Source organism: Stenella coeruleoalba (assembly GCF_951394435.1).
Source record: "Stenella coeruleoalba genome assembly, chromosome: 16".
NCBI lineage: Eukaryota > Metazoa > Chordata > Mammalia > Artiodactyla > Delphinidae > Stenella > Stenella coeruleoalba.
This window is the reverse complement of record NC_137162.1, coordinates 2492828-2564698: the sequence shown is the minus strand read 5'-3', so window position 1 is coordinate 2564698 and position 71871 is coordinate 2492828.

The following is a 71871-nucleotide window of genomic DNA, read 5'->3' as shown; positions in this document are numbered from 1 at the left end:
GTACATCTACTAAACTCCTGTTGATTGTTCTAACTGGGTGAGCCATATGCTTCTTGTCGGGACCCTGTGACAAAGGAACCCTTAAGGTGATGTGCTCAGGGTGTAGGGAAGACCTCAGGGCTATACAGAGAGGAGCTGGGTCAGGTGGAGAGCTCCCCCAGGCCATGGCATCCCCCAGGGAGGGAGCTGACCTTATATTCTCTCCTCTCTTGCATCTTCCAGGCTCCCTGAGGGCCAAGTCCAATGGGAGTCAGGACTTTAGGGGGCTGTTGATACTGCCCGTGCTGGAGAGTGTTCCAGGTTAGAACCGGGAGAGGGGTGGGCAGAGGTCTGGCAGGCTCAGTAATGATGTCTAGCATATATGTTATGTATTGACTTGGTCATTGATGTATATAAGAAATAACTACACACACATTAGGAAAGTCTGCTCATTTTCTCTTAGAGGATGGAGTGAAATACCAAAACATTCTGGGGACCACAGATTTGGAAGATGACTTTCGGATACTTAGATCTCAGGATAGCATACTGAGAATTTATAAATCGTTGATAATTATTTGGTGAAGACATTTGAAGCCATAGGGTGAAGAAATTGGTTGCTGGAAAGCAGTGGGGATGCTGTTGGATGCCACCGGTGCCATGAGATGCAAAGGCAATAGAATGAGAGCCTGTGGTTTCCGTCAGCAGCGGTCACCACTGAGCGGAGGACGTTTGCTCTAGCAGGGGGTTGGCTGGGACAGTCCAGGTGGGAGAGAGAGCCTGGGCGCTTTGACCAAGCTGGTGACAGTGGGGGTGGTGAGAAGTGGGTGCATTCTTGGTTCATTTTGAAGGTGGAACCGACAGATTTTGCTGCTGGATACGTGTGACGTGCGAGGGAATGAGAGGAGTTAAGAGTGACACTGAGGTTTGGCCTGAACCACGGAGAGAATGGGGTCACTGCTGATGGGAAGAGGGCGACTGCAGGGGGCTGGCTGGGGCGAGTTCAGAGCTCGGGTTAGGACACATTAGGACCTATTGGACACACTTGAGGTTCTGTGGCTGCAGCAGTGCCTCCCCTCCTGGCATTCATCCTGCTCTGCAGTGGGACCTTGCTGCCCTTCCCCGGAGAGGTGGAGGCCATCTCCCTAACCCTCGAGCCTGGCTGTTCTTGAGACGTGCTTTGGTCGACAAAATGCAGAGATGATGTTGTGTGGCTTCTGAGCCTTAACCTCCAGAGGGCTTGCAGCTTCTGCTCTCTCAGTGGCCATGAAGAGCCCAGTGTAGCCCACGGGTGGATCAGAGACCACGTGGAGCAGAGAGGAGCTGTCTTCGCTGATGCCCCCGGAGCCATCAGCCAGTACCCAGTACCTGAACCGTGAGGGAGGCCGTCTTACGGCGTCCAGTCTTCATCAGGCTGCTGGACAATGGCCCCTGCAGGAGTGACCTCAGCAGAGGCTCCAGAGGGAGCTGCCCTGTCTGTCCACACACCCAGTGCCTCCCCGCCCAGTCCTTTCACATCCCCTCTTCCTGCCTCATTTTCCCCCCAACACGCACCTGCGCAACACGCCATGTGTTTCTCATTCCTCTTGTGCACTGCCCGTCCCTCGTTACACGTGGGCTCCCGAGGCAGTGGACTCTGTCCCTGGCGTGTGCTGCTGAGCCCCCAGAACCAGGAGCAGAGCCTGACAGTCCGTGCTCCGCAGCGGACCCGGGTGAGGGGTGGATGAGTGGGCGGGTGGGCGACTGAAGGCAGGGACGCATCAGCAGACCTGCAGGCTTCTCGGGTGCAGGGACCCGCCGCCTCGGTGCACGCTCATCCCCCACTTGCAGCCGCTGCTTCTCACCATCATCACCTGGAACTCACTTACAGGTTAAGATCCTGTTTTCTCAGTGCCTGGCCATAGTAGGCACTTAGTATGTGGTCACTGAATGAACAGGTAAATGAAAAGCCAACTTATAAACTGTGTTCAAAAGGGCTTGTATTTTGTGGTAATTACTGATCCGAATCTGACATTTCTCACGTCTATGCCAGAAAAAAAACAAAAAACAAAGCCAAATGTCCTCTAATGAAAGCACCCAGTGCAATTTTATCCTGCAGAAAAGTGAGCCACTTCAGGGAAAGCTTTGCGCAAACGCCTCTCAAGATCGTAAAAATTAACGTGTAAATTTTTGGTAAACTGTTTGCAGTTTAATTATCCTGCATCTCTTTGGCAGGAAATGCTTTAGTCTGGGACAATTTAACATTTATCGATATGTTTTCTATTGATTCTGGACCAGCAATTTTAGACAGATAGCATGATTATCAGAGATCCGTCCTCATAGGGAGGAAGCCAGGCTCCCAGTAACACAGGCTGAAATTCACATTCAGAGGCACGACGGTGAAACACTGGAAGAGGGGCCGATGGAACGCCCGGAGCCCCCAGCCCTGGACATCTGGGAGGGTGATCTCCACCAGTGGCTGATATATTTGGAGGCAAGGGTAATTCGTGGCCCTTATCAAGCAAGCCTTCCCAGAAACACCGAGGCCCTTCCCACCACGACGGGCCAGCTCTCTGAGAGGGCTGTCTGCGGGCACGTCTCTGCGGCCAGGGCGCACGCAGCCAGTTAACCCCGGTTGTACCAGTCAGGACAGGCAAGGTAATGCTGCAGAAACAAACAGCCTCGATCCTCAGTGTGTCCAAGCAATGAATGTGCCTTTAGTTATTGTCTGTGTTTATGTCTCACACAGTCTCCCTAGCCACGTGGGGATGACTGGGCTCCCCCGTCCTCGGACACTGTGGTCTCAACACACACCTCGGCTGTTGTCATGACACAGGAGCACGTGGCGAGTCCCGCACCAGCTCTTACATTTTCTGTCCAGAATTGGTTCTGTCACTGAAAAAAAAAAAAGCACAGCATGAGAGTTGTGAGTTCAGTTTTATTTGGGGCAAAATGAGGACTCTAGCCCGGGAGACAGCATTTCAGAGCCCTGAGGGACTGCTCCAAAGGGGTAGTGGGGGGAGGTCAGTATAGATGTGATTTTGCTGAAGGGGGAGTACATGCAGTCAAGCACATATTTTTTGCAGAGGTTTCTGCTCGTCTCGTGAAGGTTACTGCTGGTCACGAGGAGCAGACGTCACCAGGAAGGATTTTAGTGCTTTTCTAGGTCCGAGGAGATGCAAGAATCAGGCTCATAAAATATTCTCCTGAAAATACTTAACTATCTGAACCACTGAAGGCCTGTTCTGCCAGTTTCTCCCAGAGCACAGAGGGCCTCATTTCTGCTCTCCGCCCTGAGCTCCTTTCAGGAGATGCTGAAGGTCTGCAGCTGCGGCGGCTCAGGATTCGATCTTTGTAGAGGCGGATGGCAAGTGCCAATTTGTAGGTGACGCTTCCATCCCTCCTCGTGGTTGAAGCAAATCAATGGTCACGTCTGAGCTCATGGGGTTTGGGAAGAGGGAGCCTCTTGGGCAGAAGCGGAGGGAACTGGGAATATTGGTGAGTGCGGCTGGACACGGGGCCTGGTGTGGCGGTGAGATGCCCAGCTGGGGCACAGGGTCCCAGAGGCCCTCTGGGTCAGGGAAGCCAGGAATTGAACTGAAGAGAGTGAGTCCACATGCCGGGCGGGGGGTGGACAGGAGTGGTGTCCAGGCTTCCAAACGACGGGGCTGCTTGTGCGTCAGCTGGAACCCCCGAGTGGAGAACCAGTGCTTTCAGAATTGGCCGTCCTTCTCCTTCTGTCCCCTCAGCTCTCCTCCAACCAAGCACGGGTGTCCCTGTGCTACTCAGGGAGCCCCAGGAGTGGATGAAACCTTGAGGGGGTGTGTCATGGCTTGGAGCAGGGCTTGGTACCTCCCTGGCCAGCCCAGAGACAGAGAGAGGAGGTGCCGGGAGAGGGCCACGCAGAGGACACGGCCCCTGCTAGACCTCAGGACCCCTGCTAGCTCTCCTTGTCACTGGCGTCTGGAGGGAGAGCCTCTTCGGCACCGTCAGCATCCACGTGTCCTGGGACTCTGCTCAGCTGCCCTGACCTAGTCCATGTGGGAACTCCTGCTTTGGAGCAAGCAGGACAGGTGTGAGTCTAGGAGAAGGAGGGTGGGGCCCCGGACACCCCGTGTGTGGGGAGGGGAGGTGCCCGGGGAAGCCCCTGGCGATGGCACTAGCAGAGGGAAGGGTGGTGCTGCTTGGTTCTCCTTGAACCTAATCCCTGGAACGAGCAAGCCCTGGTGACGGAAGCACACCTGCCAGGGCGTCCCCATCCCAGAGGGAGCTCCGCAGCAGCAAAGCAAGCATTTCTCAAAGCCCGGAGAACCCCGCTTCCCTGTGGGCCTGGATGCTTTCTCCTGCTGGGGAGAGCGTGGAGATCAGGCCGCTTTCCACATCGGCTGCTAGGAAGCTCAAGGCCCATTGAAGAGTGTGGCTATAGTTCCCAGTCTCTCTCCATGGTTTTATTTTCTGTCCTAAGGTATGAGTTCCTGGGTCTGTTTTTAAAAATTATTTTTGCACTTAATTGCATGAATTATTGTTAAAAGGTCTCAGATACTTTGTAAAGATAATGACGTATGACCTGCAGTGGAAGAGACTTGATTGGTGAGGAAGGAAGACCATAGGTTTGAAGATGGAAGAGTCTTTCCACATTAACGGGACCATCTGGTGTCTGTTCGCCTCCCTGCAGGTGTGAAGTGATTCCCCAGCCTGGGGGACCACGTTGCTGTGGTCCCAGGCCCTTGCGGGTGGGCACGGGGCTTCCATTAATGGTGCAGCCCCATGTGTCAGGGATCCTTTACCCTGATTAAGGAGGAGCTTTCTGGGTACAGGGATGGAGCTGCATGGAGGTTCCTCTCTGGCCGCTGGAGTGGCCCATGCATAGATGCCTCACCTGTCCAGGTGAGCGGGGAGGTGGTCAGGCTTCACCTGGTGAGGGCTTCTCAGCAGGGGCTGTGCGCTGGATTCACCCACAGAGCTTCTGAAACATCCCATGCCTGGGCCTACGCCAGACTCAATTAATTAATCAGAACCTCTGGGGATAGGACCCTGGATATGGAGTCTGGGCCTAGGTGATTCCAGCGCTCAGCCAGGTAGAGAACCACTGGGCTAGCCAAAGTGGGGAGTGATGGTCTGCATCTCCCCATCCCATGTGGAGGAGCCGCATTTCATCCAGGGGGACTCCGTGGCAGCATGTGATCTCAGGTGGCCTCGGCCTGCAATAGCTTGAAGCAGGATCTCAGTTCCCCGACCAGAGACTGAAGTCAGGCCGTGGCAGTGAGAGTGCTGAATCCTGGCCCCTAGACCGCTGGGGCCAGTGGCCAGTGACAAGGCCCTGGGTAGTCTGCTTTGCTGAAGTGAACTTCAACAAAGATATGGAAAGTAGTGAAACAAGTAAAGTGTTTATTAGGAGGGAAAAAAGTACGTGTGAATAGGCGCACACGGGCGGGCTCAGAGAGAGCCGTGCCCTCGTAGAAGATTGAATCACTTACATGGGGCGTTTCTTCTGGGTTTCACCTGGTCAACCATCTTGGTTTGCCTGGCTCTGGGTCCGTATTTGGTATAACTCAGGGTCCTCCCCGTGTGCACGTGCATCTCTTAGCCAGGATGGGTTGCAGCACAGAGGCCTGTGGGAAGGTTGACACCACCTGCTTTGGGGTGGCGCCCCCTCCCTTTTCGACCTCCAGGGAGCTTTTCTGCGCGTGTGTAGTTGGGAAGGTCTCCTTGACTTCGAGAATGAGAAGTAAGTGGTCTCTTCATCTCTTACCCGGGCAGGGCTCCGTTCCTCCCTGCCCCTGCCATTCGCTTTAGCTTGGAGCGTCCGACCACAGGGGACAGACTCCAGCTGCTCAGCCTGTGCCCCATCTGTGTCCTGCCTCACATGGACCCAGCTTTCCCAGGCTTTCCCTGAGAGGTGATGTGGGTCTGCGCCACCCTGACCCCTTCGGAGAGTGGCAGGGTATCTGCCCCTGCGCAAGTGCCTCGTACAAATCTGGTCCTCGTACAAATCTCCCTAAAGGTCAGCTGAGGCTTCCACGTCCAGCAGTCTGACTTCTGCATTCAAGGGGCTGCATTATAACCAGTGACCGGGCGGTGGACACATTTCAGGGAGAGTCTGATGGCCCAGTAGACTCTTCACGGGGTAATATTGCCGGTGGGGCTCTGAGGTCTTCAGAAGAGCTTGACTCAAAGTGCCTGAAGATGGGTGGTTGTTTTTTGTTTTGTTTTGTTTTGTTTTTTGTGGTATGCAGGCCTCTCACTGCTGTGGCCTCTCCCGCCGCGGAGCACAGGCTCCAGATGCACAGGCTCAGCGGCTGTGGCTCACGGGCCCAGCCGCTCCACGGCACGTGGGATCTTCCCGGACTGGGGCATGAACCTGCGTCACCTGCATCGGCAGGCGGACTCCCAACCACTGCGCCACCAGGGAAGCCCGTGGTTATTTTTTTTTAACGAACGCAGAGCGGCTAAAAGCTGGCTTCCATTTGTGGGGTGGGGTGGCGAGGGTGCTGCGGGAGGCCCCTCTAAACAGGGCTCTTTGCTCTGCAGTCGTCCTCCGACTTTTGGGCCAGAGCAGAGTGTGGAGCCCGCCCAGATGCCCGCGGGGCTGCGTCTTTGTGTGGGCCTCAAACACTGCATCTCTGAAGAACAAAAAGAATGAAAACAAAAGCAGAACAAACCCCCCAGGAGAGCAATGAGAAGGTCTTAGGAAACTTCCCTGAAATGCAAACAGCAGAGGTCGGATTCCCCCAGGAACTTCTTACGGCTTCCTGTCCAGTGCCAGGCAGGGGCTCTGACGGTCTTCCCCAGACTGGCCTAGGGCCTGCCAAGTGGCCCTTCTTAATCCTTCCCTCCCTGACCACCTGCTGTTTAAGCTAAGTGCTGTCAGATGAATGCTTTCTTATTTAAATAGCCAACATCTCCTGGAGCTCCAGAGGCCTGTTCACCTTGGGCTGGGAGCTGCTTGGGTTTCCTTTTCCCATCTTTGCTCCGGCAGTGTAGCAACTGCTGGTTGAGAGATGCTGAATTACTTAAAGAAGTAACAGTAATGCAGAACAGGGCTGAACACGGAAAATCAGCTCTTAGCTGAGAAATAAAATGCATCCTCCCAACGTCAGAGGTTGGCTTTGGAAGGCTGATGTTTCATGAGCATAGCGTTTGGCATTTGAGACTCATGAACTAGCCGATGATGTGGCAGCACTGGAGAGTCGGGGAAACGCAGCAGATTTTCATCTCTACAGCGAGGCCGGGGAGGAGTGCGCCCACCTCCTTAGAAACCTGTGCTGAGCAGCCCCTGGAGCCGGGCTCCGTGCTGGAGGCTGAAAGTCACCGAACACGCCACCCCAAAACAGGGCACTTTGGCGTCAAGATTATTTTGAGCTGAAGGCAGTTGAGAAGCAGATATTGTCCTCCGCTATTTGTCTAAAAGCAAGGCATCAATTTGTAAAGGTGTCCCCCTTCTCTGTCTACCGAATACGGAAGGTAATGACTGGAGAAAACTGAATCTACGTAACGAGCTTTACCGACTGGCCTTATCTTCCATTAGTTTCCCCATATTTTTAAATTCCCACAATTTGCCCCTGGAAACTCAGGTGGTTTTCCTTTGTCCTGTCACTTCTCTGCACATTTATTGTTCCTTTGTTAAGAGTTCCAAGCACCCCTCTGGGTCACTGATACCCGCCCATGTTTCAGAGACGCACGTGCAGTAAACTTCTGTTTATTTGGCTCTTGTTAATCTTTGGTCCGTGGAATTTGTGGGGCCCCAGCCAATGAACCTGAGGTCGTTAGAGGAATATTCTTCCTCCCCTGCAGGGCGAAAGTGCAGAGAGAATAGGGCCACTCCCTGCTCTGGAGGAACCCAGGAAACACCCCCTAATGGGGAACTTAGGGTGCATCTGTTGCAGGAAGGGGGACCCCTTCAGGGGCCCAAGAGTGGGCTTTTGTCTAACACTCGGAAATGAATTGTCCGAGGAGACACGCATATGCTGACAAAGCAAAACACTTTATTGGGCAGGGGCGCCTGGGCGGAGAGCGGCAGGGATAAGGGAACCCAGGAGAACTGCCCTGCCACGTGGCTTGCAGTCTCAGGGTTTATGGTGATGGGGTTAGTTTCCGGGTTGTCTCTGGCCAGTCATCTTGCTTGGCCTGTATTTGGTCTGACTTGGTCCTTCCTGGTGCATGAGCATCTCTCATCCAAGATGGATTCCAGTGTGAAGGATTCTGGGAGGTTGGCAGGACATGTTATGGGCTGGCATCTCCGCCCTCTTGTGGCCCCTCCCGAATTCTCCCGGTTAGTTTTTGGTGGGGGCAGTACCATGTTCCTTATCGGTTCCTCCTGTTGTGAGACAGCTCAGGCAAGTGGGCCTGGCCAAAGCGGGTGGTTTCCGTCAACAGTTCCCTAACATCTGTCATAGGCAGGTGCTCAAAGCTGACGGAGGGGGGTGGTTACCTTCCCCGGTGCAGGTGCCCTGGGCCGTCAGGAAAGAATGCACAGTTTGGTTGGCCTTTGAGCCAGCATTAAATGTGGAAGGGATTTTCAGGTCTCTGGATCCATCTCTCCTCTTTTCAGATGAGCAAACTGAGGCTCAGAGAGGGAAGGGACTTGCGGGGTCCCGGTTGGCAGCTAGGAGTGGAGGCCAGGGCATCCCCGGGCACTGTGGTCTCCCTTCTGCTCTCTGCTCTCCCTGCAGGACCGGACCCATGGTGGTCAGGTCGACATCATCCACGAATGGTTCTGGCCTCTGAAGCTGGGGGGCCCACCTACCTTGGTGTGGGGTGCAGCTTCTTTCCAGATGTAGTTCCCTGAGGATGGCCAGGAGGAAGGAGAGACATGTGTGGTTGGCCGGGGATGAGAGAGCCGAGCGGCATGAGGTCCCCACTAAAATACGGGGTGCCAAGTCCTCGTCTGCAGGACTTCCCTTCACCAAGGCGGCCTCACCATCCTCCAGGACCTGCTAAGCGCATGCACGGAGCAGGTGGGGGACCCCGAGGCAGCAAGACTGGCGTCGGAGGGACGGGGAGCGCGGGGCATGGGTATGCGGTGTGCAGTGGCCGGGCACCAGGGCGGCCTGAGTGGCTGCAATGACGAGGAAGGTTATGTGGGACCCGAACTGGAGAGGGCTCGCTCAGCTAACTGGTCACCAGCCAGACATCTCAGGAGCTCCGCCTTGTTTTAAGGCCTGCGGGAGCTTTTCCTGAAACCACGGGAAGATTGTGGGCTGTGCCACCTTGTTTGCTGTTAACTTAGGGCAGAAAACTGCTGTGTCTGAACGAATCTGTGGACAAAGAATGTCGCCAGCCGTGTCAGTAAACAAAGGATGTTGCGGCCGTCGGCGCTCAGCCGCTGCAGCCTCGGGACTGTGCACCCTGAGGGGAGCCGGGATGGAGACGATCAGGATGCCGGCCCCCAGCAGCTGAGGGGCACATCCAAGGAAGGATTTCAGTCAGCCCAGACTCTTGCCTCTTCCCATACATAGAAAAGTGCTGAATTCATTCACTTGAGACGTCTGCTTTTCTTTAATTGACGGTGATCTTTTGATGGTCTGACTCTCTGGTTTTTGCTGGGAAAACCCCTGTAGATCCTGGCTCCCCTCTGACCTCTACAGAGCGGTCCCTCAGAGCATCAGAGAGGCTGCCTCCCGGGCTTAAGTCCTCAGCAAGTCCGCCGAATGAAACATAATGCTCAACTTTTAGGTTTTGTGTTTTTTTTCAGTCAACAGCGCCTACGCTGGGTGTCCTGAGTTGCTTTTGTCAGTATCGGGCGGACTGTAGCCCACGGCTCTCTCTGGGATCTCTATCCCCGTGTGGCGTTGGGGTGTGGGAGAGAAATGCGAATCCCTCGTCCTGCTCTGGTAATTTGCAAATGAAAGTCTCCCTGTCTCTGGCTGCTGGCTGGTAACAACACAGACAAGGAGTATATTTGTGTCGGGGACGACATCGTCGCTGCCACTGGTTTTTGGTTAATGGGATAAGTTATAATTTTACACTCGAAAATATCATCATCTATCCAAAATGAGAACATTACAAGCAATTAGTGTAGATTATGGATTTGAAATGAAGAAGGAAATATATTAATGTCTAATTACTATGTTAATTAGGCCTCAGTGCCATAGTATTTCATACCTAAATACTAATGTTGATGAAGGTATAATTATTACATTGTTTTTGGAGTGCAAAATGAATCCCTGCTCTTCTGCTCAACAGTAAACATCAGACGCTGGCACGGCCCTCGCGGGTCCTGGGTTACTGCTGCCCACCGCTTGCCTGCCAGGTCCTGAGCGACCCAGACAGCATCTGTGCAGACAGACATTGTCAGTCGAAAACCAGGTGACAATGGTAGCAGCCCGATCGCATCCGAGCACATGCTGCCTGTGATAGGGGTTGAAGTTATAGAAAGGTTGGGTGTGCACTTAGGGGTTTCAGGGAATTTGCTGGACTCTCACACCTTGTAACGCCTCGTGTATCAGATGCCTTAATTACATTGTCTGCAGTCTGTTCCAAAGCAAGCCCTGGGCGTGGGCCAGCAGGGTGACCTGGGACCCGAGGTTCCTGGAGGAGGGGTTTAAGTGGCTCTTGTTGCCCCAGGCTGGAGTGACCAGGTGGAGTGCCCCAGGTTGCCCAGAACGTCCCCGATTTTAAAATCGACAGTCCTGTGTGCCGGGAGCACTTTCAATCCAAGGAAGATGGAGATCGTTTTCCTGGGACTCTGCTGGTTTTTAAAACTGAAGCCCCCTCAGCCCTGGGCAGAACCACGTGGCAGCCCCCTGCTCTGGGCTCCAGGCACACCACCGCCAGCAAGACCCTGCCTTGGCCCGTGGGCCTGACCACTTGAGGGCTGTCCTGATGGACACGTGACTCAGTCTCTCACCTGCAGAGTGGCTTTGTGCTCAACAGCGAGGACATCTGGGAAGTCAAAGAAGTGCCCCTGCAGTGCGCTTCGGTTCTGAGCGTGCGCGACTGTTCATGTCACTTTGTCTCAACGTGGCCTTGGGCCTTGGTCGGCACCTCTAGGGGTGAACTGAACCTCCGGACCGCAGAAGGCAAGGCTGTGGGCTTCAGCCGATGCTCTGGCCATGTCCTGCCGAGAACCCTTGAACCCAGGCCCAGATTCCCAGTTGGGTGGGAGCCCTTTGAACAGGTCTGCTGGTTGCTGACCCTTTGCCTGATGTCCACTCTGCTTTCCTTTGGGGTTGTCATCCAATATTTCCCTTTGGGGAACCCACCCATCCCATTGGGCAAAGCCTCGTGGGACCTGGATTAAGGTGCCCTGAGGGTTCCTCTGGAGGAGGGGACGTGCCACCCCAGCACTGCCATCAGATGGTTCCTTCGCAGACTCTGAGTCCCGAGTGAAGGGACAAAACGGTTAAAAGTGGCTGGAGGTGCTTCGCCCATGGAGGCGTCGGGCGTGTCAGCTTAGCCGTCTGAGTCTCCGGAGCGGCCTGGTTTCTGTCTCTCTGAGGGAGGTTCCTTGGCCTTTTCTTTGATTCTATGAGCTGCTTTCGTAGGCTTCTCATGAATTCCCTAAGGGCTTGAGTTTTCCAGATGGATTTAGGTTCTAGGAACCCGAGACATTTCTCATGTCTGCAGAAATCGGTACCCAGATTTGGAGTATGTCAGGCTGGGTGGGGGTCTCCCAAGTCCCCTGAATCGCACCGTTGCAGTCACCGGTGTCCTACTCTTTCCACCTCAGTCTCCCTTTCACCAGACAACCCTGGTGAGGGGGTGAATTTAAAAGCTGCTGGCATCCAGCCACCCAAACAGACTCCGAATCTGGTTTACTGCTGACCTCAGCTCTGCGGATGGTGGAGACGAGATTCTCTGAGCATGGCCACAGGGCGTTCCTGCGGCCTGGGCCTCGCCTTGGGTGAGAATGGAGGGATTTGAGGTGGCCTTGCTTCAGGTAGGCCAGAGCGTCATATGCTCCTTCGTAGCAGGTATCTCTGTCCCTAAAGCTGGGCTCCGGGCGGGGGGCGCACAGAAGGCTGCTTGATGCACGGTTTGGGCATCAGGTCTATGGACAGTGCCGTTCCCATCCCAGAATAGGAATGAGGTTCCCTCTCTCCTCCACCTCAGCTTGATGACCAGGTGAAAATGTTCTTCATTTCCCGGAAAGTCAGTTACCTACCACCTGCTGTCAGTTCCAACGGCTATTTTATTAAAGAAAACAGCCTTGGGAGGACAGCTGTCCAGGCAGGTCTGAGAAACAAGGTCAGGGACTCTCAGGCTTACAGCTGGGCAGGACCAGTACTTGGCCATTCGATCCAAAAGTTCCATTCTGGGAGAGCACCCACCTGGCCTGGCATCCTTCTCTGGCCACAGTGTGGAGCGACCCCTTCCTCTGCTGTGAACGCAGGTTCTCGCTTTAAACTGGGTGCACAAGAGCCTCGGTTGTTTCCCAAAGGGGCAGGGAGGGGACTCGGTCCTAGCAGCTGGAAGAACATCTGGGTGTGCCCTGGCAGTCTGCATGCAGGGATGTGCTGATGGCATCATCCTTGGGAAATCTTGGGATTGGAGTTTTATCAGAGTATTAGGAAAAGGAGAGTACGTAATGGAAAGGGGGAACATCTGAGAATCTGGTCACTGTTTTAGATTTTCAGGGGGACGGATCATGTTCTCAATGGGATTTTGTTCAGTGGATGATTGAGGCTCTGTACACTCTGTCGTTAAGGGAAGGATATTCTTTTTTTTTTTTCTTTGCGGCCCTCTCACTGTTGCGGCCTCTCCCGTTGCGGAGCACAGGCTCTGGTCGCGCAGGCTCAGCGGCCATGGCTCACGGGCCCAGCCGCTCCGCGGCATGTGGGATCCTCCCGGACCGGGGCACGAACCCACGTCCCCTGCATCGGCAGGCGGACTCTCAACCGCTACGCCACCAGGGAAGCCCGGGAAGGATATTCTTTTCAAATGCTTCTGTGCAGCTTCATGATTGCTCAGTGATCTGGCAACAATGTAGGAAGAACCTGCCTTTGCTGAGTAAGTGGAAGTTGAGAAATGATCTTTTTCCTTGTCTTTGAGAATTTTATTCACCTTTTAAATGCTCAGCTTCTCAGATCAGGTGAGCAGTATTATGTATGTGAGTGTGAGCTCAGCTGACTGACATCTGGGAGTGGATAGAGTCGTCCTGATGCGTCCCTAGTGGTTCCTCTGTGATGAAGTGCCCCAGGGTTCTTCCCCAGGAGGGCGTGATGGGTGCCCTGCTGCTTTGGGGCAGAGACGGAGTCACTGGGCGCTCCCCTTTGTGGTCACAGGTTAGATGCTCACGAGATGTGGCAGAGGGAACAGAAAGGAGACCTGCCACATCTAGGCTCTTCCTGGGTCGGGCCCAGCCTGCCGAGGGGGCGCTGCCCCGTGGAGGGGCTGGAGAGGAGGGCCAGGAGCGACACCACAGGCTCGGGCTGAGGCCAGCCCTGGAAACCTCACTCTGTCACTGCCCGTTGGTTGATTTAGATGTGCAGCTGTCAGTTTTATGGCAGATTGAACCCTGCCAACCACGTTGGTGGAGATGATTAGAGCTTGGAATCCCCAGTGGATCTGTTCTCCAGAATAGAGGATTTTTTCATGAGTAAACAGTTAACCTACCACATCCTCTTGCAGCAAATCTAGATTCCTCTTCACTGAATCTTTTTAAAGCTGAGTAAAGCTGAGCAATTCTCAAAGCAATTTAAAAAGAGGTGTAACTAATAAGCCAGTAGTGGAGGCAAAATGAAATCATAAAGAACACTCAGGTAACCCAGAAATAGTAAGAAAAAGAGGAAACACAGAACAAAGAATGATTGGAACAAAAAGAAAATAACTAGCAAAATGATAGGTTTAATCCCATCAAATCAACAATTATATTAAATGCAAATGTCGTAAACATCATAAATATTTTAAAACAATTTAAAAGCCAAGATTATCAGATCAGATAAAGAAGCAAGGCCCAGCAATATGCCATGATGAGAAACCCACTTTACATATGAAGACATAGATGGGGTAAAAATATAAACATGGGAGAAGCTGTATCGTGCAAACATTAATTGGACAAATATCAGTCAAATTACACCTTGGAACAAGGAATATTACCAGGGACAAAGAGAGATATAACATTAAGATAAGAGGTCCATGAATCAAGAGACATAATCCTGAATGTGTATGTAGCTAGTAAAAGAGCTTTAAAATATGTGAGGCAAGAAATGATTGGATTGAAAAGGGAAACGGACGAATCCATAATTATAGTTGGAAGCTGTAATACTCCTTTCTTTCTAATCAGTGGAACAAGTAAACAGAAAATCAGTAAGGATTTGGGAGACTGGAACAGCAGTCTTTCCCAACTTGATCTAAGTGACACTCAGAACAATTCCCCCAACCACAGCAGAATATACGTTCTTTCCAAGTGCACGTGAAACATTCACCAAGATAGACCGTGTTCTTAGCCATGCAATGAGCTTCAACATCTCAACATATTTAAAATAATTAAAATTATATAAGATATATTCTCTGGCTGCAAAGGAATTAAACAAAAAATCTATAATAGGAAGATATTTGGAAAATTCCCCTAAATTTGGAACCCAAAAGGCATGCTTCTAAATAATATATAGGTCAAAGGGGAAGACACAAGGACCATGGGAATTATTTTCCATTGAATGAAAATAAAGGGGCTTCCCTGGTGGCGCAGTGGTTGAGAATCCACCTGCTAATGCAGGGGACACGGGTTCGAGCCCTGGTCCGGGAAGATCTCACATGCCGTGGAACAACAAAGCCCATGTGCCACAACTACTGAGCCTGCGCTCTAGAGCCCTTGAGCCACCACTACGGAGCCCAGGTGCCACAACTACTGAAGCCCGCGTGCCTAGAGCCCACGCTCCACAACAAGAGAAGCCACTGCAATGAGAAGCCCGTGCACCACAATGAAGAGTAGCCACCACTTGCCACAACTAGAGAAAACCCGCGCGCAGCAACGAAGACCCAACACAGCCATAAATAAATAAATAAATAGAAAATTAAAACACAAGATATGAAAATTTGTGGATACAACTAAAGAAGTGTTTTGAAAGACATTTATGGCATTAAACATTTGTATTTTAAAACAAGAACTGTTTTAGATCAAGAATCTGTTTCTTTTTTAAGCAACTGGAAAAAGAACTAACCGATTACAAAGCAAATGGAAGCAAATACCAAAGATAAGAGCAGAAATCAATGAAATTGAAAACAGAAAAATAGAGAAAATCAATAAAACCAAAAGCTGGCTCTTGGAAAAGATCAATCAATTTGATAAACCTTTAGTCAGACTTGTCAAGATAAAGAGGACACAAGTTATCAATATCAGGAATGAGAGAGGGCATCATTACAGATCCTAAAGACATTTAAAGGATAACTAGGGAATATTATGAAATACTTAATGTCATAAGTATTTCAGGATTGTGGGACACCTCTACGTAACTTTGACAAATTATTTATTGACTCCAGGCTTCAGTATTATCATCCTTAAAAGGGTGGAGTAATGTACAGTCCATTCCAGTCTAAGATCAAGATGCTGTCAGATTTGGTGTCTGGTGGGAGCCTGCCTCCTGGCTTGTGGAAAGCTGCCTTCTTGCTGTGTCCTCCTGTGATAGAAAGAGAGAGCACTCTGGTCTCTTCATCCCCTTATAAAGGCACTAATCTCATCATGGGGCCCCACCCTCATGACCTAATCTAACCTAATCACCTCCCAAAGGTCTTACCTCCACATACTGTCACATGGGGGATTGGGTTCAACATATAGATTTTGGGGGGATACAAACACCCAGTCCATAGCAGGCCCCCTGGCTGTAGGTGTGATGGCGAGACAGCCTTTGCCGTGGGCTGCAACCCAGTGGTGAGGGAGCAGGTGGGGCAGATCGCCTGAACCTCTCGTGCCGGCCTCTTGTCTACTGCCAGTGCCTCGCATCAGCTGATCCCACCAGGAGGCAGGGAGAAGGGGGGGTGAGATGACTCAGTCTAGAGCAGGGACACAGCGCATGCAGCAGGTGGATCTGGGGAGAATGGAGGGTGATAGCCCAATGACGGGCTCCGCCCCCTCTTCCTTAAAACTGCAGTTGTCCCCGGCGGGGTTGTTATGGAGACTGAATTTGATAGTGTGAATCCAGGGTTCCACACAGCGCTGGCATAACGGGAAGAGCAGAGTGATGACCACAGTATTATTCAGTGAACTTTGCGTTTTGATGGAACTGCTGTATATTTTCTTCTTGCTCAAAACACAAATTATGACCAGCTTTCCATGTCCAAAAACTCTTGCAAAATATCATTTTTAATATCTGAAGAACATTCCATTTTGTGGACGCTCCCAAATGTCCTCAGCATTCTCCTGTTTCTGGACAGATTCTTTTTTTCTGTTAAAAGTGAAGCTTCAGTCTTCCTAGAGCTAAATACTTGGGCATCTCCTTGACCATTTTCTAGAAGTAGAACTGCTGAGTCATGGCATTCCCGTATGTTTAAAGTTTTGATATTTGCAGCCAAATCACTTCAAAATGATGGTGTAGCAGTAAACACCCACTATGGGTCTCCGTCTTCTTAGAATCCCAGGGCCCAGAGCTCTCTCTGGCTGAGGACACAGGACCACTCCATGGGAGTGCCTGGGGAACACGTGACTTTAGCATTGGAAGTCCCTCTGGACCGATGGACGGATGTAAGGCATGGTCCCAGGGAGATTGTCTGCCTGTCGGTCCCGCCTCTGTCTTGGATGGCCACCTGCTCTTGGGGACCTGACCACTGGGGCTCCTTCTCTGCACTCCTGCTTGGCTGTCTCCTTCTCAGCATTCAGCTGCATTGTCCAGAGTCACCTCCTCATAAGGTGCCATGTGATCCAGAAAACACGCCCCCCAACATTCTCCCTTCCTATTTTAGTTTAGATTCCCCGGAAAGCAGAACCCAGAGCTCAGGCCGGGTGCTCTGTTTGTCGAATAGACTGTGAGCAAACCTGACGTGCATCTCTCTCTGGTCGAAGCACTTCAGGGCTGGGGGCCTGCTTTGCCTCTCTCCTCCCTGCCTCCGAAGCCTGCGGGAACCTGTGTTGAGATGGTGAAGCTACAGGATGGAGGTGGCACCTGATCCCCATTGAATGTATGTGAGTGAGAAGCAAACCTTGCTTGTCAAGCCATCCAGCTTCAGGTTTGCCTGTCATGAGAGCTAGCTTTCCCTCCTGACTAGTTCAGGTGGGGAGTTTGACCTCGTTCATGAAACAGCAAAAGGGATGGTGTGGCAGGTGGGGCAGGAAGGCCTTATCAGCCACAGTCAGGACACTGGGCTTGGTTCTAGGGGAGGTGGGAATCCTTTGAAGGTTTAAGCAGAGGAGAGTTTGGTCTGATTCATGCTTTGGACAGACCGCAGGCATCCAGACCACCTGAGGGGTTGCTGTGCGTTGCAGGAATGCCAGGCTGCTGGCTGGGACAAGGCGGGGAGCATTGTGGGTCCAGCATACAGTTTGCAGGCAGAGAAGATCGGACTCGCTGATGGAGTCAAGGTTGGGAATAAGGACAAATAGGAGTCAGAGGCAGCTCCCAGTGTGACCTGGTCCACGAGTGAATGACGGGGCCAGTCTTTGCAACCAGAAGACTTGTGAGAAGCGGTTTGGCGAGAAATTCCTGGGTCCTGTGGGCATCTTAAGTTTGAGGTGCCTGTTAGATTCACGAGGAAAGAGTGGTGCGCCCCTTTTGTTACTACGATCAGGTGCGGAGCTGTCGCCCTACCTGTTCTGTGTCATGAGCACGGTGCCACCCCTCAGAGCCACGCGACATGGGGGCCTTGACCCTGCGCACATTGTGTGGGATGCAGAGGGCCTGTAGTGCCCTAAAATGACAGCAGTGGCCTGTTCACATTCATATCTCAGATGCACACTCATAAAATGTCATGTAGGTCTGCCGTGAGCAGGGAGGTGCCTTCCCTGTGTTTACAAGAGTATTTGCAGTACCGTTTCCTCTGCAGCTACTGTTTACATTGAAAACATTCCACTTGTTTTGATGCAAACGTAAACAGTTCTGTGTCAGGTTAGGCTTCCACAGAGTGCCTCGAAAATCAGAGTTTCAGTTTCTGAGGTTTGGTGGCACGTGGTCAAATGCTGCTCTCGCTGACCCCAGGGCGCCAGGGCTGGCGTTCTTGCTTTTACTCACTTCCTACCATGTGCATCTCAGCTCAGGGCAGGAACTGCCGTCCAGTCTTTGCTAACCTGTTGGGAGCCCCCAGCAGTGATGGGACATGAACAGAGAGTTTTGTTTGGAAGACACTGCATTCTGGCAGTGGGAGTGGAGCGTAAAGGTGAGCAAGGCGCTATCCAAGGGCGAGGAGCTTACACGGTGTGAGGATGGATGAGCATGTTGGCCATGACCACAGCCCAAGGCCTTTTGGGGCAGGTTCTCAGCAGTAAATGAGCATCGTGCTCTGTGGATGTCAGGAGAGACGGGCACCATCTGGGGGTCAGAGATGCTTTCCAGGGTTCAGCTGAGTTCTCAAGAGTGGGCGGGCACATCCTAGGTTGAGGGTATGGCTTGAGCAAAGAGCCTAGAAGTAGGGGACCATGTTTACTTTTTATTGCAAGGACAGAGGCCTAACTAACTTACTCAAAAGCTCCGGGGAGAACTGACTGCCCTACATGACTGACATGGCTGGATCCAGACATTCAAATGTCATAGTTAAGAATCTGTCCCCACTTCTCAGCCGTGTCTTCCTCCATGTCATCTTCATTCTCAGGCAGTCCTTTTCCCACGTGCTGGCAGAAACGGCCACCAGGAGCTCCAAGTGCAGACCCTCCTAGCTCAGCACCTCCGTCCCCGGGAGGAAAGAGCTTTGCTTTCCTAACTTTGCAGCAGAAACTCCAGTGTGGCCATGTGTCCAGTGCTGAACCAGTCACTGCCCAGAGGGGTGTGTGTTCTATTTAACAACCCAGGCCCTAGGCCACCCCTACTGCTGGACGTCCATGGTAGCCTCACCAGAACAACATGGATAGAAGATAAGAGAAGGGTGGTTTTCCAAAGCAAAATCAAGGTGCTATTACCAGATGAAAAGGGATCAATGCTCAGGGAAGCAAAAATGACAGATGCATGACATAGAAGCCAGGAGCTTGGCGGCAGCAGGCACTTTTATTCATCCACCCATCCACCCATCCATCCATCCATCCACCCATTCATCCATGCATCTGTTCATCTATCCACCCACCCATCCATCCATCCATCCATCCATCCATCCATCCATCCATCCATCCATCCATCCATCCATCCATCCTCTTATTCACTCATTGAATTGAATGTGTGAGTTTCCTGTGGCTACTGTAGTGAACGATCATAGACTTCGTGATTTAGAACGATGCATATTTATTATCTCATAGTTCTGGAGGTCGGACGTCTGACAGAGGTCTCACACGGCTAAGATCACGGTGTCAGGAGGGCTTTGTTCCTTCCGGAGGCTCCAGGGGAGAATCTTTTTCCTTGCCTTTCCTGCTTCGAGAGGTGCCCACATTCCTCCTCCTTCAAGCCAGCAGCGGACTGAGTCTTCTCACTCTGCCATCTTTTTGGTTCCCTCTCTTGTCTCCCTTTTCCACTTACAGAGACTCCTGGTCTTTGCTTTATTGTTTCCAAACTTTGCCTCTATGTATATTACAAACCAGACAAGGCACTGTCATTAATTTTGGCTTAAGAAGTCAGCTATATTTTAAAGTGCTACAAGTAATAAGAATAACTGTCTTTATATTTACCCACGTAGTTACCACTTCTGGTGTTCTTTATTACTTTGTGTAGATCCAGATTCCTATCTGCTCTCATTTTCCCTTTGCTTGAAAAACTTGCTTATGGTGTAGTTTCACTGGTGATAACATTTCTCAGCTTTTGCATGTCTGGAAACTATTTTGCCTTCACTTTTGAAGCTGTTTTTATGGAGTAAAGGATTCTAGGTTGACAGTGTTTTTCAATAATTTAAAGTTGTGCCGTCGTGTATCAGCTGACACTTACGCCACCGAGATGTCTGCTGTTACGCTCATTCCTCTTCCTCTCCAGGTAACGTGACCCTTTTCTCTGGCTGCCTTTAAGGTTCTTTTTATAGTTTGAACAGTTTGATGGTAATGTGTGCCTTTGTGTGGTTCTCTTCATGTTTATTGTGCTTTTGGTTTGATGACGTTTTTTGACCGATGGGTTCAGGTTTTCATAACATTTAGAAAATGTTATGCCGTTCTATCCCCAACCTCTCCTTTCTTTTTCTGAGCTGCTAGGCCGTGTGTATTTGGCCACTTGAAGTTGTCCCGCACCATCCTGACGCTCTGTTCATTTTTTGAGCCATTTCCCCCTTTCTGTGTTTAATTTCATCTATTGCTATCTTCAGGTTCACTAATTTTTTCTGCCACGGTGTTTAACCCGCTGTTAATTCTATCTGTCATATTTATTTTAATCTCATACCTTACAGTTTTCATTTCTAAACCTTCAATGTGGGTCTTTTTTGGTGACTCCCACAGCTCTTCTCAACATGCACAGCCTCTATGTTACGGAGCATACAGAACGGTTCTCATACCTGTATTGTGTCCTTCTCTACTAATTTATCATCATGTCAAAGCTAGGTCAGTTTGGGCTGCTTGCTTTTTCTCCTCGTGGTGGGCGTCATCTTCTTGTTTCTTTGTGCGCCGAGCAGTCTTTGACGGGAAGCCAGACACTGTGCTTCTGTCGTATTGGGTGCTGGATATTCTTCTGTTCCTGTAAATATTCCTGAGCTTTGTTCTGTGCCATGATTCAGTTCCTTGGAAACAGTTTGCTCCTTTCAGAGTTTGCTTTTATGCTTCTTAGGTGGGAGCAGAGTGAGTGTTAGTCCAGGTTAAGTTACTCCACGAGTGCGTAGAACTGTTGAGTGCTTTACCCTCTTCCCTGTAGCTTAAGGTTCTCCTAATCAGGCTGGGGGAACGGGCACTGTTCTTGGCCTTTGTGAGCCTTGATGATTGTTCCCTGTAATCTTCTTGGGGGTCCTGTTCCTGGTCTTGGGTGGCTTTTCCACAGGCATGCGCTGACTGTCTGGGGGAGTCCTCTGGGGGCTCTGGAGCTCTCACAGGTGCAGCCCCCTCCTCCCCTGCACTCTGTGACCTCCAGCCTCTTGGGCTTTCAGAGCTTTCCCAGCTCTGTCTCCTCAATGCAAGGAGACCCTGGAGCTCGGCATCGAGGAGATTTCACTGAAATACTGACCTTTTAAGGCAAATATAAGGAACCCACTTGTTAGGTCTTCTCTCTGTAGCTTTTCATCACCTTTGGAATGAGAGAACTTCAGTTAGTTGACCTGCAAATGGCTTGTTCTGTGTCTGAGCAGCTGTGCGTGTAGACAGCCCCTCCCAGCTTGTCGTCTCTGCCAGTTCACGCTAGTCCTGCCACTGTGACACGTGTGCGGATCCTCTGACCAACATTCCTCTGTGTCTCTCGGGGCCCGATTTCAGTCCCTACGCCATCTAGGTCATTCTTTCTATTGCCTCATTTCTTTCCAAGCAAGGGGGCTCATATTTAAATATGACGCTCCAGGCAAGTTCCAACTATAGGGCACAGCTATTACCTCTTGCTTCCTAGATACCATCGTTCTATCAATGTAGCTCAAGATTGCTCTGGCCTTTTTTTTTTTTTTTTTTGCGGTACGTGGGCCTCCGGACGCGCAGGCTCAGCGGCCATGGCTCATGGGCCCAGCCGCTCCGCGGCATGTGAAATCTTCCCGGACCGGGGCTCGAACCCACGTCCCCTGCGTCGGCAGGCCGACTCTCAACCACTGCGCCACCAGGGAAGCCCTACGTTCATGATTATTAAGCTACAATAAGCATGGTATTTCTTTCCTTCAGTATTGGCTTTTGAGGGACAAGTTTGGGCAAATGTGTGTTAAAAATTGATTAGGAAAGAGCAAAAATATAAACGCAAGAGCTGGGTTTGCTGTTGGGTGAGTCTTCAACGTAAATATGCTAACTTATATTTTAAGTGAAACCACGTATATGAGGGCTCGTTGGAAGAGGGTGCATGTTCAAAATACAGCTGAACATTTGGTTACCTGAAGATTTTGATGTTTTATAGAAGCCTTACATTTGGCAGATTGCAGTATTTCAAGCCAGACTCCTTTAAACTGGTTCTGATTCATTAAGCCACACGTCAGAGAACACTTATTTAACCAATAACACTTATGGTATTGAAGTTTATCAAGTGCTATTGACTTAATGCTAAAATAAAGATGAGCTATTGGTATTTGATTACGATAGCAGCTGTTATATAAGTGCTGTACCCTCGTGCAAAGAACAGTTATTATACAGTAGGATAAAATAGTCACTACGAAGCACCGCAATTTAGAAAATAAAGGTTACTTGAAAGCATGAAATTATTTCAAGTTAATTTCACACTCTGCTCTTGAAGCTGATTAGTAGAAAATGTAACGCAATGTAATTTTTGCTAAACAGCTGAGCCAGGAGGGTAGCACAGAAGCCTGCAATTAGCCCTGATTGGTACCGAGCTTTTTGTGTGTCAGAGACCTGAGTGTATGATGGTGTCTCACGAGGTGTGACCTGCTGAGGCTGTTCAGCCCGGCTTCTGGGCAGCAGACTGACAGCAGCTGTTTCATATTTGTGACTGCCTTTTGGGGGCCATGGAGACACAGCAGTTATTTCCAGTTTCCCTGGGGCAGGAAGAGGGTACCGTGGGAGGTCTTGTAGAAGTCCTGGCGTGTGTCTCTGTAGGGGAGGGCTTGTGAGTCCAGGTCTAGTATGTCGCCCAGCTCCTGTCCACTCCCCTCCCTCTTGGGCTATTGGCAGTGCGGTAACATTGATTAGCAATGATGAGCTTTGGCAAATGACCTCACCATTGGCCGTCAAGAAAGCGATCCGTCCTCAAGGCCTTAGAAGAGATCTATGCCCATGTGTCCAGAGGTAGTGCGTGTGTGTGACTGATGAAGAAGCCTCTGACCCAGCAGCCGGCATCTTGGATTGCCATAGGAAGATTGCATGAGTGTGTGTGTGTGTGTGTGTGTGTGTGTAAATTACGAGAACTGTCCCTCAAGGACTGGGCATTGGACCTAAGCCTAGAGTGGTGAAAGTGACCAGCGCTGAGCCCAACACTGGAGAGAGGTGTCCTACGCCTGACCCAGAGAAACCGTGCTGGGGCAGTGGCGAGACCTGGCTTGTGGACACTGTGCAGGACGGGGCCTGCGCTGAAGCATCGGGTCACAGCTTCGTCTTACAGCTGTGTCAGCGACCACAGTCACGAGTCAGGGCTCCTGGCAGACCGAGCCTCTGCCTGGGTTTCTCACCTGTGGGGTAGCTGGGGTTTTGTGAAAGGGGCATTCCTAGCTGGAGGAAGGAAGGCATTGTCACAAGGGCTGCTTGGACACACAGGGTTACTAATTTGACGGTTAAAAGGTGTGTGAGCTCATTATGTAGTCTGAGCTGGTAGAGGGGCCATATCAGTTACATACCCGTGAAATTAAGTATGAATTAGACGCTTGTGTCCTTGAAGACATCCAGGCAGGCATAAAGAGAGATTCAGCCTACACTGGGCCCTCACTTTCTCCTTCCTGACTTTCACGGATGTCCACGTTGGGTAGAATGACTTCTTATGTTGTGTTAAGTCAGTGAAATGGGAGACGGTAGAAGAAAATCAAGCTGACCACCAGTGAGGAGTGACAGTCACAGCTGGTGTGCAGGGAACATACATGTTTCAGGGTAAACAGGTGGAAAATATCCCCCATTGTTTCCTAAAGGTGAGCCGAGTGACTTGAGCTAGACCCAGCGGCTGGCAGGCACCATATTCTTTATTTAAATCCCAGGTGCTTCTCCTGTGGGTCTTATTCTCCCCAGCGTTTCCTGATTCTAGGGTGGTGGGGGAGGTCCACCAGTTAGAGAACTTCACCTGTGTCCCTGAATAACCTCCTGCTTTGTGACTAGGAGCTGGCCACGTGACACCCTCGTGGCTTCCTTATCCGAAACGGGAGCAGACGGGGTGGTCTGCGGTGTCTCAGATTTCTCTGTGGTGCTGAGTGAAAGATCCATTCACTTTTATTTTTGAAGTCAGCTCCACTAAGCCCCCAAAAGCTACTCTCATTTCCTAGCCCAGAGTGAAGCATTTCTAGGCACCTGGCTGAAGGTGGGGCTCTTTGGGTGCAAGTGGCAAACAGGAAGTTCATTTGCACATGGAATTCAGGAGTGCTAGAGAGTCAGGGCCCCTGCTGAGCTCATCCAGTGTGGCCTCTGATTCCACCTGTGTTATCTTAGCTCTTGGGTGGGTCCCCGTGAGCCAGCCCCACCGAGCAGCTCCAGCATCAGCAGGGTTTTCACCTAAATTTCCAGCAGGAAGAGAACGTTTCCTCCGATGGTTCCAAAATTGGAGTCCGGGGCTTGTTTATCTTTGGGTGAACTTGGTCAGGTGCTCAGCCCTAAACCAGTCATTGTAGCCACAGGACGGGCTGTGTGAACTTGCTAGGTCTGGGTCACGTGCTTATCCTGAATTGCGGGGCAAGGGAGGTGGGGTCCCAGCCAAACCCCACAGACTGAGAGTGTTGGAGGTTGGCCTCCAGAGAAAATGAGAAGAATGCATAATCAATGCTGAGCATAAAAACAGTGGTTTACCATGGTGCCCAGCAAATATTTAAGTCACTGAATGAATGATGGTGCAGAGATAGCATATCAGTCAGGGTTCTCCAGAGAAACAGGACCAACAGGAGATAAATATATATATAATTATTATAAGGAATTGGCTCACATGATGTGGAGCCTGACACTCTCAAGATCTGTGGACTGCAAGTTGGAGACCCAGAAGAACTGATGGTGTAAATTCCAGTCCAGAGCTGGCAGGCTCAAGACCCAGGGAGAGCCAGTGTTCCAGTTTGAATCCCAAGACAGTAAAAAAAAAAAAAGACACAATGTCCTGGCTGAAGGCAGTCAGACAGCAGAAAATTCCCTCTTACTTGTAGGAAGGTCAGCCTTTTTGTTCTTTTCAGGCCGTCAGCTGATTGGATGAGGCCCGCCACATTGGGGAGGAGAACTGCTTTACTCAGTCTACAGATCCACATGTTCATCTCATATAGAAACACCCCCACAGACACCCCCAGAATGATGTTTGACAAGATGTCAGGGAGCCCTATGGTCCATTCCGGTTGACACATAAAATTCACCATCACAGACAGACTCCCAATCCACTTTATTTTATTGGGAAATGGTTTAGTTTGAGGGGAATGTTTGTTTTTCCATCTAATCAATGGTAGCATCCAACTAATAACTTGCCTCCAAGAGTTAAGAAGTTTGGGATAATAAGGAACCATAGTCCTATTTTGGGATGTGACTCTGAAAGTTTTGATTTATGAGATGTAAATATCTCTCCTTACCCAAAAGACATCCATCTGATAGGTTTATTTCTTCCCCACTGCCCAAGTTAATTGCATTTTTAATGTTGTATTCTATACCTGTCAAGAGTTAAATAAAGCCAATAAGCTCAGGTTACTTTCTAATGACATTTATGCCATTTTAAAAGATGAAAATAGTTTATTAGCTATGCACTTTTAAAATAAAGCACAGATGGGACCTGGAAGCTTGCACATCAGATTCTGAGCCTGATTCTGGAAAAGTGGAGGATGGAATGTCTACCAGAGTCCTTACACATCAGCCTTAGCAACACCAGGAGACTACGACACATTCTGTGCTTCCCTATCTCTTGACACTTGTGCCAGTGGGTCCCCAAAGTAGATGGATAGCAAGCAGTTCCCAGGGGCTGGTCATGGCTACACACCGTCATTTGTGCCTGAGGTTCCTGGTGACTGCTGGAGCTCTGGGCAGAGCTGGGTCAGAAGACTCCTAGTCTGGTGGGTGATGGGGTACCTGGGCTGCCCACGGCAAATGCAAGGACTTGAACAAGCTGGTGACGGAAGAGGGGGGTTGCAGAGTCACTGGGCTGCCAGCAGCAATCCTAAGACATTACTTATGGCCCCACATGCCCAGCCTGTCTAAGAAGTGAAGGGTTTCTTCAAGTCAGCTTAGCCTAAACCATAGAGCAAAAGTGGATCATATCCATGGCTTTTGTCTCCTGCCCCTCGCCCCCCACCACTGCCCTCGCCCCCCGCCCCTCTGCCCCCACCCCTCCGCCCCCACCCCCCCGCCCCCTGCCCCGCCCCCAGAGACAGCTGGCGCCTCATCATAGTCCCATCTGCCTGAAGCTGCCCAACTCTGACCTTTCTCAGGGTTTTCTTTGCCTTCACCCCCTACTATGGGTTGAATTGTGCCACCCCTCCCCCAAATTCATGTGTTGAAGTCCTAATCCCCAGTACTTCAGAATGTGACTTTATTTGGAGACAGGGTCTTTACAGAGGTAAGCAAGTTACAATGAGGTCATTAGGTGGGCCCTTATCCAATATGACTGCTGATCTTAAAAAAGGGGGGGATTAAGATACAGAGACACGCGCTTAGAGGGAAGATGATGTGAAAATACAAGGAGAATGCCACGTGAGGGCAGAGGACTGGATGATGCATTGACGAGTCAAGGGAAACCAAAGACTGATGCAACCACCAGAAACTGGAGAGGGACCTGGAGCAGAGTCTCCGTCCCGTGATTTCTCCCACAGGGGAAAGTGCAAGTGTGTGAGTTCGAGTTGGTGCCTGGCTTGTCCAGCTCTGTGGGACACCATCCAAGATGCATGCTTATTTCTCACCCCACTCAGGATACTGAGGTGATTGGCATGGCTGAGTGGTTGGGCGGAGCTGGGAGCACAGCAGCCGGGGCTCGGAACTCACCAAAGGGATGCTGCTAACCACGTCACAGTTCATCCTCCTGATCCTTCATGGACTCCACCAGGAAGCCCACCATGAGCTACTGGGGACCCCACATCTGCAAACCCCTCAACTGGTCCCCGGACAGTGGTAACAAATACCACAGCTGGCCCAATGCTCCTGTGTCTCACCCATAGCATCCCACCCCGTGACAGCTCCCCAGGTGCACTCCTGAGAGGGAGCAAGGGTGAGTGTCTGCAGACCAGTAGTTAGCACTCACAGGAAGCCAGCCTGGCTCTGGAGGACTGGGAGAAGGCCCACGAACTTGAGTATTTCAGGGTACAATGCTAGGGAAAACACAGGAGGCTCTCAGCACTAGGCCTGACTTTGCAGGAAAGAGAGAACGCATACAATCTTAAGAATTCCTCCCCAAGGGTGAATACGAAGTGTGGAGTGGGCATCTCCAAAAGTCTGAGCAAACCTCAGAATCAGTGGCTGGGCTCACTGGTGACGGCATTTCGGAAAGTCAGTCACTAAAGACTGGAGGAGGTGACTGCTTTTTCACATGTGAAGACAGCAGCACAAGACTTTAAGGAACGTGAAAAATCAAGGAAACATGACACCACCAAAGGGACGCAATAATTTTCCACTAACTGACCCCAAACAAATAGAGATCTATGAAACGCCTGACCAAGAATTCAAAATAATTGTTTTAAGGAAGCTCAGTGAGCTGTAAGAGAACACAGACATATAACTCAATGAAATCAGGAAAATAATATGTGAGCAGATGAGAGGCTCAACAGAGAGATGGAATTCATAAAAGAGAACCAAACAGATATTCTGGAGCTGAAGAGTACGATGAATGAATGAATGATGCAGAGTGCATCAGCAGCGGGCTTGATCAAGCTGATGAAAGAATCTGTAAACTCCAAGGCAGGTCGTTTGAATTTATCCCGTCAGTGGAGAAAAAAGACATAAGGATAAAAGAGAGTAAAGAAAGCCTCTGTGAATTATTGAATATCATCAAGTGGAACAATGTCCATATTATGGGAGTCCCAGAAGGAGGAGGAGGGAGGGAGACAGACAGAGAGGGGGAGGGAGGGGGAGGGAGGGGGAAGGGGAGAGAGAGAGAAAGAAAGGGCAGAAAGCTTACTTAAGAAAATAATGCCCGGGGCTTCCCGGGTGGCGCTGTGGTTAAGAATCCACCTGCCATTGTAGGGGATGCGGGTTCGAGCCCTGGTCTGGGAAGATCCCACATGCTGCGGAGCAGCTAAGCCCGTGCGCCACAACTACTGAGCCTGCGCTCTAGAGCCCATGCACCATAACTACTGAACCTGCGCTCTAGAGCCTGTGAGCCACAATTACTGAGCCCACGTGCCACAACTACTGAAGCCTGCGTGCCTAGAGCCCGTGCTCTGCACCAAGAGAGGCCACCGCAATGAGAAGCCCGTGCACGTCAACGAGGAGTAGCCCCCACTCCCTGCAACTAGAGAAAGCCTGCACGCAGCAGCAAAGACCCAGCGCAGCCAAAAATAAATAAATTAATTAATTTAAAAAAAAGAAAAGAATGGCCGAAAATGTCCCAAATCTGGGGAGAGACATAGTCATACAGGTACATGAAGCTTATAGGTGCCCAAACAGATTCAATCCAAAAAAGACTTCACTGAGACATATAAAACTGTCGAAAATCCAAGACAAAGAAAGAATTTTGAAAGCAGCAAGAGTAAAGGAACTCATCACATACAGGGAACTTCCATAGGGCTATCAGTCCATTTCTCAGCAGAAAACACGATGGTAAAAGCGGAAAGATTTTTTTCTGAGATCGGAAACAAGACAAGGATTGTTCACTGTGGCCACTGCCATTCAGCATGTGGTACTGGGAGTCCTAGCCAGAGCAATTAGGCAAGAAAAAGAAAAAAAGGCGTCTAAATCAGAAGGGAAGAAGTAGAATTGTCTCTGTTTGCAAATGAAATTATCATATATATAGGAAACCCTAAAGACTCCATCAAATATCTGTTAGAACTAATGGACAATCTGTAAAGTTGAAGGATATAAAATCAGAATAACAAAAATCAGTTGTGTTTCTATACACTAACAATGAACTATCAGGAAGAGAAACTAAGAAAACAATCCCAGTTACAATACATCAGAAAGAGTAAAATACTTAGGAATAAATTTAACCGGGGAGGTGAAAGACCTGTATGCTGAAAACTATAATGCGTTGATAAAAGAAATTAAGGAAGATACAAATAAATGGAAAAATATCTCATGTTCATGGGTTGGAAGAATTCCTATTGTTAAAATGTCCAAAGTACCCAAAGTGATCTACAGTTTCAATGCAATCCCTATCAAAATTCCAATGACGTTTTTCACTAAAATAGACAAAAAGATCCTGAAATTCGTACGGAACCACGAATGACCCTGAGTAGCCAAAGCAATCTTGAGAGAGAAGAACCAACCTGCGGGCATCACACTTCCTGATGTCAAATGATGTTACAAAGCTATGATAAAGCAATATGGTGCTCGCATAAAAACAGATACATAGACTAATGGAACAGAATCAAGGGTCCAGAGTAAACCCATGAATATATAGTCAACTAACCTTTGGCAAGAGATCCAAGAATACACAGTGGAGGAAGAATGTCTTTTCAATAAATGGTGCTAGGAAAACTGGGTACTCCCATGCAGAGGAATGAAACTTGACCCCTATCCTACTCACAAAATTAACTTGAAATGCATTAAAGATGTAAATGTGACCTGAAACTGTAAAACTTCTATAAGAAAACATAGGAAGAAAGCTCCTTGACGTTGGTCTCGTCAATGAGTTTTTGGATATGATGCCGAAAGCACAGGCAACAAAACCAGAAATAGACTAGTGAGACCACACCAAATCACAGCAAACCATAAACAAAATGAAGGCAATCTACAGAATGGGGAAAATGTTTGCAGACTATCTATATGATAAGGGATAAATATCCAAAATATCTAAGGAGCTCATACGACCCAATAGTAAGAAACAAATAGGTTAAAAACACCTCACAGCTGTTAGGATGGCAATTATCAATAAGACGGGAGATAACACACGTTGGCCAGGATGTGGAGAAAAGGGAACCCTTGCGCACTGTTGGTGGGAATGTAGATTGGAGCAGTCACTATGGAAAATGTTATGGAAGTTACTCAAAATATGAAAAATAGAGCTACCATATGATTCAGCAGCCCTGCCTCTGGGTATATATCCAAAGGAAATGAAGTCAGTGTCTTGAAGAGAGAGCTGAACTCCCATGCTCATAGCAGCATTTACTCACTACCAAAGATATAGAAGCAACCTAAGTGTTCATCGACGGATGAATGGATAAAGAAAGTGTGGTGAATATATGTGGATTATCAATCAGCCAAATAAAAGAAGGAAATCCTGCCATTCGTGACAACATGGATGGAACCTGAGGGCATTATGTTAAGGGAAATGAGCCAGACAGAAAAAGACAAATGCTGTATCATCTCACTTATATGTGGAATCTAAAAAAAAAAAAAGGTCAAACTGATAGAGAGTAGAATGGTGGTTTCCAGGGGCTGGAGGTTAGGGAAATGAGGAGATACTGGTCTTTCAGTTATAAGATGAATAAGCCCTGGGGGGATCTAATGTACAGCGTGGTGACGATAGTTAACAGTACTGTATTGTACGCTTGAAATTTGCTGAGAGAGTAGCTCTGAAGTGGTGTCACTACAAAATATATGGTAACCGTGTGAGGTAATAGATGCAGTCCTTTCTCAGTGAATACATACATCAAAGCATCATGTTGTACGCTTTAAATATATACATTTTTATTTGTCAATCATGCCTCAGTAGAACTGGAAAAACAAGTGTCAGAAAGTGAGGTAATTGCTCATATAACATTGAAGGAATTTTAATGTATTCCAGAAATTTTTCTAAAATTTTCATATGTAAGTGTCTGGTAACTATAGATGTTATCATATCATTTAAAAATTAAAACACTCAACCCATCCTAGAATAAGCTGAGAAAACAGTGGCGCGCCCAGAATACCTGTCGCTTTCTCCGTTCCAGGCCGTTTCAAAATTGATGATTGTTTCCCGATGGTTCCTGTGTAGAAACTCGCTTTTTCAGTGGCTGGCTGAGCTTTTCCTGCAGATGTTCTATTTCTGTCACCAAAGCAAGTCACTTTGCTATCCACACGGCCTCTCCTTCTGTGGTCCCTCTTCCTGGAGGTGGCGTCATCTCCCTCCAGGAATTCTGAGGACGGTTCAGCGTGTCTGGTCCCTTAGCCCTCCATTCGCTGGGGCTGCCCTGCCCCAGCTGTCCTGCCCTGACATGTTTTTTTCACCCTCCCTTCTCTGTCCTCACACCCCCGCCCTATTCCAGGCTGACATTTCCTTGTAGACACTAGCAGTCTTGTTCTAATCAGGGCAGAATCCAGGGGATCTTTGAACTAGGATGGGAAAAAAAATTACATCTTCATATTCATTAACCTCTCACTGAAGTTTAGCATTTCATTCAATTATGAACACACGCATCAAAGCCCCGTGGAATTAGCAGTTTCCTGGGACTTGTCCCTAATACAGGCTCTGCTTCTGGGGGGTGCTATTGCATGTATGATGTTCCTGAATCCTTGAACTTCGTGAAACCCCAAGGGAACACACACGTGTTTTCCTCTCACATTTCAGGCTTGCAGACATCTGGACGTTCATTCCTGCTTATCCTGCTCTAAACTCAGAGACATAGTGTTGCACCTGCTGCTCTAGGGCTTGCTAGCCGGACACAACCCCTGGGCTCAGGCAGCTCGCAGTACTGTGGGGGCAGGAGCCTTGGGGACCACAGAATCTTCGGGGTCTTAAAAACCTTAGAATTTTAGCGCTCAGGTACACAGAAACACAGAAGAGGCCCTTAGGTGGTTTCAGAATCTTCTAACAACTCTAAAGAGACCATCCTCCTGCTTCGCCCTTGTCCTCCGTGGTCTGTGCCCCACTCGGAACCCAGAGGGATAAGGAACCTCACATGTTACCATATCATGCTTATTTTCTCAAAATCGCTTGATAACCATACTTCACTATAATTGATTTCCTGTGCGCGTCTGTGTTTACTTTATGCCTTCAGCACTCAGTCTTCTGAGAAGGGTTCCTGGGCTTTGCCAGACGGCCAACGCCCATGGCTCAAAATGTGAGACCCCTCACCCATGTAGGAACTGGCTTTTACGTCTTCTTCCTCAGCCACTTTGATGGGGCCTCACGCTGCTGCCTTGAATCTTCCTGAAGTACAGTGAGGGGCATGGGACCCCTGTCAGCAGGATTCAGGAGAGAAGCCTCAGCCCGCGTACCCTGGGGTCCACCTCTGTTTCCATCCTGTTTGATTCCACCCTCTCACACGCCCTGATTAACCCACACGGAGCTGTTTTAGGGTCTCATGCCTGCCCTGCACTCTTCACCTTCTTGCTTTCACGTAGCTCCTGCTTCTGGAATGTTCTCCTCTCTAATCATAGGCCATTTCAAGCAATGTCCCTTCTGCAAGGCCTCCAGAGAACCCAGTGTGTGGCTCTCCTTATGGTAGGAGCTGCGGTTTCAATGAGTGATTGCTGCTGGCTGGGCCTGATGACGGGAGGGGCCACGAGGGTGTGTCCCATTCCCCGTGAATACCTGGGCTGCACGCCAGCACTTTCTGGGCAAGGACCATTTTCGGGGAGGACAGACACCACCAGGAAACCATTCCTGCCTGAAGAGCCAGTAGCTGTCAGTGCTCTGGGGGATGGAGAGCATTCAGATACGTGACCTTCGCTCTTCTGAGCGAGAAGACCAGGGGACCGTGGGAGGGTCCTGATGCCTGCTCTGCTGAGCTGCCCTGAGCCTGTGAGCAACAGGGAGCAACTGTGAGCCTGTGAGCAACCGGGAGCATGTCGTGCTGCAGGTGTCACTGCCGCCTGGAGCTCTAGCCCATCACTGTCCTCTTAGAGTGGCGGTGCCATGCCTCTGACACGTCTGCCTAAACCCTGAGGCCCTCGCTGCCTGTCCTGGGTTGAACAGTGTCCTTCCCCAAAAGTCACGTCCGCCCAGAACCTCAGAATGTGACCTTGTTTGGAAATAGGGTCACTGCAGGTGTAATTATTTAAATTAAGTTGCGGTCATACTGGAGTAGGGTGTGCCCTCGGGTGGCCCTAAATCCATTGACGGGTATCCTTAGAAGAAGATGAGAGGACACAGAGGAGACCATTATGTGATGACAGAGGCAGAGACTCAGCGATGCTGCCACAAGCCGAGGGGTGCTGAGGATGGCCAGCCGCTGCCACAAGCTAGGGGAGGGGCATGGGACAGGTTCTCCTGAGCCTCCAGAAGAGCCAGCCCTGGCATCACCTGGATTTGGGACGTCTGGCCTGCAGAACTGTAAGGGAATGAATTTCTGTTGTTCTAAGCCACCAGGTTCATGGTAATTTGTCCTGGCATCACCAGGAAATGAATACACTGCCAGACTCCACGGGGGCTGCGTGAGGGAGGGCATTCTGCTTCCTCCTGGGCCCCCATCTCTACAGTGCCCCCCTCCTCCATTTACCCCTCGCAGATCCCTACTCACCGAATGAGTTGGGCAGTGAGCCTTTCTGATGTGTCTCTGTGTCAGCCTACTGGCCCTGGCGGGACTGAAGCTGTTTAACCAGTGAAGTGTTCGTGTCTGCATGCTTTTTTATTTTTATTGAACTGTTTGGCACATAGAGTGCTTTCGATTACCACATATAATTATTCAGATATAAATTTTAGAAATGTCGTGTTTCTTGGCAGAGGTAGTTGGAAAACTATAAACCTAACACATTTGATACTCTGTTCCCACGTGCCTGAGCCTCTCAGACCAGAGGGGGCATGACCCTGGGGGGGCTGCAGAGCAGGCAGTGGGGCCACAGGACCAACACCCATGATTGATCTTATTGAGCTGCAGTAATTTAAATCACGTAAAATTAAGGCTCGCAGAACACATTATGAGTGGGGTGTTAGAATTCCCATGGATTTTAATACAGTTTAAGACTTAAATCAGTAACCTCTGGGGATGTATTGTAGGGGAAAAGTTTAAGGAAGATATTCTTTCTGTCTGAGATTGTGCCATCCACTCATTTGCTGACCTTTTCCTGGGCATCTCCACGTGCCCGCTGGGTACAGGAACTGAGGATACAGGGTGATATCTCTGGCAGGGAGGTGTTCCCGCCTGGCTGGGTGGTTGGCGGGGGGAAGTGGGGTGACATTTCTCTTTGAACCAATGGAGACGATCAAGAAAGAGGTTCTGAATTCAGAATAGCGTCTCTCATCTGTTTTCCTCTGGGATCGTCTTGAAGATGAATGATATATGACAAATAGAATGTAATGAAACAATTAAAATCCTTTTACTTGAGGATTTAAGGGAATGTTGATCTTTTTTTAAATTTTATTTTATTTTGGCTGCGCTGGGTCTTAGTTGCAGCACATGGGATCTTTAGTTGCAGCGTGCATGCAGGATCTAGTAAGGGAATGTTTATCTTTAATAGCCACAGATCATGTTCCAGGTATCTTTTTCTTTTTTTTTTGCTGTGCTGTTCAACTTGTGGGATCTCAGTTTCTCAGGGATTGAAACCTGGGCCATGGCAGTGAGTCCTAACCACTAGGCCACCAGGGAACTCCCCCCACCTGCCTTTTTTTTTTTTTTTTGGTGAAAAGCACTCACCAGGGATTTCCTTTCAGATCAAAGGAGGCAGGCTTGGCGCGGAGACTCATGTTCCCTTCCTCGGGCGGAGGAGCAGGGCCAGGACTAGAGCCAGGAGGCGTATGAGCTGTCCACGGTCCTGCTGCCGGCTGTGAGGTCCCTGGGCACAGACACCTTGGCCATCCCACCTGGACTGCACGTGGGGAAGTGTGATGAGCCCTGAGGATCTGCGCTCAGCAGCCCTGCTGAGTGCAGGGCTCCCTGGTGGCCGCGTTTCAGGATTTCAAGCCCAGTAAGGATCACAGGCTTCCTGAGGAGTCCTCTGGGGAAGGCATGGCAGCCCGTGTGGCCACATCTGGGGCCCTGGCTGCGGGCAGCAGACTAGGTCCAGGCTGTGCCCAGTGGGGCGAGGCTGGCCTGTCGCTGAAGCTCAGCTCCCATTCCGTTGGGGGACCCGGTTAGTGTGTTGGGGACCTTGGCCTCACACTGCTTCCAGGGGTCCCCCTGGCACATGTGTGCAGGAGGAAGGTGTTTCCCGAGCTCTGAATCATGAGTCAAAATGCAGTTTCTCCTAAAAGCCGACAGTTTTTAAAGAACAGTTCTCGAAAGATAGCTTTCTAAATCAAATGTCACATTTTTAGGTCTTTGGGGCTGTACTGAATGTAAAGTATCCCTGCCTGGTGACTAAGAATTGTGATGGCCACCTCGCCGTGTAATGCCAAGGCAGCGATGCCTTCAAGCTGTTAAGATACGCCGAGCTATTCGCCTCCACGTTAAATGCCCCCCCAGACCATGAGGGTTTTGTGTTTCTAGTGGAATCCGGGGAACAGTGAGGACGACGTAGGGGAGAGGGTTTATCTGCTACACGTGCCATCTCTCCACTGGGGAAAATCCTGCTGAGCAGGGACGGGGTCTGCGGTTCCCCGTGGGGGACCCGGTGCCTGACAGGGGGCCAGGTGCGGGGCTGGTGTTCAGTCCACCTCCTGAGTAAGTGAGTGAATGATGTCCCCACCATTAAATTTGGCCGTTAGAGAAATAGCTGTTTGTGTACTTTTTCCCAAGGAGATACTGTACATCTTTTTTGCCTTTGGTTTTCTGTGAATTAAGGTGTTCTTTAGTAAGTGCTCATCCTCTGTAAAATGAACACTGAACGTCTCATATTTTCTACGTTTTGTTCACTTGCTTTTGTATGTTGTGAGTCTACACACTCCCACTTGAATCTGAGTCGAATTTATGAGTTCGTGCAGTAACTACACATTTGTGTGGAAGGGCTGCTTAGTTCCAGGGCCTGTGCTGGGCGCTAGTGGAAGGAGCGAGAGGATGGAGGAAGGAGATCTCAGCGTAAAGCAGACCCTGACTGTGTCCCGGAGGAGGGGCGAGTGCAGCGGGGGTAACAAGTGGAGGATAGCCTCAGTGTGCCGCACAAGGTCTTACACGGCGAGAGGAATAGACACTGATTTCTCGGAGCGGGAGAGGGTGATCTGGGGAGATGGTGGCAGTGAAATCCGGGGGGACTTCATGGAGGTGGCATTTGTACCGACCTTGGGAGGCAGGGCCGTTTGGAACGAGCGGAGGGTGAGGATCAGGAGAGGAAAAGGTGGCTGTGTGATGGGGACCAGCACGTGTTTTGGTTCTGTTGGAATTTGTGTTCTGCCGAGTAGACTGAGGATGGGTAGTGCCAGGCCTTGAAGGTCAGGCAAAGAGTCCTCTTCCCACGAGGAAATGGCAGCATCATATGGGGTTAGGGTTAGGGTGAGATGTGGCCACAGCCACCCTCAGGAGGAGTCGTCTGGACCCAGGTCCCGGGTGTCCTGGGAGGGGAGCCAAAGAGAGCAGAGAAGTCAGACGTGGTCCCCAGGGAGGAGCTGGGGGCTTGGGGGTGGGATTTGGGGTGGGGAGGTAAGGGCAGAGGCAGGGATGTTGCAGGAGGGCTGGTTACTCTACCAAGTGGGGAGTGAGTACTTACTATCCACAACCAGCAGAGGGCAATGGCAGCGGTGCCTCCCGCAACCTTTCTGTGAGTCTGTGCGTTGGGTTTGGGGCTTCAGACAAAACTTGATCTCAGGGCATCAGCACATGATACATTGGCTACAAAACCCATTAGCCAGTTGAATTACTGCTCACCTTTCAACTCAGCAGAGTTTGGATGCTAATAGCACGAGCTGCTCCTGCCTCTGAATGTTTGCTCTGATCCTGGTAGAGTCAACTGCGTTGTAACAACCTGCCTGCCTTGGACAGCGCTCTCCCTTGCCAAGCCATGGTCTCCTGGGGGGCAGGGACCCCGTTCTGGCCCCCACAGTCTCTGTCACCATAGGGTTAGGCGCTCATCCGATGTGGTTGAGGCATATAATTCGTGAGACACATCAAGGAAGAGCCACTGCACATGAAGTTCAAGGAAAAACTTTGGAGTTGTAATATCGATTCTCTTCTGTATCCTCTGTGTTTCGTTCACAATGTAGAACAAAGTCGTGTGTCCTACTTTAGGAAAAATAGAAGTCTATTCAGGGTATTGATTTTCTGCAAAATCTGATTCCATCCTTTTAAGTAATGAGTGAGATCACTCTACTTATCTCCAAATATGTGTGTTACAGTCTTACTGCTGATAGCTGTGGTCGGGGTAACGTTGCTCAGCCATCGATGGCTTTCACAGCCAGTGTGTAGCAGCGGCAAAACTACAATTCTATTGATGTGCATGGAAGAGGTTTTCCAGCCAGAGTGGAGGCTTAATCAGACCAACGACGATGAGAATGTTAGCTGGAAGGAAGGACAGAGTCAAAGCTCTTCCCGCTTAAGCCCAGAGGCCTCCGCACTTGCAGCCCCTACAGAAACACACACAGGACAGCGGGGCATCCGGAGATCCAAGCAGGTCGGAATGTTAACGAGGAGTGACCGCGGAGCAAGAGGCCTCGGCTTTCTTGAAAGGCCCTGACCTGCAATGCCCAAGGTCTGCCCACCAGCATCCTGTATCCCTTCCTGCGTGGTTCCCAACTATGTCCAAACAGGCGAGTGTCTAGGAGGCTGAGCTCCAGTGTCCAGCGCCCAGGCCCCAAATGCTTGGGCGATTCAGAGATAAATCAATGTGAGCTTGTCAGGAAAGTGAACATAATACTTGATCCAGGTTTGAAAGGATACCTCAGCGAAGCAATAGACCCTGCGGACTACAGAAGATGTGGAAAGAATAAACCACTTCAATAATTTAAACAATTTTAAGGCTTTGATTTGAAAGTTCACTTCTATCCTGGAGTCTGAACAGCTGGCTATCTAAGAATTTCCCTGGAAGGCCTATGTGCCTCTGCCTCCCCGGGGTTGTTTGCTTCTAGAACAGTCTGGTCTCTTCAGCCAGAGGCTCCAGAACCTTCTGCAGGTAATTACGTTGCTGGACTATTCTCCACCTGGTCAGGTCTCGGGGAGAGTGTCCATGTGCTGGGAGAGTCTTCAGAATATCTGAAGACAGAATAATCTTCCAATTCTTTATGTCAGTTTTGATTAAAAGAAAAATACCGGTCTCATTCCAGCCCTTTGACAGATGACACTTCAGGGGCCAAATGAAAATCTACTTATTTGAGATCCAGTAGGAAAAGGCTGCACGCGGATCAGGACTTCGAGTGCAGTATTCACCGGCACGTCTTGGCTGGAAGTCTTGAGCACCCTGGATGCACTGAGTAGAGGCGATGCCCGGGGGGTGTGTTATCTGCATTTACTTGTAAAGCTGCAATAGCGATTTTGCATGCAACGCCAGTGGAATTTGATCTCTTTGTAAATGGCTAAGGAAGTCGCCCACAGATCCACAGAGCATGCCGCTTCCTTTCTGAGAATGCAGCCACTCCCCTTGAGCCTCTGTGTGGAGCGTGTGGAGGCCTGGCACAGTGCCCCCTTCCCGCCTGAGCGCGGCGGGAGGGAGCAGTGGGCCGCAGGCTGGAGACACGGGGCAGCCTGAAGCCCTGGCTCCAGGAGCTCCACGGTCGCGGTCATTTTTTGGGTCTGGTTGCAATAGGGGTGCTGACTGTCTGTGCTTCTGCTTTGTCATCTGTGGGGTGGGATGATAACCTGTCTGTGCAGCAAGTGTTTCAGGCATGATTAGGAGATTAAATGAGATGGGCTCTGCAGAGCATTGAGACCAGTGCCTGGCACGCTGTAGGTGCTCATTAAATGGTAGCTGTTATTGTTGCGAGAACTCAGGGGTCTTTGGAGCTCCCATGTATACTGCACTGAGATGTGAGGACACATCCCTGCTCACCCCGCTAAGTCAGCTGACCAGGGTCCTCTTCCAGTGCACCCCCTGGGCCGGGGCATTCGGTCAAAGAGGGTGGTTTTTCCAGACAGAGGGGCTCTTTCTCCAAACAGGGGTTTTCAGCTCAGTTTTACAGCAGCTGCTCTAAGCTGGTGCTGCCAGCGGGTCGTGCCAGTCCATCGCTGCCAGCTCCCTTTTGCTGCAGACACTGCCAAGTTTGGAAATTAGCCGCGAGACCTGTGCATTGGCTCAGCTCCTGGCAATTCGCCTCCACTGACCTGATCGCTTGAGATCAGTGGGTGGCTCTGGAAAAGGTGGCCACAGACTCGAGTCCCTGTGAGAGCTGGTCACCAGGCATCCCAGAGGGGAAGCTGGTGGGTGTGGTTGGCGGGGTAACCCAGCCTGGCGCTTCTCCCCATCTCAGGCAGCCCCACGCCCTTTCCTTCCTCTGTGCCGCGTCACCACTGTGCTTCCCTAATGAGGCTTCTCTGCTTTCTGCCTTCATGTTCTCACTGCATGAAAGGGAGTTCGTCCTGCCCCACCCCACAAACTACTACCTGCTGGAGGTGCTCTGCAAGGTGCTGACCGGCCTGCATCTTCCTCCCACACTGGGATTCTTGGCTTCCCTCTATGCTGATGACTCTTGAACCTGTACTCTCAGTACATGCCAGATCTGCCCTGACGACAGTGACATCGGCTCCCAGTTGTGAGGACTCACACTCTCTAGTCCTCACCGTGGTCTCAAGGCACCAGTATTACGTCTCCGTATTTAAACTGGAAGAACTGAGGCTGCGGGTTGGCAGGGCAGAGTTGTAGCTCACGGCAGATCCTGAGGCTCTTTCCCTGCAGTGTCCCTGCTTCACTTGTGTTCGCAACTGATACGGTCTTGTGCGTGCCGTGATCTTGATTCACACTCAACGTGCCTGAAACCAAGCTTGCCAAATGCCCTCCCCAGCCCCCTGCACCCCTAATTCACCACCATGCACCCTCGTGCCTCCTTCCATCATTGTTTGACTCCTCTGGGGTCTCCCTCTCTGCCCATATCCCAGCTTTCCATTTTTTATTTCACTTCTCTAGTTGAGGCCCTCTCTGCCCTTTCCCTCTCTCTTTAAACTCAGACTTCAAATCTGGCATTGACACTAGTGGGAATGCACTTGGATATCTGTTTACAGTATGGCTTGGTTTTTATTCCATTAGTCGTCTGGCTAATTGCAATGCTATGCTTCTGTTCCATTCTGCATCCTCCACCCCTCTGAACAGGCAGAATTTCAGTGACTTGCTATCTCTCAATCTCAAAGTAAACTAGAAATCCCAGGATCTTCCTGGATTCTCCCTTAGACGTAAACATCAGAAAACTCCCTCCGGCCCTCTTGTTAGGTGGGTTCTCATGGGAACATGGGAGGCAGAACGAGGAGGTGACTGGACGAGAAGTCATACCATGAGGACCAGCACAGTACTTATGAGAGTTAAAATGCTGAGGATTCACGCTGGCTGTAGCCGTTCACGTGGTCTATGCTGGGTGTCATGAGGCTGATGAAATTTCTTACCTTTTTTTTCCCCTAAACAGCCTCCATCTCATTATTTGGGATCCTAAGGGGCCAGATCAAAAGCTTTCAATCATTTCTGGGTTTCTACAGAGAGTTTTTCCTCTACCTGTAATTTTCCCATCACACGGGAGCCTAGTGCACCCCTACCCGGCCCGGGCAGGGGAGCGCCACTTTCACCTTGGGATCTGCAGCCCCTGGGAGCCCTGCCCAGCACTCTGAGCCGCAGCTGAGTGTCTGCAGGCAGAGAGGGGCTGGTGTGGTGTCTAAACGGTGTCTGGAAGGAGCCAGGCATTATGCTCTTTGGATGCCCTAAACATTCTGTGTAAATAGTTCCTTTTCTTGTTAATCCCTAGATGTTAGATGAGAGGAGATATGAAGCTCAATGCACATAATGCTAGAAGCATCTTTCTTAATTAACTTTGAAATGCTAGTAATTATCCACATTATTAGAGCAAATCGAATCTAGCTTGTGTCGCTGACGGGGCGGATGTTCGGAGGCCGGCACCTCCTTGCTCACAGTGGTTTCAGTCACACAAAAAATTCAGCCCAGGGCTTCCCTGGTGGTGCAGTGGTTGAGAGTCCGCCTGCCGATGCAGGGGACACGGGTTCGCGCCCCGGTCCGGGAAGATCCCACATGCCGCGGAGCGGCTGGGCCCGTGAGCCATGGCCGCTGAGCCTGCGCGTCCGGAGCCTGTGCTCCCCAACGGGAGAGGCCACAACAGTGAGAGGACCGCGTACCGCAAAAAAAAAAAAAAAAAAGCAAAAACAAATTCAGCCCACATGACAACATAACTGCCTTCCGAGCGCTCGCTGCCCAGAGGTGCCCACCACAAAGGAAGTACTGAGGGGCTTTGTACCCGTTTGACACACACACAGATGCCGCCTCGCGCGGACCGCAGACGCCCCCAGCTGAGCTCGCGGAGCCGGGGAGCCCGGTGTCAGTCGGTGGGGTGGGCTACCTCGGGGTCTGGGTAGCATCAGTGGTGCTATTTGCTGCGTGTGCAGGACTCTCTGCCTCTGTGCCCGGGTGCAGCCCCGGAAGCAGGGGCTCGGGACACAGGAGGCAGAGATTGGGGTGATGCTCCAGAAACACGTGGAGCCCCCAGGAGCTGGAAGGGGCAGGAAGGACCCTCCCCTGGAGCCTCGGAGGGAGCACAGATGTGCATCACCTTGACTTTGGACTTCTGGCCTCCAGACCTGTGGAGAGAATAAATTTCTGTTGTTGTAAGTCACCCAGTTTTGGGCACTTTGTAACAGCAGCCCAGGAAACTAATAAACCTGCCCTGCCAGGTGCTGGTGACGTTCCTGGAACCCTAACAACAGGCGATTGGTAGGAAAAAAAAGTCCCCAGCAGATGATTCACGTGGAATTTCCAACCGGCCTGATGTGATGGGTGGTTCCGGGTGGGCCTCAGAGCGTTAGTTGCTGTGTCTTGCACATCTGAGTTTGTGTAGACTGGTTTGTGATTGGCTGGACGTTCTTCACTCTTTTTTTTGTTCCTTTCCTCTTTCAAACTAGTGTTTTGTTTGTTTGTTTTTCTCCTAAGTGCGTCCCTTTAAATCTCTGGGACTCTGCTGTGTCTGCTCACTGCCCCCTGTGCTGTCTGCCTGGGAGATGCTGCTGGATAAGGGGTCCTGCTGCCCAGAGACAGTTCTCTCTGCATTGCCCACCCATCATCCCTGCAGGGACCCCGAAAGCTAAATCCGTCACCATTCCTGCCTGGAAACTGGGTGCACCAAAACGAGGTGGATTTAGAATAAAATTATTTACTACCATCCTTAAGAGGGAAGACCCATATCCCACCAGTTCCCGCGTCCTCCCCGTTCCACGTTCCTGATCTCATACGTGTACCTACTGTTGTTCACTGGTATTCCAGCAGGCTTTCCCGAGGCACCTCGCCTGCCCCCCAGGGAACCTGCTGGGGCCGTAGTCTTGGGTCACCTCCTTAAACTCTCCTGTAAGACAGGAATAAAGACACAGACCTACTGGAGAATGGACTTGAGGATATGGGGAGGGGGAAGGGTAAGCTGTGACAAAGCGCGAGAGAGGCATGGACATATATACACTACCAAACGTAAGGTAGATAGCTAGTGGGAAGCAGCTGCATAGCACAGGGAGATCAACTCGGTGCTTTGTGACCACCTAGAGGGGTGGGATAGGGTGGGAGGGAGGGAGACGCAAGAGAGAAGAGATATGGGAACATACGTATATGCATAACTGATTCACTTTGTTATAAAGCAGAAACTAACACACCATTGTAAAGCAATTATACTCCAATAAATATGTAAAAAAAAACCCAAAACCCCCAGGGCTGAATTGCAGCTCATTTGCTCCCAGCTTGGAACACGTGTATCTGTGGAGGGCAGTTAGGCTTCATGGGATCACCCCTTGCAGAGGGTGAGTGGTTGACAGTGGTTATATCTGTAGGTGCACGGTGGTATTTTCCCTCCTAGAAACAGCCTCTTTATTCTGCCACATTGAAAAACCAGTTCTTGGAGATGACCTCCTCTGGCTGACCTTGGCCAGCCTCTGCAGCTGCTTTATTGCAGAGCCCAGCAGGATGGCTCCTCAGAGTGGGCTGGAAGCACTTGTAACCCAGGCAGTGATGGGAACTCATGGCTGTGAGGTTTGTCCAAGTGCGCTCCATCCCAGCACCTGTTAGGTCCCAGATGGCAAAGGTTGTTGAGGACATAGGGCCGGGGGTCAGCAGTTTGTATCTGAGCCATAAAGACCCCTGGAGAAAGGGAATAAACACTACATCTTCTTCCCCTTTTGAAGCTCAATGTCATTAGACCATGTTAGATTATTGTGGGCTCACGACCCGTGGGCAGAGATGACCTTCCAGGGGGAAAGTTGCTTTGACGGTAGAGAGAATTGGGGCTGCTGCTGGCTGGGGCAGACCTTGTCTCAGGCAAAGTCTGGTTCTGGCACTGGCCCAGTCCTGTGCGAGGGCTTCAAATAAGTGACTGAGCCTGTGAGTGTGGGATCAGTTAAGGATGCCCAGCGGTGGGCGCTCCTGCTTCAGTACCAGCTCAAGCTGAGAATAACTGGAAGGGGCAAGAGCTCTACAGTCCTCCCTGCCCCTTCTAGGGCATCCTCATCTTTGTGAGCTTCTGCAGTTTCCCTGGGATTTCTGGAGGCACGTTGCCTCAACCAGGGGTGAGCATCGTGCGTTAGCCCTTTGGAAGGGGGATCGGCCTCTGGTGCGAGACCCCGGGGCACAGTGCTTGAGCTCTGCTAACTTGGCCAAGTGGGGCTAGAGCTTTGTAACTGGAACGAGGCCTGGGGAGGGGCTACGTAAATCCCCCCAAGGTGGTGTGGGTACCATGCGCACATATATGTGGGTTCAAATGTGAGACCACCCCCCAGTGCTTAGTGCTTTCTCTGAGTCACCATGATGCCGGCGCACGTGCTCACGGAGCGGGAAAGAGCTGGGTTTGGAAATCAGAGAGCCGGCTGTGAATGCTGCTGCTGCCGTCGCCCAGCTCTGGGGGGTCACCTCCCTTCTCCAGGGTCAGATGTCCTCAGCTGGGTGTTGGACAGGTGCCTCCGGAGGCGAGAGCATGCCTGTGAAAGTGCTTGTTGGAAACTGAAGATCCTGGAGGGGGTTCATTCGTTACTATTATTCCCTGTGCGGTTTTGCAGGCTTGTCAGGCAGAGAGGATTTGTGCTTTGGGCAGCGTGGATCTAGCCGATTCATGAGCCCTTGTGCGAGCTCATTTCCCCCTGAGAACTGGGGTCAAGCGGTCCCCATGGTGGCCTCCCGAGGGCCATGTGGACTGGCCTGCAGGGTGTTCTGCTGCCCCTACTGGAAATGTGCACCGATACCGCTACGTATGCCTCACAAGCTCAGTTTTGGGCAGAAATGAATTGATCTTGCTCACGCCTCTCTCGGTGACAGTATTGAATGAAGAGACATTTCAAAGTGTCTTCTGAACTTACGAATTTTGAGACAGGCAGCATAGCTTTACAAAATCACTTGCAGAAACAAATTCTGAGCTGCAATTCACTTTGCTTAATGAAAAGAAACCAAAAAAGCACGTGGTTGCCGCCAGCTGGATGTTTTCTTTGCACGTGTCCCAGCCTGTACACGTCAGTGAGGCCCCGCCGCTTCAAGCCAAGAGCTTTCAAACTTCAGTCGGTTGATGGCCGTGTGTGGAAAGTGGCCGAGGGGGCTTGTGTTGGAATTCCATAAATGGGCGTCCCAACTTTGCATCTAAGTGGATCACCACACTGAGTACAGAAACATAACACCTGTCACAACTCGTCACAACAGGCGCTTCTGATTATCCGAGCCCTGAGTTAGAATTTTCCAGCAGAGCCCACCAGGAGTGTGTGATATAAGGTCCAGATGTGCCCTGGGATGTTCTGGTTTCTGGAACAACATGTTTGGGAGACTGCTGGGCCCATGTCTCTCACTGCGTGGTGTCCGTGACGGCTAGCAGCTCAGGGGCACGTAACTGAGGGGTGTGATTCCAGTTGCAGCAAAGGGGCGTCCCTGGGAAGTGGGCGTGTGTCCCATAGGCAGGAAGCAGCGCTGAGTCCTGCTCTGCCGGTTCTCCGGGAATGCTCGCTCCTTGTGTCTGCTCAGCCTCCTGAAATCCACTCACTCCTGAGAATGGGGGCTTTGCCTCATAACCTGGCAGGTCAGGTTGTTACGTGTGGCCTTGTGTCCAGCAGCTCACTTCAGTACTGACTGCGTTTTCTCCTGTCTCCGTCCTCATTTTCCACTGACACTGCTGTGTAATTGCCTGCAGCCTGGGTAATTAATTGTTAGTTCTGGGTGCATTGGTGTAGCCCTAAGTGAGCACGAGAGGCCCCCGTGTTGGGAAGGTCTCTGAATTGGATTTTCATCTGCTCGGCACTGTCGTTGTTAATTACGAGAGCAGCAGTGAGGCCATTTTGGAAATGAAAACACATTACCCTGACTTGCAGGCATTCTGGATCCGTTAAGTTTCTCCTTCAGCTGCCTCGCAGACACGTGCAGATGACGACTTCAGATGCTTTCTTTAGATTTACGTATGGATAAGATCATGCCCTCGGAGGCTGCCTCTATCCTCCTGATGGGGTGCGCGTGGAGGATGCCTGTTTCTTGAGTTTGCTCTGCTTCGTTTGATCTGGCACTTGGACCCTTTGCAGAAGAAAAGAGTAGCAATCCCAGGAGGCTGGCCGTAGCTGCCTTATTCAACACGTGGCTGGAGGGCATCGGCGCGGTGCCCTCAAAAGAGGGTCTGCTTGAGATTCAGTGTAGTTTCTGCTCAGCCGCCACCCGCAGGGCACCTCACCCTTTTGGGGATCCCTTGAGTACCCTTTGCGCGTGGCCACGTGGCTTACTTACGGTTTCTGGCTTATGTCGGTTTACCTAGCACTGCACCTGTTGTGGACAGACTAAAGGCTCCCCAAACATTTTCCTGCCCTTATCCCTGACGCCTGTGACTGTGTCATCTTACGTGGTGAAAGGGACTCTCCGGATAGGATTAAATTAAATATCTTGATATATAGGGAGATTATTCTGGATTACCTGGATGGGCCCAATGTGATCACAAGGGTCCTTTAAGAGGGAGACCAGAGGGTCAGAGGCAGGAAAAGCAGATGTAGTGGCGGGACCAAAGCTGCTTCAGGCTGGAGATGCACTTTGAAGGGAGGGAGGGGCCCTGGGCCAGGGGATGCAGGCACCTCCAGACACTGGAAAAGGCAAGGAGACGGACTCTCGTCCAGAAGGAGTGAAGCCCTGCCTGCACCTGGATTTTAGAGTTCTGACCTCCAGAACCGGAAGAGAATAAAGTTGAGTTATTTTTGAGCCGCTGAGTTTGTGGCCGTTTGCTACAGCAGCAATAGTAAACTAACGTGGAACCTGATCCTTACGAGGTGTGAAGTGTTTGTTGAATGGAAGATTGCTGGAGAAGCAGAGCCCCAGCAATGTGGTTTCCATGTGAACTCAGTTCCAGAATGAGTGCTAATAAACTCGCCTCACCTTCTCTCGCTCTGCTGAGATGAGGACCATTTATTGCCTTTTGATTCATGAGGCGGAATCCTCATGCACACGGAGCAATTTTGGTTAAGAGCAGTGTCGACTAACAACTGCAGCATCGTTGTAAAATGCTGTTAAATGGAAACTTAAAGGTTTCCATTGATTTCCTTTCGTGAAGTTTTCATGATGTGTTTAAAGGAAAAACTGTGAGTATGTCACCCTATCATCTGTTTCAAAGATGCAGGAAAAAAGGTAAGAAAAAAGAGAATCAAAGCAGCATTTTGAACTTTTGAGAGCACCCTTTCTCAGAGCCCTCAAATTCAAGACATAACGCATACCTTTGGCTTAAAAGGGTACTTTGTAGTTTTGTGTCTCTTTTGTCCTTTTTTATTTTCTATCTCAGCCTGTCTCTTATTTGTGGTCAGCATGTTGCCTTCATTTCTGTTAACGAGATGCTGGACAGCTCTTGAGGAAGGTTTCAGAGAGGGATTGCGGGACGGCAGGTCAGGGAAGCAGCGTGGTTGTCCAAGCCCGGCCACCGAGCAGCCTGTGACCTGGTCCAGTCACATCCCTGTCTGGGTCCTGGCTTCCTCTCCTGTAAAATGCGGGCTCAGCGTAGATAGTCCCTGGCACGCTTCCCTCTGAATTCTGGTCTTGCCCAGGCCATTTTGAGAGCCACCTGAATGGGATGCATGTTGGTTCTGTTCAGCTGGACATTTCCAACCCGAAGTCTTTAAAGGTGGGCTGACCTTCCACGTTTTATCTCTTGAGGAAAAAAACCCAAACAAATAAGTTTCTAAACATGTTAATAAGCTCCCCTAAGACCACCATTCATCATTCTGATTGAAACCTTTTAAACTGCATAATTGTGCTCTGTTTTTCTCAGTTCCGATAATGAAGTAGCTTTTGAGGCAACAGTGATTAACTACAGGCTTGATAGAGTGCGATGCATTTGTCTGTAGGCGTCTGCTTTTTTCGGTTTTAAATTTATCTTAACTCTCTATGTGGAGTGAATCCACAGGACGATGGTGCTGACACACGAATGACAGTTATGCCTCCTTCATTCCACCCCAGGTTAACGAAGGGCGATTAGTGAGGTTCCTATTTGCCCTTTAAATGTGGTGATTTTTCCCTCTTTTTTTGACTCATGCCAAAGCTCGTGGCAGGGCTGCTCTTTAGTGAGCTGTGCCTCCTCTACAACCCCATAAATACACGTTTTTTTAAAAAAAGACTTCATAGATGACTTCTTTAAAGATTTGTGAGCCTCTGCAGCTAGACTTTGTATAAAGAAAGTATGGATCCTAAATTTTATGTTTTAATAAGATCAGAGGGACTGATTCATTGGTTTTTTGGTACTTTATAGAAAGCCGATAAATACAGTTCTTTGACTCCTGTGAGACTTTTGGTGTTTTGGTCTTCCACTGAAGCTCAAATGTGCATTACAGGGCAAGATTTCTGGTTGAAATGATTCAGAAAATGCATAATTCAGTAAGCTGAACTGGAAACCCTCGGGATAATTCACCTTCTCGGATGTGAACAATCTGTAACCCCTCCTTTGAATTCCCAGCCTGGGAATATTGTTTCCAGTTCCACAGGTCAAAGGATGGTTTTGAGTCCCCTAACAGTAAGTTGTAAAGGGAAAGATGTAGAAATAATTGCTTATGGCTTTGAGAAGAAGTCCAGGAAATTATGCTGATCCAGATGGAATAAATAGTTGTGAGATAGAAGAATTATCTGCTCTAGTAAAGGTGAAGTGGCCATAACCCAGCAGTGGGATAGCATCTCCCGAGTGGAGGATAACCACGCACAAGAAGAGGCGACAGGCTGCCAACCCAGTGGCGATAAAAAGGGTTTTCTTTGTTCTTTGCCGTAACACTGACGTTGTGTTCAACGACATGACCTCGAAGGCAGATAGTCACCTGGTGGCTCCTTCCGCTTTGCTCTGAAGGATGCGCATGTAAAGATGGAGGAAGTGCGGGGTGAGGGCTGGATTGCAGGAGACAGGAGCGTGTCTGCTCTTCTGCACCCGCGGAGGACCGGACCTCTGATCACAAACACATCCTGCCCCGTGGTCCACGGCAGCCACCAGCCACACTGAAGATGGAGAATGAGCTCTGGTCTTGAGCTGCACTCTGGCATGATCTCTAGGGTCAGTTTCCCCACACCTACAGCGAACTGGGTGACACGCTGGACTTGGAACCCATGGTCACCTGTCAGGATGATCAAATTCAGGGTGTGGATTGAACAGAAAATGGCATTACAGATCTTTCGTAAGGCTTCTTTAAAAAATTTTCATGAAGATCACCCAAGTAATTCAATTTCTTCATAGAATTCAAGAAGACAAGAATATACAGATACTTTAAAAATGAATAAAGATCACCCATAAACCCAGCACCTGAAATCAACCAAACATTGCTGTTTTATAATGTATATTCTTCCAGACTTTATATATATATATGTGCGTGTGTGTATACATATACACTATATTTTTATGCATGTATCCTTCTTTCCCCTTTTTAACTGAACTATACATACAGTAAAGTATGCTAATCTTAAGTGTACAGATTGATACCTTTTTATATAGATGTACACCCATATAGCCATCACCCAGATCAGGGCAAAAAACCCTCCGATCACCCTGGAAGACTGTTCAGACCCTTTTCAGGCGAGACAAGAGGGCATTATACGTGGTAATTGCTGTACTGACTTCACACTGAAAGTCAGCGGTGCCTGTTCTAGAGCTTCAGATTTATGGAATCACACACTGTGCAGACTTCCGTGAAATAAATGTGGCACTCACTCACATTTCTGTGTATAAGAGTAGTTACTTCCTTTTAATTGTGCAGTCACATTCCATCATATAAATATGCCACAACTTATTATTACCTGTTCTCTTGTTTTTGGACATTTGGGTTGCTTTGCAGTTCTTGGTTACCAGGAATAAAAGTGTAGGACCATGCTTGTGTATATCTTTTGGGAGATGTATACACTCATTTCTCTTGAGTCAATACTGTAGGAGAAATACTGCTTGTTGTAAAATGCATACATGATTATCTTTAACAGATGCTACTAAATAGTTTTTAAATTAATGTTCCATATCCTCACAAATTTCTTTTTAATTTTAGTCTTCCTGGTGGGTGTGTGAAGGTACTTAATTATGATTTTAATATACATTTTTTCTGAAAAAGACTTACGTTGGAAACCTTTTCATATGCTCATTAAGTATTTGAATATCCTCTTTTGTGTTTTGCCTACTCAAGTCTTTGACTGTTTTAAAAAATTAGGTAGATTTTTATTATTGATTTGTGAGAATTCTTTATATATTCTGGATTTGAGTTCATTCTTGGATATATGTTTAGCAGATTTTCCCTCAACGGTGATTTGTTTAACTGAACACAAGTTCTTAATGTTAATATGTCCATTTTATCTAGTTTTTTGTTTTCTGTTAATGCTTTTTGTCATGCTAAGAAATATTTCTCTACTCAAGATGATGAAAAAATGTTCCTGTGTTTTCTTTTTGAAACTTTATTGTTTCACCTTTTGCATTTAGATTTATAATAATTCTTGGGTTGATTTTGGATATGGTTTGGAGTAGGATCAAAGTGTATGCTTTTCTTTTCTGTTGCTTCATTACCATGTATTCATGAGCTTATCCTATCCCTCCTGAATTTAGATGCCCTTTTCCTAAAGCAAGTGGCTGTACCTGCATGTCTGTTTCTGTATTTTCTATTCTCTGTCATTGTCTATTCATCATTGCAGAAACAACACGGTGCCCTGATTACTATAGCTTTGTAGTAAGTCTTGCTGTCTGATAGTTTGTCTCCCAACTTTTTTGTTTTTCCTCAAGACTCTCTTGATTATTCTAGGTTCTTTGTATTTCCATGTAAATTTTAGAATTGGCTTGTCACTTTCACAGAAATACCTACTGGAATTTCAACTGGGCTTGCATTGAATCCAGAGATCAGTTTGAGAACTGACATTTTTTTTTTTTTTTTTTGCGGTACGCGGGCCTCTCACTGTTGTGGCCTCTCCCGTTGCGGAGCACAGGCTCCGGACGCGCAGGCTCAGTGGCCATGGCTCAAGGGCCCAGGCATGTGGGATCTTCCCGGACCGGGGCACGAACCCGTGTCGCCTGCATTGGCAGGCGGATTCTCAACCTCTGCGCCACCAGGGAAGCCCCAAGAATTGACATTTTTTAAAAAATGATATTTCTAAGCCATAAATAAGGAATATCTCTTCCTATGTCTTCTTTAACTTATTTCAGAAATGTTTTATTGTTTTCCATGTAGAAGTCTTACCCTTGAAAAAAAATTTATCCATAGGTATTTGATTTTTTGATGCTATGTTAAACAGTATTTGAAAAATTTCTTCTGATTTTTGCTAGTAGTATCTAGAAACAAAATGGGCTCTTTACATTGATAATGTTTGCAGTGACTTTTTAAAATTTACCTGTTAATTCTAAGAGTTTATTTGTAGATTATTTTGAATTTTCTATGCATTTATGTCATCTGTGAATCTCGACATTTTTATTTCTTCTGTCTGTCTTCTCTCTACCTACCTATGTATGTATGTATCTATTTATGTATGTATGTATCTACCTATGTATTTTTGTATGTGTGTATCTATTTCTCTAATTACATATGTGTGTATGTATCTACCTTTGTATCTCTGTATGTGTGTATGTATGTATTTCTCTAATTATGTATGTATGTATCTACCTAGCTAGCTATCTATCTGCATATCTTTGTATGTATGTATGTGTCTATCTACCTATGTATCTTTATGTGTATGTATGTACCTGTTTCTCTCATTATATATGTATGTATGTATCTGTCTGTCTATCCATCATCTTTGCCTCATCGCTCTGGCAGTCTCTCTAGCACGATATTTAATAGAAGTGGTGGTAATGGGCTTCCTGAACCTACAGAGAAGGTGTTCACTCTTTTGATATCAAGTATGCTGTTAGCTATAGGGTCCCCCCCCCAACAGATTATCTTTGTCATTTTTAGGAAGACCCTTTCAATTCCCAGTTTTCTGAGCATTTTAATCATGAACGGTTACTGAATGTTATTAAATGTTTTTCTTCATCTGTTAAGACAATCCTATGGTTTGGTCCTTTACTCTGTTAATGAATAACGTGTACTGGTATTTGAATGTTAACTCAACCCTTGCATTCCTGGAGTAAACCCCATCTGGTCATCTTTTTACTATCCCTAGATTCAATTGCTAATGTTAATTAGGATTTTTGTGTCTAGGCTCATAAAAGATGTTGACCTATAGGTTCTTTCTTAGTGTGTTTGTCATTTTTTTGGCATCAGGGTCCTGCTGTACTCATAAAATTAATTGGTGAGTGTTCTCCTTTCTTCCCTTCTCTGAAAGAATATTTTTCAGATGGATATTATTATTTTTAAAAGTTTGGCGATATTATGACTCTACCTGAGACTAACGTTTTCTTTATGGGAAGTTTCTCACTGTTGATTTAATTTTTAGGCAGATATAGGGCTACTTAAATGTTCTGCTTTTCCTCATGCCAGCTTTTTAGGTTGTGCTCTTCAAAAAGTTTGTTCTTTTCATCGAAGTTTACGAACTCCTTGGCATAAGATTTTTTCATAATATCCTTTATTTTCTTCTCTAGGTCTATAGGATCTTGGTGGTGTCCCCTTTTCATTCATGATAGTGGTCATTTTTTCCTCTCTTTCTGCCTCATCATTCTTTAAAGGAATTTTCAATTTTATTAATATTTTTAAATAACATGGTTTGGCTTTGATTTTCCATATTGTAAATCTGCTTTTTGTTTCACTGACATCTCCTCTTGTCTTTTCTGTTTATTTTCTTCAACTTTAATTTGTTATTCTAGATTCTTGACATGGAAGTTTAGATAATGAATATCAATCATTTCTTCCCATTTCTTTCAATATATAAATTTTGGGCTATAGACTCTTCTCTAAGCACTATTTTAATTTTATCCCACAATTTTTAATATTCCTATTTTCATTATTGTCCAGTTCAAAGTATTTCCCTTTGTAATTTAATCTTCACCCGTGGGTTCTCGTTCAGGCATTTCATTTGTTCCCAACAGTTGTGTGCTTTCCTGCTATCTTTGTTATTTATTTTGTTTCACTGTCATTAGAGAACAGCTCAGTGCGGTTTTAATTATTTGAAATTCATTGAGTCTTGCTTTCTGACCCAGCGGATGGATTTAGTTCGGTAAATGTTCCATGTACACTTATACAGAATATGTATTCTGTCATAGCTGTGTGCAGTGTTGTGTACATTCCAATTAGGTACTATTGGTAAATCATGTTCAGATCTTCTATATTCCTTCTGATTTTTTGCTTGTTTAATTAGCTCCCTTTAATTCAAGCTTGAAGAACTCCTTTCAGCATTTCTTGTAATGCAGTTCTAGAGGTGATGAACTCCTTCAGCTTTTTTTGTCTGGGAAAGCTTTTATCTCTCCTTCATTTCTGAAGGACAACTTTGCGGTAAAGTGCTCTTGGTTGGGAGTTTTTTCTTTCAGCACTTTGAATATCATCCCACCGTCTCCTGGCCTGTACGGTTCCTGCTGAGAGAATCTGCTGACAGCCTTAGGGGGCTTCCCTTGTATGTGAGGGATTTTTTTCTCTTGCTTCTTTTAAAATTCTCTCTTTATTTGATTTTAGACAGTTTTATTATAACGTGTCTTGGAGAAGGTCTTTTGAGTTGAAAAAATTAGGGAGACCTATGAAATTCATGAACTTTGGTGTTCAAATCTCTCTCTAGATTTGCAAGTTCTCAGCCATTATTTCTTTAAATAAACTTTTCTCCCCTTTCTCCCTCTTTTCTCCTTTGAGACTCCAATAATTCATAGATTGTTCCTCTTAATGGTATCCGTAGTTCACAGAGGCTTTCTTCACTCTTTTTCATTCTTTTTTCTTTGTTCTCCTCTGACTGGGTAATTTCAAATGACCTGTCTTTGAGTTCACAGTCTCTTTCTTCTGCTTGGTCCAGTCTGATGATGATAGTGTCTACTGCATTTTCCATTTCATTCATTATATTCCTCAGCTCCAGAATTTCTGTTTGTCTCTTTTTAATGATTTCTGTCTCTGTTAAACTTCTCATTTTGTTAGTTTATTGTTTTCCTGATTTTGTCAAACTGTCTTTCTATGTTTTCTTGTGGCTCACTGAGCTCTCTTTAAGCTACTATTTTGAATTCTTTCTCAGGCAGATTGCAGACCTCCCTTTCTTTGGGGATGGTCACTGGAAAATTATTGTGTACCTTTGGTGGTGTCATGTCTCCTTGACTTTTCATGTTCCTTGAAGTCCTATGTTGCTGTCTTTGCATTTGAAGATGTCACCTCCTCCAGTCTTTACTGACTGGCTTTGAGAGAGAAATGCCTTTTGTCAGACCTGCTAGGGATTCTGAGGCCTTCTGAGACCTTTCCTATGGGTACACTTACTCCACACTTCTTGTTCTCTCTTGGGCAGAATTCTTAAGATTGTATGCCTTCTCCAATCCTGCAAAGCCAGGCTGGGTGCTACCCTAAACTGTGTGTTTATAGTTAAGGTGTATATCTTGTAAAAAGCACATAACCGGGTTTAATCTTCTTGTGTAGTCTGACAGTCTTTGTCTTTCAGCTGAAGTGTTTATTCTATTTATATTTAATGTACGTACTGATTTAGTTGGGTTTAAGCCTTACAACACTTCCCACGCTTTGTATCAGACAGTAAATATTCTTGTGTATTCACTCACATATTTACCCTTGGTGATGCTCTTTATTGCTTAATGTATTTCTGTGCCTGCATCTGGGATACCTTTTTTTTCTGCCACTAAAAACTTCCTTTAGTGTTTCTTGTACTGTGGGCCTTCTAGCAATGAATCCTCTGTTTTCATTGGTTTTAGAACATCTTTATTTTCCCTTTATTTTTGAGGGGCTTTTCCCTGGGTATAATATTTTTAGTTGGGCTTGGTTTTTCTTTTAGTGTTTTACCAATGTCATCGCCTTTTCTTAGAGTTCCACTTTTTCTTTTAAAAAGCCGTCTGTTAGTCTTATTATTCTTTTGAAGGTAATATGCCTTTTTCCTTCTGGCTGGATTTTCTCCATATTTTTGGTTTTCAAGTTTGAGTATACTGTTTTGAGGTTTTCTTTGTATGTATTTTTGTGGGGCTTCACTGAGGGATTCATTGAATCTGTGAGCTAATGGCTTTCATCAGTTCTGTATAATTCTTATCTACTCTTTTCAAATGTTGTTTCTGCCTCATCCTTTCTTGCCTGTCATTTGGAACTTTATTTACAAGTATGTTAGGCTATTTGACAGTATTCCACATGTCTCCAATGCTCTGCTATGTTGTTACTTTTTATTATATTTTCCCCTTTGTTCTTTAATGTAGACACTTTTTAGTTGATATTTCTAAGTTCACTAATTATCCTCTGCTGTGTACAGTCTGTTTTTAATGCATCCAGTTCATTTTAGTTTCAAATATTATATTTTCAGTTTTAGAATGTCTATTTGATTTTTTAAATAGATTTCAGAATTCTTAATCTTTTCGTTCTTTTATCTACTATAACATTTTCTTTAACATATTAATCATAGTTATTTAAATGTCTTTGTATGCTTTCCAATATATGGACAATCTGTGGATCTGGTTATGTAGTCTAATTTTTATTGTTTGGATTATTGGTCACCTTATACTGCCTCTTCATTTGTCTCATAGTTTTTGAATGTATGCCAGACGTTGTGAATAAAAGAACCGTAGAGACTGCCGATGATGTTAATTTCCTCTGGAAAGGATTCTCTTCTTCTTAAGTAGTTTTTTGTTTTTGTTTGTTTTATGTTTTGCTTTATGCTTAAGTTTGAATGGCTGGCCAGCAAAGAATTGAGACACTTCGCTATATAAGTAAGACTCAGTCGTACTCCCATCTCTTTTTCTTGGGCCTGGTTCTCCTGGGCTATTAGTCTAGAGGCTGACAGGTGTCTGTCCCACAGCTCTGAAGCCCTGCGGCACTCACGTCAGTTCTCAGAGGTTTGATGTTGAGTCTTAGCCTCTCTCCCCCTGCAGCTTCAAATTCATCAGTTTTCCTGAGCAGGACACTGTCTCTGTGTTTTAGGCAGTCCTCTTGCCTCTAGTGTCTCCTAAACAGTCTTAATTGCAGGATATTTCAATCTACCTAGTAGAGATTTCTGACTCCAGCCCCGCCCCCTTCAGCCTCCTATGTTACCCTAGAACTTAGCAAATGCCCCAAGGATTTAAATTGGCTTTCTCCCCTGTTTTTGGATTCCAATTCATCTTTCCAGCTGGTGTGGCTGTCAGCAGGTCTCCTGGTGTTTCTTCCTCCCACTAGAATCTTTCTGTGTTGGTTAAACCAAATCCTCAGACTTTGCCCCAAATGTGCAAATGTTCCCGCAAGAGAAAGCTTCTGGCAACCATCAGTTCTAGTAAAGACTTTTCCTTCTCTGGGATATTTGCTCATTTAGACGTTATTTCTACCACAGCTGTCGGATGTTTTAAAAATACAGCCTTTTGTAATTTATGTGTTTTTATCCTAGTTGTTGAAGTGAGACCATCCGCTGCCTACAGCCTGTTACATCCTACTTGGAACAAAAGTTTGACAACTTGTTTATAATCTGTTTTCTCCCTATTAATGGACTATGAACCCATGTCCCTTTTAATACATTTATGTCAGTAAGTATACTTCTATAACTTTATTTAACAATCTATATAGATTTTAACTATTCCCCTGTGGTTGAATATTTAGATTCTTTCTTTTCTTTTTTTTTTCACAGTGTACTTCAATTTATTATTAAAAATTTCTGACATACAGAATAACAGATAAAGTATTACAAAGGACACCTGTATAACTACCAACAATTGTCAGCATTTTGCCATGTTTGCTTGTCTATGTAGGTTTTTCCCCAAACCATTTAAACATATTTCACAGATGTGGCTATTCACACCAAATTTTTCGAGCACGTGTTTAAACTTTTTTTTCCTTACATAATTACCCTGCTGTTCTCACGCCTATCAAAATGAACAAGTCCCTCAGTTTCCCTAGTTGTCCCCAAAAATGTCTTTAATAGTTAATCTAAAACCAAGATTTGGTATAGGATGGTAAGTTGAGTTCAGTTGTTATGTCTTTTTTTTTTTAATTAATTAATTTATTTAGCTGCATCGGGTCTTAGCTGTGGCATGCAGGATCTTCATTGCAGCATGCAGGATCTTTCGTAGTGGTGCATGGGCTGTTCGTTGCAGTGTGCAGGCTTCTCTCTAGTTGCGGCATGTGGGCTCCAGAGCATGTGGGCTCTCTAGTTATGGGGCGTGGGCACTAGAGCGCACAGGCTTAGTTGTCCCTTGGCATGTGGGATCTCAGTTTCCTGATCAGGTATCGAACCCACATCCCCTGCATCGGAAGGTGGATTCTTAACCACTGGACCACCAGGGAAGTCCCCAGTTATTATGTCTTAATTCAGAGTAGTTCCTCATTTTCTTTAACAATCTTGCTTTTTTTTTTTTAACATCTTTATTGGAGTATAATTGCTTTACAGAGTTGTGTTAGTTTCTGCTGTATAACAAAGTGAATCAGCTATATGCATATGTATATCCCCATATCCCCTCCCTCTTGCGTCTCCCTCCCACCCACCTTATCCCACCCCTCTAGGCTGTCGCAAAGCACCAAGCTGATCTCCCTGTGCCATGCAGCTGCTTCCCACTAGCTATCTGTTTTACATTTGGTAGTGGATATATGTCAGTGCTACTCTCTCACTTCGTTCCAGCTTACCCTTTCCCCTTCCTGTGTCCTCAAGTCCATTCTCTGTGTCTGTGTCTTTATTCCTATCCTGCCCCTAGGTTCATCAGAACCTTTTTTTTTTTAGATTCCATATATGTGTGTTAGCATTCGGTATTTGTTTTTGTCTTTCTGACCTGCTTCACTCTGTAGGACAGACTCTAGGTCCATCCACCTCACTACAAATAACTCAGTTTCGTTCCTTTTTGTGGCTGAGTAATATCCCATTGTACATATGTGCCACATCTTCTTTATCCATTCATCTGTTGATGGATACTTAGGTTGCTTCCATGTCCTGGCTATTGTAAATAGAGCTGCAGTGAACATAGGGGTACATGTGTCCTTTTGAATTATGGTTTTCTCAGAGTACATGCTCAGTAGTGGGATTGCTCGTCATATGGTAGTTCTATTTTTATTTTTTTAAGGAACCTCCATACTGTTCTTCGTAGTGGCTGTACCAATTTACATTCCCATCAACAGTGCAAGAGGGTTCCCTTTTCTCCACACCCTCTCCAGCATTTATTGTTTGTAGATTTTTTTGATGATGGCCATTCTGACTGGTGTGAGGTGATACCTCGTTGTAGTTTTGATTTGCATTTCTCTAATGATTAGTGATGTTGACCATTCTTTCATGTGTTTGTTGGCAATCTGTATGTCTTCTTTGGAGAAATGTCTATTTAGGTGTTCTGCGCATTTTTGGATTGGGTTGTTTGCTTTTCTGATATTGAGCTGCATGAGCTGCTTGTGTATTTTGGAGATTAATTCTTTGTCAGTTGCTTCGTTTGCAAATATTTTCTCCCATTCTGTGGGTTGTCTTTTTGTTTTGTTTATGGTATCGTTTGCTGTGCAAAAGCTTTTAAGTTTCATTAGGTCCAGGCTTCCCTGGTGACTCAGTGGTTAAGAATCTGCCTGCCAATGCAGGGGCCATGGGTTCGAGCCCTGGTCTGGGAAGATTCCACATGCCGCGGAGCAACTAAGCCTGTGTGCTGCAACTACTGAGCCTGTGCTCTAAAGCCCATGAGCCACAACTACTGAGCCCTCGTGCCACAAATACTGAAGCCCGTGTGCCTAGAGCCTGTGCTCTGTGACAAGAGAAGCCACTGCAATGAGAAGCCCGTGCACTGCAACGAAGAGTAGCTCCCGCTCACCGCAACTAGAGAAAGCTTGCACACAGCAACGGAGACCCAACGCAGCCAAAAATAAAATAAATAAATTTAAAGTTTCATTAGGTCCCATTTGTTTATTTTTGTTTTTATTTCCATTTCTCTAGGAGGTGGGTCAAAAAGGATCTTGCTGTGATTTATGTCATATAGTGTTCTGTCTGTGTTTTTCTCTAAGAGTTTTATAATGTCTGGCCTTATGTTTAGTTCTTTAATCCATTTTGAGTTTATTTTTGTGTATGGTGTTAGGAAGTGTTCTAATTTCATTCTTTTACATGTAGCTGTCCAGTTTTCGCCACACCACTTATTGAAGAGGCTTTCTTTTCTCCATTGTATACTTTTGCCTCCTTTATCAAAGATAAGGTGACCATATGTGCGTGGGTTTATCTCTGGACTTTCTGTCCTGTTCCATTGATCTATATTTCTGTTTTTGTGCCAGTACCATACTGTCTTGATTACTGTAGCTTTGTAGTATAGTCTGAAGTCCAGGAGCCTGATTCCTCCAGCTCCATTTTTCTTTCTCAAGATTATTTTGGCTATTCAGGGTCTTTTGTGTTTCCATATAAAGTGCGCAATTCTTTGGTCTAGTTCTGTGAAAAATGCCATTGGTAGTTTGATAGGGATTGCATTGAATCTATAGATTGCTTTGGGTAGTATAGTCATTTTCACATAGATTATTTCTTAAACATATTTTAGCCAATCTTATATCCTTATGATAAATCCTTAGAGATGGAATAAGAAAATAAATACTTTGAAATACTTTTTCATCATCTCTCCTTCTTAGAGAGTGTTTAGGTTACCTGGCACCATTTTTATAAAGCCCTGTGCTTTAATTTATCAGACAAGACTTCGATAGTTTCCTTCTTTATTGCACATTTGTTCTCCTATCTTGCAAAAATGTGGACTCCTCTTATGATTGAGAACAATGCCTATGTAGGTAAATATTGTTATTACAGCCATTGATATTCAACAGTTTTTCCCTTTCCTGCAGAGGCTGATGTGGACACTGCATTTGTGCAGCAGAGGATGTGTTTCTCTTTTCTGTTGGTTGGCTAGCTGCTTTCATTTCTTACCAAGCAATGCTTGAGCTGTCCTTAAATATTCTTTTCCTCTTATCCTTGCTGTTACCTCCACCACTTTCACTGGTAGATAAGAGGTAGATGGCCAGTAATTGAGAGAGAGAAGGAGAGAAAGGGAGAGACTGAGAGAGGAGATATCTAGAATAGTTTGTTCTCAAACCTAGGTGATTGACTCCCCTGGAATGCTTGTTTCAATTAAAGATTTCCTCAGTCTGTTAATCTGTGGTATGAGATATGTAAAGGATTTAGAATAGCACCTAGCACATGGGAGACTACCAAGCCATGCGGGCTGCTGTCATTGTCATAGTTGTTGACATCACCACCATCTTCATCATTATCATCACCATCATTGACACCATCAACATCATCATCACCACCATCATCACATCATCATCACCATCATCACATCATCACCGTCACCACCATCATCACCACCATCACCACCATCATCACCACCATCACCACCATCACCACCATCACTGTCATTATCATCACCATCATTGACACCATCAACATCATCATCACATACATCATCACCACCATCATCACCACCATCACCATCATCACCATCACTACCATCATCATCACCATAACCAATACCTCTCCTATGGAATCAGAATCTTCAGGAATGGGGCTAAGAGTCTATACTTTGAATTTATGTCACAAGCAGTTTTTACAGTGTCACTGGTCCTTAATCAGTATTTGCAAACAACCACTGGCCTAGAAGGTGTTTTAATATCTCTTGCTTTCGTATGAGTTTATTTCTGTCTTTGATTCATCAGGTCACCTGGAAGACACTCCCATCCTACAATTTTTGTTTCCTAGAGGAATACCCTGAAACAGTTTAGTATAGTGTCCTTTCCATTGTGCAAAGACTGAGATGTGAACAGCCATGTACAAATATTCCTGCATCATTTGGAACTCCTGTTAGTGATGGCCTGTTCTCATTTCTTTGGACCTCACATAAAGGACTGTGTATGTTAGAATTTGGGGTGTGTTTTTTTCTCTCTTATTTTCCAGTGTTTCCGTAGAATTGATATTTACATCTCATAAGGAAAATCTTAATAAAAGGAACATGCCTGCAATGAACCATCCTCAGTATCCAAGGCTGAGGCGGTGTCCTCAAGTGGATATGTGTCCACATACATAGGTAACACAGTTTTCATTGTCTTCGTGTCCAGGAAGCTCAGAATTGAACGTCATGCGCTATTTTGCTCTGTTTGTTGACACAGCCCTCTCCATCCCCGTCCCGCTCCTCACTTTCTTGTTCCTGTGGTAAATTTTGACTGTATTTGTGTCTCTTATTGTGACTGTTTTAAATCTTTATGGCACTTGGTAGTGTAAATAATCCGTTCACTATAAACCCATGATCTCCAGCTGCGCCTGGGCCGTCAGCGCTGCTGTAATAGCGGTCCTCCAGCCAGGTGGCTCTCCTGTCCCCTGCAGTGGCTCCTTCACACCTTCCCCATCCTCTGCAAGTCTCTGACCCCTCCTGCTTCCACACCCACTCTGGCCTGAATCATCGCCTTCTGCTTATCGTAGAAAATAGAAGCTGTCGTCAGGAACTCCCCCTTTTCCCTACGATCTTCTCTGCACCCACACTCATCCTTTCTCTTTCTTTCCTGTCACGATACAGGAGGCGCCGTCTTGCCGTCTGAGGCCAGGCCCTCCAAGGGGGCTCTGCATTCCACCCCTGCCCCACCTTAGCTCTCCCTCCTCTCCTACAGCTTCAGTGCCTCCCTCTCTCCCCAGTCCTTGCTCTCTGAGTTCAAACATGTTCAGTTACTACCATTAAAATGGAAAATCCTCTCCACTTCCTCTGCCCCTGAATTTCAGGATTCTTTGTTACCGTCACATGTCTCGGATGAGCTTGTGTCTCTCCCTCCATGGGCTGCTCAGCCCACCTCCATCCACTCTCTCCTCCCACCACGGGCACCAGTACACGGAAGTCACCCTGCAGGGGGTGGGAGTGGACCATTTGAGCTTTCAGCTTTCACAGGGGCTACACCGCTCAGGGACCAAGAGTGCAGTGAGCCGGAGCTGGACCACGTCAGTGCAAATTCCAGTGGTGCTAGGTACTCGCAGCCTGATGTCCGGCCAGCTGACCTCGCCAAGCCTTGGTTTCCTTACCTGTTACATGGTTACCTAACTGGTAGCGATTCTCACCGCAAGGCTGCTGTGAGCCATCAACGAGATAAGGCACCTACGGCAGCGAGCGCCCTCCCGGCACGAGGCTGCCGTCCACGCTCTGCTGCTCTCCCTCCTTTTATCCCCTGTGTGGAGGGTGTTGCTGTTGTTTGGCCCTAAGCAGCGTGGACGCCGCTCGGCGCTGTGCCTTCCCACAACGTCCTCTTTGATCTCCTCCTTTGGCGGGGCTGTGCAGGCTGGCGGGGGACCCTCACTGCCCGGCCCCGCAGCGCCTCGTCCGCCCTGTCGGCTCCACCAGCCGCCGGGCGCTTTGATCAGCGCACACCTCCCCCAGACAGATGGCGGTCCTGTGAGTAGGAGAGGGCGTGTGTCCTGTGCTGTCCACCTGTCACGCACCCTGCAGACAGAGGCCCGCTGTATGCTTGTGCCAGAGTGGTCGGCTCTGCAGGTGGCCACTGTGACCGGGGGTACCCGAGCCACTCTGCCTGACAGCAGTCGGTCAGCACAGCACAGCACGATGACCCATGACTTTGCCAGCCCTCTTGCGACTCCTGGCTCTGCCTCCTCCGATTTTATTCAGATACTCATATATTCCAACAGTGACACATTTGAATGACTTATGTCTGCAAGGCTGACCCTAGAATCTGCGGTGCTGGGCTGCCCTGGGGGCCCAGCATGTGGGTTCCCACCATTTTCTAGCGGAACCTGCCCTCCTCCTCCTGGCTGCTTCCAGACTTTCCCCTCCCTCTCTGGGGGAGCTCTGTGTCCATCACGTCCATTATCATCAGAGCCAGTCCACCCAGGGAGATGGGGCCTCCGTGCTGGTCCCAGAGTGGGGGGCTTGCATCTCCTCTTGGAAAGCATTTTGCATCAGCTCAAGGCTGTAGAAGGCTCCCCAGAGTGGGGTCCCTAGGTACCCAAGGGCACAGGCGTTGGCTCTAACTTTGCAGTAATCTGGCAGCCAAACCTGCTGGGACTTATAAAACCTAATTTAATGTTTCTTCTGCTTTGCAGTAGCAGTGATGGGCACGCCCCCTCTGGGAGCCATTGCAGGCACTGCCCAGGGACCTCAGTGTGTCCTGGGTGAGGCGGGGTGGCTTAGTGGGCCGGGGTCCCTCAGGCCGCCAGCCCCTTTGTTCTGTCTCCACCAGGAACCGGGCTGCGTGCCTTTCTAACAACCAGGGGCCGAGTCACCTGGCCCCGCGGCCCGGGCCTTTGCAATGTTTCCAGTTCTAAGAGCAGAGTTTGGTTTGTGGGAATTGACATAAAACGTGCAGAAAAGAAAGCGAGGCCTTGTCCTCCAGGGCAGCCCTCCGGCGGGAAAGGCAGGACATCCCTGCCATGGCGGCAGCGCGTGACAGCTGCCCTGGGCCAGGGCTGTGGTGGCAGAACGCCTCGAGGGCTGTTCCTGCGCCGAGATCCCCGAGTGTCTTTGCTCAGCCGCCTGCGGCATCCTGACTTGCCCCCCAGCGCTGAGCCCGGCTTCCCTCCAAGTTGCCGCCAGGCACTCAGCACCTTTTTTTTTTTTTTTTTAACATCTTTATTGGAGTATAATTGCTTTACAATGGTGTGTTAGTTCAGCAGCTTCTCTGAAATCACTTCCTTAGCGGGTTTGCCAGAGCTGCAGGGCTGGCGTGGGGCGAGGAGCCCTGAGCCCCAGGATGGGGCAGCCTGCCCGCCCCCCTTCTTCACAGGACACAGACTGGGCTGGGCCTTCTTCGGTGACCGTGGAGCCAGGGCTGTGCCCTCAGTGCTGGCCAGGCTCGCTGTCCAGCTGACAGGGCGGTCTCCCTGCGCTTCCGTCCAGAGCTGGGCCTGTCCTGCTCTGTATTAGATGCGGAGTGTCCTTAGTTGGTTGAGAGTAGGAACTCGAGCCGATGAAGCGTAATCAATGGACAGTGGCCGTGGAGGGTGTCACTGGTGCCCAGGTCGCAGGCCAGCCCTCCGGTTCCAGCCCTGGCTGCCGCGGGCATCCTGGGAGAGCTCAGACCCGCCTGCTGCTGGCCGGGTCCCATCAGGGGCACGTGCGGCTCCGGGGACTCCTGGACACTGTGGGTAGGGCCACAGGTGCGGCCTAGGATTGCGGGGGGAGGGAAGCTGGTGGATGTGGGTGGCCGCACCCACCCTCCAGGTGGGCGTTTCCGGGGGGATCTGGGGGCTTTCCCGGCTGGGTTTCCGTCCGAATGCCCGCTTTCACGGTGGCTCATGTGAACGCAAAGGGGAGGGCACTCAAGTGGCTGCTTTGGAAACGGGTGGTGCTTCAGGGAGTTTTCTGAAGGGCCGGGGCGGGGCGCTCCAAGTTCAGGAGTGGGTGGGATGACTCTGACATTGAGGACCCCTCGCTGTCAGGGACAGGGGCCCCAGCCGGGATGGCCGGCATCGAGGTTGTGTGCCTGCAGCGGCCCCTCCCTCCTTGCTGCTCCTCCCTGAGCCCAGACACGTGGCTTCTACTGCTTCCTGGAGAGGGGCCCTCGGGCAGGTGCCTGGGCTGGTGGCCCTGCGAGGGTAGGCCTGTGTCCGGTGTCCGGTTTCACGGGCCTCCCCCTGGCTGGCCTTCACCGGACCATGGCCTGCCGAGGAGCCGGCCAGAGGACGCCTGCCTCTCAAGGTTCCCGGGCTCCCCCTGCACAAAGCGCGAACGGGAGATAGACGTTTGTTCCCAGGGTTCCGGTCACTGAATAATGTATCAGAGGCAGCTCTTAAGAAGTCACATTTGCAGCACCTCTGACTGGGGCCCCATGATGGGGCCCGGTTTCTGAGCCAGGCCACGAGGCGTGAGAGTCGCTGTGATTTTCGAAACGCCCTGGGTTCCTGGTGCTTTTTGTTTTAGCGGCCACATAAAGCCCTGATTTCCCCCAGAGGAGCTGAATAATGGAGCTGTGAGCTTCAGCGCGAGCCTTAATATTCGCATCTCAACGGGATTCCCTAAGTGCCAAGTTGATATTTTTGTGCAGTGGCAGGAGAACAAAGCCATGTTAAATTCTAAGGTGTTTACAGAAATGCCACAGGGTTTGTTCTGTTGTTGTCGCTTTAAACTTTTTGTTGTTTGCGTTTGCCTAAATTAAATATTGTGCATTCGCGTGGTGGGAAAAAGACAAAAAGAGTTCCTATTGTCTGAAACCAAACCACAGCACCGCACACCACGCCTCTCCGTCATGGTAGCTGCTTTGTCTTGACCTCCTGGGTTGGACCGTCCTTTTGGGAGACGTCCAGACAGCAGGTGTGAACGTTTAGCAGGTGGTTCTTAAGACTTCCTCTGTCACTCTTGCCTCGGGACATGTGCCTTGCACATTCGGCACTGAATTGGCCAGTGTGGGCAAGAATAACGATCACGGATGGCAGATGATCCTACATGGGAATCTGATGAGTGTTGGAGACCCTCTTCCCAGGAAATACACATATTTTATACACAGTGTGTTGAGAATGATTGCGGGGAAGTAGTGGACCAACTGAAACCCACACATTTACTCCAGCTGGAAAACAAATTTCCAATCTGTGGGAAAGAAGGCTCCTGGCTAGATATTTGAGAATCATGGGTTGTTCTGGGAAGGACAGGGCAGTAAATCCAGGCCACATGTTCCTGTCATCTGGCCTTCCTGTGATTCACAAGGCGGACTTTCCTTGCTACCAGGTCCAAGCAAATGGCTGATAGGAAGCAGCGCCATCCTGGGAGAGCCTGGGAGGCCGCCAGCAGCAGAGCCTCGGGAGTTAGGAACACGCTAGTGGCCTGTCCTGATCCAAGAGGAAGTCGCAGTCCCACTTGCCTGCCTTGGATTTGGGGAATCTGTACCCCACTTGGTGTTTTACTGTATCCTACCCACCAGTGTACCCAGATGGGTCTTATTTTTGTCCTTGTTGTGTGGTCATCAAAGAACACAAAATTAGGGGTACAGAATGGTATATTTCATTCCATTTAATTATTGAGGTGTTTTGCACAATCATTTTCCAGGGCTGTAACATTCTGAAGTTTCTGTAAGAAAAATCAAACTATACCTCTACTTGGCTTGGTGTCAGAGGTCATGTACATGTAATATGAACAAAAATTAAGGATGTTATAATAGAACTATGCTGGGGTGTCTTTGATAAGCTGGTTCTTATGGAACCCCACGATTATTGTGCAAATTATATGGTCCTATAGAAACTGTTTCCCTTGAACTCTTTTGCTAAAGTTTAAAAAGTCTTACACAGATTCATGATACTAACTTGTGATATTTTCTGACAGTATTAATTTTCTTTTTCTTACTTCAAATTTTATCCAAAAATGTCTTTATTTGCCTTCATTATTTTTTTCCAGTTTGTTGTAAAATACACATAACATAAAGTTTACCATCTTATTTTATTTATTTATCTTTAAAAAAATTAATTAATTAATTCTGGCCGCGATGGCTCTTCGTTGCTGGGCGCAGGCTTTCTCTAGTTGCGGCGAGCGGGGGCTCCTCTTCCTTGCGGTGCGTGGGCTTCTCATTGCGGTGGCTTCTCTTGTTGCAGTGCATGGGCTCTAGGCACGTGGGCCTTAGTCGCTGTGGCACACAGGCTCAGTAGTTGTGGCTCACGGGCTCTAGAGCGCAGGCTCAGTAGTTGTGGCGCACGGGCTTAGTTGCTCTGCGGCATGTGGGATCTCCCCGGACCAGGGCTCGAACCCGTGTCCCCTGCATTGGCAGGCGGATCCTTAACCACTGCACCACCAGGGAAGTCCCTATCATCTTAGTTATTTTAAAGTGTACAGTTCAGGGGTATAAAATACATTCAAAATGTTGTACACGCATCACCACTGTCCATCTCCATAACGCTTTTCATCCTGTGAAACTGAGCCACTGTCCTTGCTGGACACTCACTGCCCACCCATGCCCCTCCAGCCCCTGGCCCCCGCCCTTTTCTTCTCTGTGGATCTGATATAAATGGAATCAGACAATATTTATCTTTTTGTGGCTGGCCGATTTCACTTAGCATAATGTCCTCAAGGTTTATCCAAGTGTTCATTTTCTTTTGAGACGATGGACCTTTCAAATATTTGTATTTATCCAACAGCTAAAAGAAATTCGAGTCCACACCGCCCTACAGAGATGAAAGACGCATAATGACATTACTGCTGTGGAAATGGAGAGTCCGTGGGGAACTTCGCGGGGTTTTTTAGTTTTCCTTTCCTTGACATTGCTTCCTAAGTGCCTGGAATTCTTTCCGAACGCTCTGCCCCCAGAGAGGTGGGGATGTCCTTTTCCCTTGGAGCTTGGGCTGTGTGGGGTGGGAGATTGTCTGGACAGCACATTCTGAAATTCAGTCCGGGCTGCCTGACCCAGGAATCGAAGAGAGGAAGGAAGTGGAGCCTTGCACACTTCTTGGCATCACCGTGGGGCAGACGCTGCTCGTTGTGAGACTGTGGTGCAGGGTACCCAAACCAGTGACAAAGACCGAGGCGGGTAAGGCTGACTGGAGGGGAGAGATGAGCGCTCCCTCGAACGTGCTGGGTAAGTGCTGGGTGCACGGCAAGTACCTGTGGGAGCTGATGCCCCTGTAAACGGCTCTGAGGTGTGCGGGTGTCTCATGCCGTTCTCCCCTACAAGGAATCAAGGCTGCTTGGAGAGCCTTGGATCCCACATTTGGAGCCAGAGAACTGAAGGAGGCCTGCAACACCTCGTGCGGAAACAAGGATGCATCCGCCCATTGGGGGAGGCGTGGTGCCGGAGGGGACGTCACTGGCTGATGCGTTATAATGTGAACCTCAGAGACAGACCTCAGTGCTTATAGCTGAATTTGTAAAGGGCTGTAAATCCAGGATGGTACGCAAAAGGGGCAAGAAGTGAGATGTGTTAGAAAAAGGTCATAGAAACTAATGGCAGTACTGACCAGTTCCAAATTATAGAAGCTATACATATGTGACCCCCGATTCCTTGATGTACAACCACCCATGGGAGCCTGGGGAAAAAACAGGGAAGGAAGTTGCGAGTGTGGTCTCGGTAAAAATTCCACATCAAAACCACCTGGCTAATGAGTATTAAATAGGGTGCTGGGACCCATGGGACCCAACAGGATTTCTGGGAGCGTGGGAAGCTGGAGGTGCTATTTATGGATGCCTGGGCGCTGATACCACCACCTGGCTGGTCCCTGAGAGGTGATGCAGGGCTTGAACCTTGAGAACCGTGATGGTAGTTGACGTCTGCGGGAATTTCCCATGAAGGGCAAAGATGATTTGCATAAGTCCTTCATGATCACTGACATAGAGCTCCCAGCCGGAGAGAACCTTGGTACAAGAAGCATCAGCTCCTTTGGTCTATGAGACCCTGATCTGTTCATCCGTCGACTTAGTGTCAGCACCATCGGGGGCCCCTCCCTCCAAGCCCAGCTGGGGGCTTGAGCCTTCTGGAGCAGCTTCTGTATCTGCTCGTGTGTCTGTGTGTGTGTGTGATTGTGTGTGAGTGTGTGAGGGGGAGAGTGCATGAGTCCCGGTTCTGGCTGGGGTGATGGACGGATGGTGAGGGTGACGGGCAGGGCTGGGGAGGAAGGTGAGTTATCTTTAGACAAGTTGGGTCTGAGGCACGTGTGAGACGCCAGGTTGGTGGTTGGACATATGGATCTGGAACTGTGCAAAGGTCAGGCTTTTGGGGAGGTTCTGGCATAGGGATGGGTTGATGAGGTCACCTGGGGGTGCTGATAGAAGAGGGCAGAGGTCAGGGCTCTGCACAGTCCCCACTGCTGTGATGGGAAAGCTCAGAGAAGCTAAGTCATGCACCTAGGTCCTCCCCTCCGTGGGGAGGGGAACGGGGTGGGGTGTCAGCCTCCCCCCACTCTCCTGGGGGTGGCTGCACACCTGGGACCTTAGATTTAGGAGGGACCTTGAAAGTCCCCTGGTCAGAACCCTGGCTCCGATAGATACCAGCTGAGTGACACCAGGCGAGGGGCTGAACCTGAGTCTGTTTCCTCATCTGTGAAGATGCTGCAGGTGGCCTTCTCCTGGGGTGGTGAGGCTTCCAGGCCAGGACGTGTGTGACACGCCTGGTGCTGTGACGGGCACGCGCTCAAAAGACATCACTGTTGTCAGTGGTCAGGATGCCTTCCAGCCACTTTCGGGAGCATTCACGACAGACGGACTTAGCTAAGTGATCCCTCCATGGGGGGCTCTTCGGTAGTTGAGCCCAGTGAATTGTTTTGCCACCCTTGCCGCCTGGCTGCTTCCGGAGGGGGAGGCATCCACATCTTCCCGGAGCCCACAGGGACTGGGCTGCCTCTGATGCTGACGCCCGCCTGCTTACCTCTCTTCTGCAGGGGTGGGCAGGGTGCAGGCTTCCCTCGGCTGCGTGGGTAGAGAGGGAACAGGGTGAAGGATTTTCATTTATTGTGAATAAAATGTTCCACCTGTTCTCCATCTGTGCCGATAACCCCGCATCAGTGGGCCAGGGTCGGCAGAAAGCGCCTGCCCAGCAGCTGAAGACCTTTCTGGATGTAAAGTTCTCGGAAACAAGTGCCTTGAGTTTAATGTTGAACTCTAAGGGAAATCTGGTTTGAGTTATTTTTAGGTACACGTTTATGAAATTATAATGCAATAATCATGTAAGGTGAACCACTGATCCTGGACGTGTATTACCACCAAGACAAGATAATTTCAGAGAATATTTCCAATACGCAAATCTTTGAAAAGTGCGCTCTCGTATTTCGTCAAAATGATCGACACCCCTTGTTACCTTCAACGCGTTGGGGTTTTCTTGTCTGGGAGCTGGGTGGCATCCCTTCGAGTTAAAGTCTGAGGATGGAAGCGTAGCCTGCCTTTAGCTCCTCTTCTCCAAGGGCCGCTCTGTTGCCCCGACCCCAGGCGGGGCAGTGTATGGGTTGATTTGGGATGGAACTCTCTTCACATCCAGCTGGGGGCGTGTCTACAAGGAGAGACACCCACCCCCCTTCCACGTCCCCCACTCCCACCCCACCCATGGCCTATAATCCCGGAAGGGGAGCAGGGCCGGGGGCAGGGAACTGAGGGACCCCTAAGAACGTGTCCTGGGGTCTCTGTGCAGCAGGAAAGCCGCACTCTGGGCTCGGGGCCTCAACAGGCTTTGGACCTCTGTCTGCGGCACCTCAACTCCTCCAGAACATCTGGCTCCCGTTTCATTCCTCGAAAGGTACAACATTACCTTGAGGAGTGTCTCTTCTTGACCGCAGGCCCGTATTCTGACTGTGAAACTGCATTCAAATTATCATTTTCAGTTTCTGTTGTGGTCCAGATAGACTCCAAGAGATTTCAGACTCCTTTGTAGACACTTCTGTCTAAAGCCTGACCGTTGCTTCAGCACCTGTTGTGCTGCGGGAATGCACGCCAAGATGCAGCCTGTCCCCTCCTGCTGGACCTGGGAGAAGGCTGGAGACAGATGGACCCGTGTCCTCCTCCCGCCTTGTACCCGGTGGCCGGTCACTGGATCCTGCAGTGAAGCCATCATGGACAGAGATTAAGGGCCACTTGGGGGGCTGAAGGCTGGCAGAGCCCACGCGTGACCTGGAAGAGGAGGTCCTGCCCGGCGTGGCTGTTCTGGTGGAGAGGAGACCTCTCTGGAAGGTGGGCTCCTCCAAAGTTGGCTTCTCCTCCATGGGTGTACCTCTTGAAATTGAATACAGTGGAAGTCACTGTGATTAGGTAACAGTGGCTCTAAGCTGAGTAGTTTCATTTTCAAGAACTAGGTCCAGTTAAGGGCAGATACCTGAGTACAAGCTAGTTGAAGGTAAGAGCCAACTACGTTTTGACCAAGTGTAAATAACTCTGTTTCTACTTCAGTCGTTCTTTCTTCCTCCCCTTCAGATTCCTGTGCTTTTCCTCTGTGAATTGCTTTTGGTTATTAAGAAATCAGAGCTGGGTCTCCTGTCTTGGGTCATTGACGTCATCATAACACACCTGTTCAGGTGAGGGAGGGCCCCACCGCCTGCACGCCTTGCTCTGCCCAGGGACACACTGAAGGGTCTTGGGTCCAGGTTTCCCCGTGTGTCAAATGGTGCCCAGACTGCCGTGACCCCGCATCCCTGCCCCCTACCGCTTAACATGGAAATAACCCATTCAGTCTGTTTTCCACCAAAATAAACAAACTGGAAAAAGCCTTGGGTCATTCAGATATATATCCAGTTTAAGTGAGTTAACAAAACAAAAGGAAACAACACAAAAGTGGACCATTGCTTTGGGTAAAAACAGCCCCTGTGTTTCCGTGCGAGTCTCGCTCATGGCAGCCGTCCGCCTACTCTTTGCTCTGCCGTGCCAGCAGGCTCTGGGGAGGCCAGAGCTGGTCTTTTCAAATGTGATGCCGTTATGTATACTTTTCTTTCACCCAAAGGTCTTGGTGTGAGGTGAATTAATGAAAACTACTTTCTGGTTTCCTTAACAGGAATTGCTGCATTGTGGCCTATTTGTGCGTACTGTGTATTGGATTTAAGAGAATACATAAATTAGTGTTTACAGGTACAGTTCTCCTAAGTGTTGGAATGAAAATTCTCTGCTGTGTTGTTTGGGAGCCCAGTTTAGGTGGTGCTGATGGCCTAGCCCTGCCTTGGGAGCTGACTGGCTGTGGCAAGCTTCAACCCTGTCCTCTCAAACACGGGATCTTATTTTAGAGGTCGCTAGGGCTGCAGTGTGAGTGGTGGCTGGGCGGGGCCCCACTTAGGAGGCTGTTGGAAGGAGGGAGATGGAAGATGAGAGCTTAAACACAGAGCAGAAGTCATAGGGATGGAGAACCTGGAACAGATTCAGGGGAATTTTAGGGGTAGCTTTAGCTGGATTTGGTGTCTGTTAGTATGCAGAGGGTGGTGAGAGAGATGAATGGGCATCCTCTGGGATTTGAGTTTGGGTGAGTGGGTGGATGGTGGTGGCAGCCCAGGAGAGGAGCAGGCAAGGAGTAAGGCGAGGTCAGGTTGGGTTTGAGGGGCCTGGGGGACCCGCAGGTTCAGTTCAGGGGAGACCACTGGGCTGTAGGCACAGCTTTGCATCTTGCAGTCACGAGTGTAGAGTGAGAACAGCAGCAATTTCTCCCCATGATTTTTTTTTTTTTTGGCGGTACGCGGGCCTCTCACTGTTGTGGCCTCTCCCGTTGTGGAGCACAGGCTCCGGACGCGCAGGCTCAGCGGCCATGGCTCACGGGCCCAGCCGCTCCGCGGCATGTGGGATCCTCCCGGACCGGGGCACGAACCCGTGTCCCCTGCATCGGCAGGCGGACTCTCAACCACTGCGCCACCAGGGAAGCCCTCCCCATGGTTTTGAATTTCTTTGGTTTTTGTTCTATCTACATCACTTTGTTCCTTCTCTTTGCTGTGGGCTGTTTTTTCTTCTTTTCTAGTAGTGGAAACTTAGATCATCAATTGAAGAATTCTTTTCTTTTCTAATATGAGAACTCGATGTTAAAAGTTATTCCACAAGCACTGCCTTCACTGCATCCCACACATTTTGATGTGTTGTGTTTTCATTGCATTCAGTTGCAAATATTTTCTGATTTCCCTGGGGATTTTCTCTGTGACCCGTGGGTTGTTTAGAGATGTGTTGTTTAATTTGGCATTTCGGGCAATTTTCGGATATCTCTGTTATTGGTTTCTCCTTTAACCCCATTTGGGTGAGAGAACACAGTTTGTATGGTTTCAGTCCTTTTATATTTGTTGAGGTTTGTTTTAGGGCCCAGAGTATAGCCTATCCTGGTGAGCATTTAATTTACTCTTAGAAAGGCTGT